The sequence below is a fragment of the Oncorhynchus nerka genome, linkage group LG3, assembly GCF_034236695.1.
Source record: "Oncorhynchus nerka isolate Pitt River linkage group LG3, Oner_Uvic_2.0, whole genome shotgun sequence".
In the NCBI taxonomy this organism is placed as follows: Eukaryota; Metazoa; Chordata; class Actinopteri; order Salmoniformes; family Salmonidae; genus Oncorhynchus; species Oncorhynchus nerka.
Genome location: NC_088398.1, coordinates 11,130,042 through 11,202,130, shown reverse-complemented (window position 1 = coordinate 11,202,130; position 72,089 = coordinate 11,130,042). Strand labels below are relative to the sequence as shown.

The 72,089-nt window shown below is 42.6% G+C and overlaps 3 protein-coding genes across 3 annotated transcripts in view; all 3 read right to left on the bottom strand.

The window, feature by feature from the left end:
- Window positions 1-23,215, bottom strand: part of LOC115102675 (dual specificity tyrosine-phosphorylation-regulated kinase 1B-like) — an 80,503-nt gene extending 57,288 nt beyond the window's left edge. Inside the window, exon 1 of the mRNA XM_065008467.1 lies at window positions 22,500-23,215. The gene's annotated coding sequence lies outside the window, so the exon portion shown is untranslated. The remainder of the gene's footprint in view (window positions 1-22,499) is intronic.
- A 1,293-nt stretch (window positions 23,216-24,508) lies between these two features.
- LOC115102686 (rRNA 2'-O-methyltransferase fibrillarin-like) lies at window positions 24,509-28,833 on the bottom strand. The gene is made up of 8 exons (XM_029622890.2): window positions 28,705-28,833; window positions 27,240-27,371; window positions 26,862-27,011; window positions 26,418-26,683; window positions 26,156-26,288; window positions 25,955-26,067; window positions 25,590-25,735; window positions 24,509-25,008 (listed from the first exon to the last, which is right to left on the bottom strand). Exons 1-8 carry the CDS (start codon window positions 28,712-28,714, stop codon window positions 24,984-24,986), a joined length of 975 nt encoding a protein of 324 aa, XP_029478750.2. The 5' UTR covers window positions 28,715-28,833; the 3' UTR covers window positions 24,509-24,983.
- A 14,226-nt stretch (window positions 28,834-43,059) lies between these two features.
- On the bottom strand, window positions 43,060-71,803 carry LOC115102688 (G protein-activated inward rectifier potassium channel 4-like). Its single transcript, XM_029622904.2, has 5 exons — window positions 71,675-71,803; window positions 71,406-71,538; window positions 52,248-52,395; window positions 51,210-52,089; window positions 43,060-45,723 (listed from the first exon to the last, which is right to left on the bottom strand). Exons 3-5 carry the CDS (start codon window positions 52,335-52,337, stop codon window positions 45,368-45,370), a joined length of 1,326 nt encoding a protein of 441 aa, XP_029478764.1. The 5' UTR covers window positions 52,338-52,395; window positions 71,406-71,538; window positions 71,675-71,803; the 3' UTR covers window positions 43,060-45,367.
- Between the last annotated feature and the right edge of the window lie 286 nt (window positions 71,804-72,089).

Below are 72,089 nucleotides of genomic sequence, written 5' to 3'. Positions count from 1 at the left end.
ATAAACTAAAAAAATCATCGACCATGTGTAGATAACTAGTGATTATGATTGATTGATTGTTTTTTATAAGATAAGTTTAATGCTAGCTAGCAACTTACCTTGGCTCCTTACTGCATTCACATAACAGGCAGGCTCCTCGTGGAGTGCAATGTAAAGCAAGGGGTTAGAGCGTTGGACTAGTTAACCGTAAGGTTAACTTGAAATCGGCCCTAATTAATCAGCCAGTCTGATTAATCGGTCGACCTCTAGTAGAGGATGCATCGATTCCTCTGACGAAGGCCCTAAAAATTTTCAAAGACCCCAGCCATAGACTGTTCTCTCTACTACCGCATGGAAAGCGGTACCAAAGTGCCAAGTCTAGGACAAAAAGGCTTCTCAACAGTTTTTACCCCTAAGCCATAAGACTCCTGAACAGGTAATCAAATGGCTACCCGGACTATTTGCACTGTGTGCATCCCCCAACCCCTCTTTTATTCTGCTGATGCTCTCTGTTTTTCATATATGCATAGTCACTTTAACTATACATTCATGTACATACTACCTCAATTGGCCCGACCAACCAGTGCTCCCGCACATTGGCTAACCGGGCTCTGAATTGTGTCCCGCCACCCACCAACCCCTCTTTTACGCTACTGCTACTCTCTGTTCATCATATATGCATAGTCACTTTAACCATATCTACATGTACATACTACCTCAATCAGCCCGACTAACTGGTGTCTGTATGTAGTCTCGCTACTTTTATAGCCTCGCTACTGTTATTTTTCACTGTCTTTTGACTGTTTTTTTATTTATTTCTTTACTGGAAAGCTGCCGCAGTCATCCCCCTCTTCAAAGGGGGAGACACCCTGGACCCAAACTGCTATAGACCTATATCCATCCTGCCCTGCCTATCTAAGGTCTTCGAAAGCCAAGTCAACAAACAGGTCACTGACCATCTCGAATCCCACCGTACCTTCTCCGCTGTGCAATCTGGTTTCCGAGCCGGTCACGGGTGCACCTCAGCCACGCTCAAGGTACTAAACGATATCATAACCGCCATCGATAAAAGACAGTACTGTGCAGCCGTCTTCATCGACCTTGCCAAGGCTTTCGACTCTGTCAATCACCATATTCTTATCGGCAGACTCAATAGCCTCGGTTTCTCGGATGACTGCCTTGCCTGGTTCACCAATTACTTTGCAGACAGAGTTCAGTGTGTCAAATCGGAGGGCATGCTGTCCGGTCCTCTGGCAGTCTCTATGGGGGTGCCACAGGGTTCAATTCTCAGGCCGACTCTTTTCTCTGTATATATCAATGATGTTGCTGCGGGCGATTCCCTGATCCACCTCTACGCAGACGACACCATTCTATATACTTTCGGCCCGTCATTGGACACTGTGCTATCTAACCTCCAAACGAGCTTCAATGCCATACAGCACTCCTTCCGTGGCCTCCAACTGCTCTTAAACGCGAGTAAAACCAAATGCATGCTTTTCAACCGATCGCTGCCTGCACCCGACCTTGAATATGTGGACATCTATAAGTACCTAGGTGTCTGGCTAGACTGCAAACTCTCATTCCAGACTCACATCAAACATCTCCAATCGAAAATCAAATCAAGAGTCGGCTTTCTATTCCGCAACAAAGCCTCCTTCACTCACGCCGCCAAGCTTACCCTAGTAAAACTGACTATCCTACCGATCCTCGATTTCGGCGATGTCATCTACAAAATGGCTTCCAACACTCTACTCAGCAAACTGGATGCAGTCTATCACAGTGCCATCCGTTTTGTCACCAAAGCACCTTACACCACCCACCACTGCGACTTGTATGCTCTAGTCGGCTGGCCCTCGCTACATATTCGTCGCCAGACCCACTGGCTACAGGTCATCTACAAGTCCATGCTAGGTAAAGCTCCGCCTTATCTCAGTTCACTGGTCACGATGGCAACACCCATCCGTAGCACACGCTCCAGCAGGTGTATCTCACTGATCATCCCTAAAGCCAACACCTCATTTGGCCGCCTTTCGTTCCAGTACTCTGCTGCCTGTGACTGGAACGAACTGCAAAAATCGCTGAAGTTGGAGACTTTTATCTCCCTCACCAACTTCAAACATCAGCTATCCGAGCAGCTAACCGATCGCTGCAGCTGTACATAGTCTATTGGTAAATAGCCCACCCATTTTCACCTACCTCATTCCCATACTGTTTTTATACTGTTTTTTTATTTTTTTATTTACTTTTCTGCTCTTTTGCACACCAATATCTCTACCTGTACATGACCATCTGATCATTTATCACCCCAGTGTTAATCTGCAAAATTGTATTATTCGCCTACCTCCTCATGCCTTTTGCACACATTGTATATAGACTGCCCATTTTTTTGTTCTACTGTGTTATTGACTTGTTAATTGTTTACTCCATGTGTGTGGTCTGTGTTGTCTGTTCACACTGCTATGCTTTATCTTGGCCAGGTCGCAGTTGCAAATGAGAACTTGTTCTCAACTAGCCTACCTGGTTAAATAAAGGTGAAATAAAAAAATAAAAAAATACTTACCTATTGTTCACCTAATAAATTTTTTGCACTATTGGTTAGAGCCTGTAAGTAAGCATTTCAGTTGTATTTGGCACGTGACAAATAAACTTTGATTTGCATCTCAGTGCAAGAGGCGTCACTACAGTCCCTGGTTCGAATCCAGGCTATATCACATCCGACCGTGATTGGAAGTCCCATAGGGAGGCGCACAATTGGCCCAGCGTCGTCCGGGTTTGGCCGGGGTAGGCCGTCATTGTAAATAAGCATTTGTTCTTAAATGACTTGCCTAGTTAAAAGGTTACACACACAGTTATTTTGTTGGCATTTACGCATGTGCCCATTACCAGTAAAACATATTCAAAACCTATTTATTTCACTTACTTGCTGTGCTGTTTAGTTGTTCATTTGTTCATTCTCAACCTGGATTTCATCATACATGTCAAGCAGTGAAGTGTCAAATCTGTCTGTCCGTGGCCTCTTCCACGGTGTCCGTTTCCATCTTGTCCAACTGTGTATGTAACATTTCACGTAAACCGTGTTTCTGGTCTGTATCAAAGTAGCGGTCCTTGTACCTAGCATCGAGCATGGTGGCGACAAAGTAAAGAGGCTCAGAGAGAATGTCACCTAATCGCTTGTTCACAGCCTTGAGTACTTTTGTACGTTTTAACCCCCCGGTCTGTGTCGGCAGTTTTATTGAGTAGGCGTTTCAATGCCATGACAGAGGGTATCACGTCTGATGCAGACGCAGTTGATTATCTTATTTCTTGAGTCAGTTGTTCAAATGGTGCTAGGAGTGTGTTCATGTTTCCAAGTTACAAACATGTTCTCAAATGCCATTGAAATGGCAGCAGTATGAGAACCAGCACATTCTTGAGCATGCAATACGGCTTTCCTCAGTACGAAATCCTCATCGGCCCACTGTGCTGTCAGACTCAGCATGCTCATGGGGCTGACGTCGCTGGTCCAAATGTCAGCCGTGAAGCTAATAGCAGTGACACCCATAGCAAGTAGCTCATAGATGTACGTTTCAACAATACTGTAACTCCGGTAGGGCAACATCTGAAAAGTAGTGTGTACAGGGACTCGACCAGTCGGCAAAAGCCAACATCATCCACGAGAGGACGGTTGATTGTCAAGGGCAATGAATTCCATTATATTGGCGTTAATGGATTTCGCATTTGAGTTGTCTCGCTGAAATTTTATAACTCTTTCATATGACTGCTCGACTTGAACTTGTTTAGTTGGTGTTAGTGCATTTAGTATTTTTCTGATTTTGTTCTGTGTAGCGCTGTATTTTTTGTGGTGTTATTACGTCATCTACTTGTTATATAGGTATCCACGTCAGCTTTGACATCGGTTTTGCACATCAGCGTTAAACTAGACAGAGATCGAGCCGATGCCGATGTTGGCATTTTTAGTTAATATCGGATGATTCCGATATTTTATTCCCTCATTTTATGTAGCTTAAGTAGATTTTGTTCTTCACTCGCATAGTAGCAACCTGTCCTACTCCCAAACAAAAGCCTGTGACTTGTATGACAATCAATCAATGTGATTTGGTTTAACTAATTTCTCTCTACATGGCTGGGCAAACAAGTGGAGGTGGTAGCTCATTTTTTCATTTGGTCATCTATCACTGATCAGAAATATTTAGTATTCAATTATGTAGCATAAATCAAGTGTATTAACCATTTTCTTTTGAAAATAAAAACGTGAGCTTTTAATAATTAAACAATAGATTTTCTGCCAAACATCGATGCATGTTTTATTCCAAAATAATTGCATGAAGCCTATGATGCCTGATTAGGAAAACATTTATCAGTATTGGGTCTACTTTTGATAGTTTACAAGGTCCAGCAAGGCACAGTAGCAGGGCAGTCATAGGGTGTAATTTCTTAGGATGTATCGGTGTTAACAGATGCCATTGGAATAGGGGTTTCTCCTAATTCTGTGATGCGCTGCCAGTCATGGTCTTGTGGATCATCATTCTCCCGAGTACACTCCAGTATATTCGTAATGAAACATTGAAATCCCCAGAAAAATTTGTTTCATCATGGCCACAAATTTCTCTAGGCCAGACAATATTGGAATCCTGGTGCCGCTAGTGGCTGCAGCTGCTGAGAGAGCGCAGTAGTAAAAGGTATGCAGACACACAGAATTATTATTTAAATGTTTTATTTTACACAGCACGGCAAGCCCGAAACCCAGTGGGCCGAATCAATTCTTAAAATTTGAGGCTGAATGAAAACTAAGAGAGAGGGGTGGAGAAACAGAGCTGAGGGTGGAATAAGAAAGGAAGAGGTAGAAAGGTGGAGGGAGGTGGGAGCGAGAGCAAGCTGAAGAAGGTAGGGGAGAAAGGAAAAGAGGGTGAGTGAGATGAGGTAGATATAGAGAGTGGGAGAGAAGGGCACAAGGAGAGACATTAAGAGAGAGTAAGAGGTAAGAGATACTCCATGGAATGAAGAAGGTTCACTTGTGGAGTTTGCCCTTAAACAGGACCTGACCTGCAACAGTGAAACACCCTGCTGTGGGAGATGTGAATGGACGATATTCACAACAAGCAAGTGACTGTGTGGATGGATACTGCCATAGCAACAGCTTTAAAGTGATAGTAACAAACAAGTAGGCCTACTAACTATAGTCAAACGGACCACCTGATACCCCTTCCTCTCTCGTAAACTTTCCCCATAGACACTGTGATAGCGGTACACAGACGATGCCTCGAGGGTAATCTCTGATGAAAGATGTGTTTGTTGCATGCTGAAAGGAGGACTGGACTGGATTTGGGAGCTTTAACTCTAGCTATAACTTATGGGTCTCATTATTCAGACGGCTGATCTGTAATATTCCAATTCTGGATAGCAAGGACCACTCAAGGACATTCAGAGACTTGTCCCAAAGCCACTCCTGCATTGGTTGTGTGCTTACGGTCATTGTCTTGTTGGAAGGTGAACCTTTGCCCCAGTCTGAGGTCCTGAGTGCTCTGGATCAGGTTTTCATCAAGGAGCCCCCTGTAATTTGCTATGTTAATCTTTCCCTTGATCCTGACTAGTCTCCCTGCCACTGAAAACCATCCTCACAGCATGGTGCTGCCACCACCATGCTTCACCGTAGGGATGGTATTGACCAGGTGATGAGCAATGCCTGATTTCCTCCAGACTTGACATTCAGGACAAAGAGTTCAATCTTTTCATCAGACCAGAGAATCTTGTTTCTGATGGTCTGAGAGTTCTTTAGGTGCCTTTTGGCTTTCGTCTGTCCACTCTACCATAAAGGCCTGATTGGTGGAGTGCTACTGAGATGGTTGTCCTTCTGGAAGGTTCTCCCATCTCCACAGAGGAACTCTGGGGCTCTGTCAGAGTGACCATCGGGTTCTTGGTCACCTCCCTGAACAAGGCCCTTCTCCCCCGATTGCTCAGTTTGGCCGGGTGGCCAGCTCTAGGAAGAGTCTTGGTGATTCCAAACTTCTTCCATTTAAGAATGATGGAGACCACTGTATTCTTGGGCACCTACAATGCTGCAGAAAGTTTGATACCCTTCCCCAGATCTGTGCCTCGACACAAGCCTCTACAGACAATTCCATCAACCTCATGGCTTGTTTTTTGCTCTGACGGTGCAGTCAACTGTGGGACCTTATATGGACAGGTGTGTGCCTTTCCAAATCATATTCAATCGAATTTACCACAGGTGGACTCCAATCAAGTTGTAGAAAGATCTCAAGGATGATCAATGGAAACAAGATGCAACTGTTCTTAATGTCATGTCTCATAGCAAAGGGTCTGAATACTTATGTAAATAAGGTACATTTTAGCAAAAAATTCTAAAAACCCTGTTTTCTTTTTGTCATTATGGGTAGTGTGTGTAGATTGATGAGGAACATTTTTATGTAATCCATTTTAGAACAAGGCTGTAACGTAACAAAATTCGGGAAAGGTAAAGGGGTCTGAATACTTTCCGAATGCACTAAGAGTACAAGAGCAATATGTGAACCTGCCGGGATAAGAGGTCACAATCCTGTCCTTCAAACACCAACCTATCATTAACTAATACAGTACAGTGCATTCCACAAGTGCCAAGTCATCCACAGCAGCAATACATTCCAGGTAAACCATTAAAGTAAAGAAGTTATGGATCAATTCAATAAAATCGGCAATGGTGTATTTAGCCTACACATTAGCTTTTTTGTAGATGGGAATTACCACAGTAAAGGAATTACACTGACTCAGATGTTTAATTCTAAAATATATGCAAAAAAAAAAAAACATTTCAAAGATTAACAAACCATACAACTATGCATAAGGACTACTTAGAACAATTTAAAATAAAATTTCACTAAAACACATTTACTGAAAGAACCGTGCAGATGCAATTTTCAATTTCTTTTTTTACCTTTCTGTTTTTGTGTGACTGTTTCCCAGAAACTCAGAATTAAGAACCAATGAGGTCTGCAGAAAGAATGGGTGTCAGTTATGACATGACCCCTTGTGTTTGAAAAAAACAAAAACATTTTGGTTATTGAAATACAGTGGGTAAAGTGGATTTACATCATGAGTCATTGACCTGTAATATTCAGAAATGCATAATTATGGATATGAATATCATTCTATTCGTGGCAGGGGTCACGTTATAGTTCAGAAATAAGCATTTTCAAAACGCAGACCATTTAATTTATTTATCCGTTATTTTACCAGGTAAGTTGACTGAGAACACGTTCTCATTTGCAGCAACGACCTGGGGAATAGTTACAGACTGGGAATTTAGCCAGGACACCGGGGTTACCACCCCTACTCTTACAATAAGTGCCATGGGATCTTTAATGACCTCAGAGAGTCAGGACACCCGTTTAACGTCCCATCCGAAAGACACCACCCTACACAGGGCAGTGTCCCCAATCACTTTATTTGGATATTTTTTTTTCGACCAAAGGAAAGAGTGCCTCCTACTGGCCCTCCAACACCACTTCCAGCCGCATCTGGTCTCCCATCCAGGAACTGACCAGGACCAACCCTGCTTAGCTTCAGAAGCAAGCCAGCAGTGGTATGCTGCTGGTAAAAACAATCTGTGTTTTAAACCATTTCACCTGTTTTATATTGAAAGTCAGTGTTTTTTTTTTGCTTCAACAGAGTGATCAGGGGTGTGTTTTCCTATAGTTTTTCTTCACAAAAATACATTCCGCTGAAAATTAAGCTATTTTCTTCAGATGACAACAGAAGTGCAATGTTATTACATTCTGACCACACCGCTCACGTCGCGTGCGCAGCAAAATAAATTTAAACATACGTTATTCAATTATTGCACCCACACTGCTTGGGTGCACCAACGAGCGTCTGCGTTGCCAAGCGCTAAAATATAAGTTCTATTTGTGACTCTGAACGCAGTGCAAGTCCTGCCTCTCCCATCTCCTCCTTGGTTTATAGAAGCAGATACCCACGTGCCATCTCCTCATTGGTTATACCCACGTGGGTGATTGAAAGATCTGAGTTCGGTCGTTCGTCATGGTAACTATGAAAGTTAGATACCAATCGCTATATAAAGTCCAAAGAAGAAAAGGCCTGGAAGGAGGAGAGATGACTAGAAACGATTCGGTTGGAACGTTTTATGTGTGGATCAATTGTCAGCGTAGAGGACCTTGTGCATTTCAGGTAAAGTAACAACTCAACGTTTATATCCCAGGACAAATTAGCTAGCAACAGTAAGCTAGCTAAATAGGTCAAATTAGCTAGTAACTGCAAGCTAGCTAGCTAAATTGCCATAAATGTTTAATGCTTTTAGACCTGTCCCCAAATTAATCCAATTGGTTCAGAGTTTGTTTTGATATTTTAGCCTGCGTGTCGTAATCGTGTTTGGTGTGGGCAAAATTTATTTGCACGCGGCCGGCTTGGGTATGGTGTTAGGATAGCAACCACACAAGTAAATGAGCATACAATGATAAAGCAAGGTTTCTTTTGCAAAACCTATGCATGGCCATAATATTTCTAATGTTAATCATAGAAATAATGTAGCCAGATACATTGTAAAAAAAAAAAATTTAGTTAATCTTGCATTTTGCTGGAGAAATGTAGACTACACCGAGAAAAGTACCAGAGAAAAGTTGCTACACACCAGCTAGAGCGCAGTCTGCTGACTGAAAGCCTGTTCGTGAATTCACATCCGAGTGGAGAAGTGCCACTGAAGCACAAAATTAATCTGATGCTGAGCAAAAATGACAAAAGGCATATTAGACCTGTGTTTATAAACGCAGCAAGATTTTAAAAAAATGTTTTTAATGTTCTGCGTGAAAAACCAGAATTCAGAGTTGATGCTGAACCCCTGCATGGGGATGTATCCTGAATAGGTACACAAAGGTAGAACTATGCAATATCCTTATTTTGCATATTATTGTAAAGAGTTCCGCCCCTAAACAAGGCCACATATGTTTTGTCCGGACCAGACCAAATCTGAAACAATCATAGATTTCTATGCTTCGCAGGTTTGGACATTACAGTACACCAAACTAGAGCACACTAGAGTACAGCACAGTAGAGTTTATAGTAGTGCGCTACTGTACAGTAGTGTACTTTTCTTTACTGTTTTCTACTGTGCTGTACAGTCCAAACTCAGATTTGGTCTGGCCAGGGCGGACTGACCAAATTTCAACTACTTTTCAACGTCCATGGACATCCGGTATTTGTCGGTGATGAGTGGGTGAGGATGCTTGTTACAGTAGATGGAAACACAGGGTCGTGTCAGTAAGGGCTGGGAGAGGTGACATCTGGAGAGACAAGAGAGTGCAAGGGAAGGGTTGTCCAGACTGTTTTCACAGTCTTGCTTTGATCACCAGACAACAGAAAGATAAAATAACTGTTCTGAGCTGAGCTGAATAACAGTATGCCAGTGGAAGGGAGAACAGTAGCAGGTGACCCAACTGTGGTTTGGTGACTATAATTTTGTAACAGAGTTAATAGTTTTAGTCACATGATAATTCATAAACAAACTTGATACCAGTAACAACACTAATTAAATTGGTATGTCTACCTTTACTTGTTACTTCTGTGAACTTTCATTATCCTCCCTCAAAAGGGAGAGAAATTTTAAAATATCTTACACCGATGTAATTCCGTTACCAAAAACGCACAAGGCAAGGTGCCTTGCAAGGCAAGGTGCCTTGCAAGGCAAGGTAAATCATTTCTCGAAAACAAAATATAAGTGCTGATGTTAATTAGTTAAATAATGGTTAAATAAAATATAAGTTGGCAGGGGTCTTTACTTTCACATTGTGTTTTGATGCATTTCCAATACCTTTTAAGACTTTCTGATAGATATTGTCGAAGACCCATTTTCCGTCTATTTGACCAGAAAACAAAGCCTTTACGTATCCCTAATTTTTAGGGTGGAATATGGTTGAAAATGTATATATGCCTTACTTTCTAAAAAATAGACTTGGCTTTCATTTGAAATGCTCCTATGAACTTCACATGTTGATGGTCATGGGTCCTTTTATTTGGAAATGACCATATGCTTTCAGTTTAGGTGAGTACAGGGATAGTAGTTTGTAAACAAACAATGTAAACATTGCTTTGGTGGGTTTGATTGAATTCCAAGCCTTGGGTCACGTGGAAATGTGCAAAAGCTACAGCAGAACAGTCATCAACCAATCCATCAGTCAAGTTGTGTCTCTGTACGCTCTCCCCTCCCAGTCATAAGACAAATCTATAAAGCTCATCATATATAAAATATGCATAATGAAGAGATGTTTTTATTCATAGGAGGATAATCTAGTACAATACAGGCACGGATCAAGGCTTGCTTAAGTGATGAAGTAGTAAGGTCCATTTTAACAGCTTGCTGTCCCTATTCCCTCACCTACACTGACATAGTGTAGCTACCTACACTTTCTTATCTTGACAAGCTATAATGTTGTCATCTTTCTCCCTATTTCTTTCTCCTTGAAAACACCTTTCCACTTAACTTGATTCGTATCCTTATTTATTTTCTTCCTCTGTTACCTTGCTTTTCAGTGTCTTTCTGTCTCCTTCTCCATTAGCTCCCTCTAAGCAGGTCAGCAGGCTGCCGAGGAAAAAGCAGCACCAAGGAGAGCAGCCGCTCACTGCAAACACACTCACACAGAAACATGCATTTCTCTCACACACACCCACCCACCTCTCTCACACCGTTCTGCATCTTACATTTAATTTATTTTTAGCAGACGCTCTTATCCAGAGCGACTTATCTTCCTGGTGCATCAATAACATGTTCACTAGGCTTGGGCGAAATCCAGATTGTCATACACTACATGACTAAAAGTATGTGGACGCCTGCTTGTCCAACACATTCCAAAATCATGGGCATTAATATGGAGTTGCTGCTATAACAGACTCCACTTTTCTGGGAAGGCTTTCCACTAGATGTTGGAACATTGCTGCGGGGACTTGATTCCATTCATCCACAAAAGTATTAGTGAGCTGGGGCACAGATGTTGGGCGATTAGGCCTGGCTCACAGTCGGCGTTCCAAATCATTCCAGGGTGGCAGTTAGCCTAGTGGTTAGAGCTTAGGGCCTGTATCTGAAAGGTTGCTGGTTCAAATCGCAGACCCACCAAACTTTACAGTTGGCACTATGCATTGTGTCAGGTAGCGTTCATCTGGCATCCCCCAAACCCAGATTTGCCCATTGGACTGCTGATGGTGAAGCGCGATTCATCCCTCCAGAGAACACATTTCCACTGCTCCAGAGTCCAATGGCGGCAAGCTTTACATCACTCCAGCCAACGCTTGGCATTGCACAGTGGTTTCAGGCTTCTCTGAGGCTGCACGGCCATAGAAAACAATTTCTTGAAGCTCCCGACGAACAGTTATTATGCTGACGTTGCTTCCAGAGGCAGTTTGGAACTCGGTAGTGAGAGTTGCAACCAAGGTCAGACGATTTTTACGAGCTATGTTCTTCAGCACTTGGCAGTCCCGTTCTGTGGGCTTTTGTGGCCTACCACTTCGCGGCTGAGCCGCTGTTGCTCCTAGACGTTTCCACTTCACAATAACAGCACTTACAGTTGACCGGGGCAGCTTTAGCAGGGCAGATATTTGACCAACTGACTGGTTGGAAATATGGCATCCTTTGACGGTACCACATTGAAAGTCACAGAGCTCTTCAGTACTGGCCATTCTACTACTGTTTGTCTACGGCGATTGCATGGCTGTGTGCTCTATTTTATAGACCTGTCAGCAATGGGTGTGGCTGAAATAGCCCAAATCCACTAATTTGAAGGGTTGTCCACATACTTTTGTATATATAGTGTACCTTCATACTGACCTTGTGCCATGTCGAGATATTCGGTAATCCCGGCACTGAACACAAAGGCCGCTGTTTTCAAACCCCACTGATAGCATTGCTAACCTTCGGATTACAGACTAACATGTAAAATCCCATAGAGAATGCTATCGAGCGCATTGCGAACATTTTGTACAGTTTCTTACCTAAACTATACAAGTAACTAAAAAATTATAGTCACCGTTTTCTGAAAGCACAAATCAAATTTTAGCCAGCAAGGCTCTTAAACCAGAAGGGGATTCTCTGCTGTTACCAAGCAAATGCATGATTTTGGAAGACACTAACTAGCTACTAAATAGCAAACCAAATGCACAACTGCAGAGCATTTAGCACATTTTAGACAGTCAGCTTAATAGTTAAAAGATATCTGGCTAGCAAACATTTAGTTGTGAATTCCATACTGTAATTAGATCACCTGGTGCATGCTGCGCAACAGTGAGTGACTCACAAGGATTCAGTCTCTAGTTGTTGTGTGCTTGTAAACAAACACCACGTGACTGGGGACTACCATAATCTTCATAATAACATGACAGGTGAAATGAAGAACTCAATGTTCTTTCTCTCCTAATGTATTGCACAAGTTGATTGCAGGTATTTACTTAAAAACGTATACATAAATAAATAAATAAATACATAAATAGTTAATGGTATTGAAAAAACCATCCTGTGGCTTTTTCCACAGGATGATTTTTCAGTAACATGGAAGTAGACCACAGAGCCACTGACAAAGTTGGTTATACCATAAGTAAACAAGCACCCGTTACAGACTGAAAGGTGTCATGATTAAGGCCCTAGCCAGGTGGTCACGTTAATTTTTCCTAGCCAGGCGGACACATGTACTGGCCCTAGTCATAGTGATGTCAAACATTTTCTAACCATAAAGCTGATCAACATTCAAAGTGAATACTAACCTATAAACTAACCAGCCATAATATACCTGTTCAGTTGGGAGGGAGCTGTGCTACAGAACAACTAGCATCTACATTTACATTTAAGTCATTTAGCAGACGCTCTTATCCAGAGCGACTCACAAAAATCTGTGGTTGTCCACAAGATCCAATGATTACAGAGTCCACCTTACACTTAGAGTGATCATGGACTGCTCTGGCAACAACATAAAAGTCTGGTCCTCTCAGAGTGACAGTGAGATGTTGACTGTGATGAGTAGAGTTGCTCCCTCAAGTCCAGAGTTCTTCCATCCTGGTTAGTAGGAACCAAAGGTGTGCAGGCTTTTGTTCCAGACGAGTGCTAACACATTAAAATAAAAAAAGGTTTTGGTGATATATTGATTAGTTGAGTCAGGTGTGTTAGTGCTGGGCTTTAGCAAAAGTCTGCCCTTCACATTCTGTGAGTCTTCAGACCCAGGATTGAACAACATTTAATTTCTCCAGTCCACTACCTCCAGTAAAGGTAAATGGACAGACTGGAGCCCCAGACCAGCCAGGCTTATCCCAGCAGTGACTCACCTCAGGGAGGGCACACACCCAGGGCCCTGTCCACCACACCGTCAGTTCTCCAACAGGCCCAGCACTGTTCAGAAAGGCCACTGTGCCTACCACTACACAAACGAGGGCAGGGGAACATGGCATCATGCCTAATAAACCACTCATAAATAAAACACAAACAAAATCAACCACCCCAATAACCCCATGTACACCCATATATAGTAGAGGTCGACCGATTGTGATTTTTCAACGCCGATACCGATTATTGAAGGACCAAAAAAGCCGATACCAATTAAATCGGCCAATTTAAATAAATAAAATATTTGTAATAATGACATTTACAACAATACTGAATGAACACTTATTTTAACTTACTATAATACATCAATAAAATCAATTTAGCCTCAAGTAAATAATGAAACATGTTCAATTTGGTTTAAATAATGCAAAAATAAAGTGTTGGAGAAGAAAGTAAAAGTGCAATATGTAAGAAAGCTAACATTTTAGTTCCTTGCTCAGAACATGAGAACATATGAAAGTGGTTGGTTCCTTTTAACATGAGTCTTCAATATTCCCAGGTAAGAAGTTTTAGGTTGTAGTTATAGGAATTCTAGGACTATTTCCCTCTATACCATTTGTATTTCATTAACCTTTGACTATTGGATGTTCTTATAGGCACTTTAGTATTGCCAGTGTAACAGTATAGCTTCCGTCCCTCTCCTCGCTCCTCCCTGGGCTCGAACCAGGAACACAACGACAACAGCCACCATCAAAGCAGCGTTACTCATGCAGAGCAAGGGGAACAACTACTAGAAGGCTCAGAGCGAGTGACGTTTGAAACGCTATTAGCTAGCCATTTCACATCGGTTACACCAGCCTCATCTCTGGAGTTGATAGGATTGAAGTCATAAACAGCGCAATGCTTGACGCACAACGAAGAGCTGCTGGCAAAACGCACGAAAGTGCTGTTTGAATTAATGTTTACGCTCCTGCTTCTGCCTACCACCACTCAGTCAGATACTTAGATACTTGTATGCTCAGTCAGATTATATGCAACGCGGGACACGCTAGATAATATCTAGTAATATCATCAACCACGTGTAGTTAACTAGTGATTATGATTGATTGTTTTTTATTAGATAAGTTTAATGCTAGCTAGCAACTTACCTTGGCTTACTGCATTCTCCTTGTGGAGTGCAACGAGAGAGGCAGGTCGTTATTGCGTTGGACTAGTTAACTGTAAGTTTCCAAGATTGGATCCCCCGACCTGACAAGGTGAAAATCTGTCGTTCTGCCCCTGAACAAGGCAGTTAACCCAAAGTTCCTAGGCCATCATTGAAAATAAGAATGTGTTCTTAACTGACTTGCCTAGTTAAATAAAAGGGGGGGGAATAAATAAATAAAGAATCGGCAAATCGGCGCCCAAAAATACAGATTTCCGATTGTTATGAAAACTAGAAATCGGCAATTCCGATTAATTGGTCGACCTCTAATATATAGTGTAAATACACCTACATACTGGAAATGACCCAGCGCCTCCTCAAGAGCCAACATTCTGAAATTGTGGAGGGAGGTAAGCTTTCTGGAATTTATTCAGGATTCATGAAGACAATCAACAGATCTGCAACAATCCACAGTAGTAGGCCTACATACAGTTCTCAAGGAGCTATAATATAAATCAAAACTGTTCATTACGGGACAAGTTTAAGATTACAACCACTAACCATTTCCCCTTATATCCCTGGCTGGCAGGTCACCTGAATGATGATGGTTAAAGGCTCCCCTCTCCATCCCCTAGTCAGGAGCCAGGGCTGAGCACTCCTCTACCTGCCAGCCAGTGGTGAAGGAAACAGTGTAGTGTGTTGCCTTTCATTAGTAATTTATGAGATATTCGAAAAGCAGAGAAAGGTGCATTAAAGGGGACGGGAAACTAACAGGGGCAGGGCAAGAGAAAGTGAGAATTAGCCTGGCGTGGTCATTTCTGGAAGTTCCTAATCAAAAACACTGATCTGGGGTCAGGTGTCTTATTCCTCGAACTGCACAAACACCTCTGGTACGATTCTACCAAACTGATCAGTAAACAGGTGGCTTTCCTTCGGTACAGATGAATGAAAGAGGATGGTGGACAGACATGTAGGGAGATCGGTCAATGAGTGAGTGAATGAATGAAGTACTAAAGCAGCTCTGCATTTTAAGGTTAGCTTGGGCAGGGTAAACTGATCCTAGATCTGCGCAGAAAGTAGGGCCCTATAAAATCGGTTATATATTTTGCCTGATTACATTTTGGTTCTCTCCCCAAAATCCCCTTTCTCCGTTTTGTTTTTCAAGGTTTCCGTTTCCCCCAATATTTTCAGGTTAACTATCAAAATCACCTTTTTTTAAATAGAAAAACTACTTAATATGATTTTCTATGTACACAAAAATGCTTAAATTACAGGAAAATCACAGGAAAAGTTTGAGAAATGTTTATTTAATTCCAGTGCACACCTAGAATGAGGCTGTTTAGTGTGTTTTGTAGCACACGTGATGGTGAAGTTTGCAAAAACAAATACCCACTCGATTGATGCAAATAATCATGATCTTATTCTGCCAAGCATAGGCTACTTTGTAGTTAACATTTAATTGAGAAGGTTTTTGGGAAACCTTTATCTACCAGAAGACTTTTCATTAGCATCATCACTAACGGCTACACAAAGTGGCGCACATACACAAACTGGGAATTCTTGTTGCCTCCTTAGAAAGTTGCAGGAAATACGAATCACTATTGCATTCGGTTTATGTCTTATGATAAACTTGGGCTGATTAATACATTTGTGTTGATTCCCTACTAAGTTCAATAAATGTTTTAATATTGTTGAATTCCGTTTTAAAAAGGGTAAGTAACAAACGCAACCACATGTAACATATGGATTTGCATTAGTTATTTATTCTATAAAACCGATCAGAATTCCAAAGAATGCCCAAGTCATGTCGGAAAAAGATTTCTCAGGGGTGGTGATGTAATATGGAGGACCCGGCAAGCCAGCCTATTCCCTATAATTTAAACTCGAACAGAAATACAGTAATTTCAAATTAAACCAATCACCAATGACTTCTGGTTTCAATTACATTTTCAGCCAATTTACAACCAAATACTTTAGGAATTTATTGTTACATATCAACTTGCAAGGTTGCTAGCCAACTAGCCTGCTAATGTTAGCTCTACTAGCCTGATAACGTTATCCCTACATGCCTGCTAACATTACGTTAGCACTACATGAGTGCCAGCTGATATTAACACCTAGCTTACAGCTACATTAAAGTAAACCAAAGTTTTGGAAATACATAACACCATGTAATTCTTATCAAAGAGGATTAGATATATTGAGTAATCTTAGCTAAAACATATAACATTAGCTGGCTGGCTAGCTAGCTATTAGCCTAGCCAACCACCACGGTTATGGTCAGCAAGCTAGAACAACACAGCTAAAACATAACCACAAAGCAAAGAGAGCAGAGACGTACAGATTGATGGCTGGAGACCATGGTAAACTATTTTACCAGAGTGTGCAAAGCTGTCATCAAGGCAAAGGGTGGCTACTTTGAAGAATCTCAAAAATAAAATACATTTTGATTTGTTTAACACTTTTTTGGTTACTAAACTCCGCAAAAAAAAAGACATGTACCTTTTTCAGGACCCTGTCTTTCAAAGATAATTCGTAAAAATCCAAATAACTTCACAGATCTTCATTGCAAAGGGTTTAAACACGGTTTCCCATGCTTGTTCAATGAACCATAAACAATTAATGAACCATGCACCTGTGGAACGGTCGTTAAGACACGAACAGCTTACAGACGGTAGGCAATTAAGGTCACAGTTATGGAAACTTAGGACACCAAAGTGACCTTTCTACAGGCTCTGAAAGACACCAAAAGAAAGATGCCCAGGGTCCCTACCCATCTGTGTGAATGTGCCTTAGGCATGCTGCAAGGAGGCATGAGGACTGCAGATGTGGCCAGGGCAATAAATTGCAATGTCTGTACTGTGAGACGCTTAAGACAGCGCTACAGGGAGACAGGATGGACAGCCGATCGTCCTTGCAGTGGCAGACCACGTGTAACAACACCTGCACAGGATCAGAACATCCGAACAGCACACTTGCGGGACAGATACAGGATGGCAACAACAACTGCCCAAGATACACCAGGAACGTACAATCCCTCCATCAGTGCTCAGACTGTCCACAATAGGCTGAGAGAGGCTGGACTGAGGGCTTGTAGGCCTGTTGTAAGGCAGGTCCTCACCAGACATCACCGGCAACAACGTCGCCTATGGGCACAAACCCACCGTCGCTGAACCAGACAGGACTGGCAAAAAGTGCTTTTCACTGACGAGTCGCGGTTTTGTCTCACCTGGGGTGATGGTCGGATTTGTGTTTATTGTCGAAGAAATGAGCGTTAAACCGAGGCCTGTACTCTGGAGCGGGATCGATTTGGCGGTGATCTGGGGCGTAGTCTGGGGCGGTGTGTCACAGCTTCATCGGACTGAGCTTGTTGTCATTGCAGGCAATCTCAACACAGTCGTTACAGGGAAGACATCCTCCTCCTTCATGTGCCCTTCCTGCAGGCTCATCCTGACATGACCCTCCAGCGTGACAATGCAACCAGCAATACTGCTCGTTCTGTGCGTGATTTCCTGCAAGACAGGAATGTCAGGGTTCTGCAATGGCCAGCGAATAGCCCACATCTCAATCCCATTGAGCACATCTGGGACCTGTTGGATCACAGGATAAGGGCTAGGGCCATTCCACCCAGAAATGTCTGGGAACTTGCAGGTGCCTTGGTGGAAGAGTGGGGTAACATCTCACAGCAAAAACTGGCAAATCTCGTGCAGTCCATGAGGAGATGCACTGCAGTACTAAATGCAGCTGGTGGCCACACCAGATACGGACTGTTACTTTTGATTTTGACCCCCCTTTGTTCAGGGACACATTATTCCATTTCTGTTAGTCACATGGGGAACTTGTTCAGTTTATGTCTCAGTTGTTGAATCTTATGTTCATACAACTATTTACACGTTAAGTTTGCTGAGAATAAACGCAGTTGACAGAGAGAGGACTTTTTTTGCTGAGTTTATATGATTCCATATGTGTTAATTCATAGTTTTGATGTCTTCACTATCATTCTACAATGCAGAAAATTTGTAAGTCGCTCTGGATAAGAGCGTCTGCTAAATGACTTAAATGTTAAATGTTAAAATAGTAAAAAATAAAGAAAAACCTTGGAATGGGCAGATGTGTCCAAACTTTTGACTGGTACTGTATAGTAACCACCAATCAACTACTTAGTGGTCTTGTCTGCAGCTGTCAATTAACCTAGAAGAGACACACTAGTTTTAGTTTTTCAAACAGACTGAGCATTTCCACTTCAGTTACTGGTCTGTACCACAAGGCTGTGCTTTAATTCTGACTTGGTGGGTATCATGATTGATTTATAGATGACAACCCTCACCTCAGTTCACGAAATATACTTTGATTCACATCTGTTCAAGAAAAAAAAAGGTATCCTGAAAAGGAGGATATGGGTTAAATGGAAGGAGAGAAGGGGGGGAGAGAGAGGAAAGGTTGTCGGTTTCTTGAAGCTTGCCTGGTTGCTTCTGGCTACAGCAAGGGGAGAAATTGGAACTGTGGGATTACCGTTGTGTCCTTCGGTTTTTTAGATGCTGTGCTTTCCCCAATAGTTATCATTCAAAACTAGATGAAAAAAATGTATTAGTATGCTAATCACTGTAGTTAATACATGAGTTGATTCCTCTTTGAATCGTTACATGTAATTATGATCGCTATGCTCGCTCACTTAAATGACTGATGACAAATGTACATGCGATGCCATTGATCGAATCCATTCCAAGCATTCCTCCATTCCTCCATCAGACATGATCAGATGTTGAATTGGCTGAAGAAGGAGAGGTTTAGTAGCCAACTATGTGGTTACATTGTGCAGGTAGCCCAGTCTGAAACTCAAACTTCGCTGAGACACGTGCCAGTCAAGGTGGGGTGGTAATAAACCAAAGGTTGCAAGCATATAGTCTGTAACCAAGAGAGCATCATTGAACGTACTGGTACACTCACCAGTGTGTCCCCCAGATTGTATCTTCAGATGGACACTGAAGGCCCCAAAATCAGTATCCAGTGGCACCTAAAAACAACATTTTTGATAGAAACTAATTGAAGATATGTTGCCCTGTATCTTATCTAGGCTGAGATGAGGGTGATTTTAGGGGGGAAAAAATGCATGTGGGCAACTTGAGTACTGATGAGGTAGTGAAGTTGCTGTGCATCAGGAAATGGGTTCATTCAGAGCCAGATCAAAATCAAATGTACTTTTAGAGGGCTGAGAAGTGGGGTGGGGTTGTCCTCTCAGAGAGAGATAGAGACACTGAGGACAAAGTCACATTGGGACTGCTGGACAGGAATAGAATAGGGAGGGGGAAAGGTGTGTTGGGCAGGTTTAATACGGGACTGACAGGCTGCAGTTCAATCAACCCTGGTCCGAGTAGCGTTCCAGGCCCTACTAAAGCCCACGAGCAAACTTTCACTCTAGAGTAAACTCACTGAACCGGTTTCCTTCCAGTCCCCCTCTAACACACTTTAAGGGCATGTGCTCAAAGGGGACTGCCTCGAAAACCGTGGGCTATGGACTCTGCCTTCTCTGTAACAGGCAAGACACTGCTTACGCTGTAAATCAAGTTTTCCACCGTGTAAACGCTAGGCGTGGGAGGTGGGGAACTATGAACTTGTGTGCGAGTGGGTATCCCCTGCTTCCCCTCCCTAAGCTATCAAACTCAGGTGTAAATCAATAGATGAATGGGGAAGGCCCCCTCAAGTGGTCTCTCCAAAGACAAACAAGCGATAGGTTACCTCACCAGTGCCAGGGTCACTAGAAAAAGAGCATGGGAAGGGAGTGGGGGGCCAAGCTACTACCTAGGTTAAAGTTACTAGATTCAAATAAGAGTCCAAATTACAGACAGCCACCCCCACCATCATAATGATCCCTACTAGGCTTCAAGACACGCACACTCACTGACTTGCACCTGCAAATGCCAGCACAAACTTTTCACACATGCTCACCGGTAAAACAGCGGCATGCCCTTTGACTGGACCAAGTGCTCATGAGCTCTAATACATATTTGCAACATGACCGGAAAGTCATCCTTGTAGGCGAACATCTCATAATCCCGGAATCACACTCCCACAAACACTCAGCTTGACTGACACATAAAACAGCACCTCTTCACACAGTCAGTATTTTGGTGACCAGTCAACACCAACTTGCTGCACTTCAGTTATGTCAAGGTTCGATACAATGAAGTTAGTCAGTCAGTCAGTCCATTCACAACAGCGTGTCACTCTGCTACCGGTACCAAAATAAATCTTGAACAGAGCTTTTCTCTCACCCCAAATTGAGAGGGAAAGAGAACTAGAGAGGGGGGTGTACAGGCCTACAACATGAAGCTATGGTATGGAGGGATGTAATGCACACTCAAATTGGTCTTTCAATATCTTGACAAGAGAATGTATCACAACTGTGTATTCAGCAAAGCTTTTGACCAAATAAATGTGTCATTGTCACATGCAGTCAAATGCTCATAATGTGGTTCAGAATGCTAAATGGAAATCATCCATGCAACTTGGAAATACAGCATTTACTGAGAATCATCCATTTTAAAGCTCCAAATGTATGAGGACAAGCAAAACTACAAGAAAGAATCATGACTCAGTAGCTTAGAGACAATGTCAAACTGCACCCAACCTTTCACCTAAAAACTAACGAGGGAATGATTTTTCTGGTTAGGGTTAACAAACATGATGGACGTGGATGAGGGATACATTCATTAAGATCAAAATACATTTTACATTTACATTTAAGTCATTTAGCAGACGCTCTTATCCAGAGCGACTTACAAATTGGTGCGTTCACCTTAAGACATCCAGTGGAATCAAATTCTGATGGCGTACAAATCTTAACGACATATGCATTAACGTGTAATAACTGTTTCACTTCGGTGCAGTGGTAACAGTAAGAGAATGAAGTCAACATGGTAAGGACAGGGGAAAGTGAATCCATTTTGAACCGGCATTTCTACTTCAGCACCACAGCAAGGGCTTGCTCATAATGCTACATGGAAATCAAGGGTGTAGGCACTGAGATTTATCCAGGGTATGACTTTGCGACAAAGGTTATTCAAAATGGAAAATATACTCCAACAAATGCACTATAACAGACTGCTTTTCATAGTCTTAGGTGGCAATTTCGTCAGAAACTGCATGTCACTCCCAATTCACACACGTGTGAACGTATGAAGATCCAAGGGTTGTATTGTCATCCTTCATACCGAAATCAAAACATATATAATTATGACATTCTTTAATGTATCGTTTTTTCTTGAATCACCATCCACAGCCTTCATCAGAGATTACAATAGCCTTCCTCACTGTCTTGCTGTGAATTCTAAAATGCAGCGATGCAGTGGCTTTTGGGCATTCTCTTCAAAATATTTGCATTGGCTAGTTAAAGAAAACACTGCAGATAAAATTAGGCAGGAGTGATTTAGAATATGGCATCCATCATTTCTCAATTTTACCACGAGTAGGAACAGTGGCTGTGTGATGCATTGAAAAGGGAGGATATCCCAGTCATACATCAAATCGTAATAAGTCCATGATGAGGCATGCTCATCGACAGCTTACATGGCCAACACTGCCCATACTAATATTGAGACTACTGGGCAGGGTGACTTCTGATAATCCTACGTCATTCCTACATTGCAACTGAGAATGTGATTTCTAAAAGATGTTAAAGGATAGTCTGAACTAGCCTCGGATACATTGTAGCTGTCTATCGCAGTTTTCCATCATGGCGAATCACAACCAACGTTGATGATCTTCATTGCAAGGCATCACTACGGGGAAAATGTAGCTACTAGCTAAATTGTCCACAACGTGTACGAATCGATAAATAATGTTACAAGCCAAGTGAATGTCCTGTACAATTAACTAGCACCATTGTGATTGAAAATGGCATATTGATGCTGAGGTTGGAGGACATGGGAGGGTACAGAAGGTGCTGTTTGTATGGATGTCAGTTTATCATCATGGTCTTCTTCAAACACATAACGACTGATGACAAAAACAGCATCTTCACAACAAATTAGTTAAAACCCAGTGAGTGAATAAACCAAGCTTATCTCTTACCTCAGGCGGCGGTTCGTTTCCAGCTTCCCGGAGCAGCCATTATCAGCATTCCCTCTCTCCCTCCGTCCTAGCCTCCACCACAGGTACCGGGCAAAATAACAACCGGCAAACCAATTCCCCCCCCACCCCCAAACTGTAACCCCTCTGATGGGTGAGATATCCTAATAACGAGAGGGTAGTGTCGTTTTTGCAATAAATCCCCGTCAAAACTCGGGTCTTCAGTGAGGTTAGTCTCCAAAGCGCAGTCCAGCAAGAGCGCAGGATGAACTCCGAGGTTCGGCACCGTCCGCCCGGCGCAGTGCAAGCTAGCTAATTGAACAGTTCACAGGTAACATATGTGGTACCATGGCAATGGCTAGGTTGTCATCCAAAATAGACCGTATCTCGCCGTTGATGGTTGATTCTTTCGTGGCCTCTATTTTCACTCAGGAAACCATGTAGCAAACTGGCAACGTTGGGTTTATCGTAGCTGCTGAGTCTGGGAGGCTAGCTAACGTTAGCTAACTAACTAGCTATTTCACTGTAACAGTTACTACTAATATCCAACTACGTGTTGCATGTTGTGATGAACGGAAAGGTGGAGGGGATGAGTGTTTAAATAAAAAATAAACGATTAAAATAAATTTGGGGTATTTCCGGTGCACCGCTATAACTAGCGATGTGCATTCGCAAGGGACCCCCCCTCTCTGGCCGTTAATCTCGATCACACCAGACTGCACTAGCTATCGCTTAGATGAGGGTCTGCACGAAAAGCGCGCCCTCGACACGAAGCTCGTTCCCGCCTGTTTGAGTTGCATTCCCCCTACAAAATGGCCGCCAAAACAAACCTGCGACAGTCAAACTATCTACTACCCTTGGTGTGAATTTAAACATCACATGGAAAGCCCGTTCATAATCTAACGCAGCGGTAATACATTTTTATACAAACTACATCGGCACTTAAACTGGTTTTACATGTGATTATTGGGTAAATTAGCTAAGGTAGTTACCAAGCCAACGTTGCTAGCTAGCCGTAACATAGCTAGCAAGCTCGTGCATGTTTCCTGAACAACAGCCAACCTTGACGTTATCACCAATACGGTTAGAACCTTAACGAACAAGCTAAATGAGTACATTTAGATTCACGGACATGCCGTTACATATGCTCTTAATATTGGTAAATTAGAAATAGCACATAATTCAAACATGTGCTTAACTCGCATGACTGTATAACGGTACCTAATTTTCTGAATAACTATCGGCACCTAAATAGTTATCAGTTAATCATTTCGCATCTGCTAGCCGTCAATCATGTTCAAATTACCCGCCTCTTTCGCGCGTTGACGAAAACCATTGACCAATCTGTATGGTCATTCACTCACACTCAAAATGGCGGCGGTCACCACTGGGATGAAAATTGTATTTTGTCGCACGAGCTGACAATCGGCGTGTCGGTTCTGTTTAAGTACTACTATAGCAGTTAGTCACCGTCATTTTGTAACGGTAAATACAATTTCGATATTATTCAGAAGCGCGTTCACCCATATCAAACTACACGGAACAAAAATAAACGCTACATTCAAATTAATTCATCCCTAATCTATGGATAACACAGGACTGAGCAGGGGCACAGCCATGGGTGGGTTTAGGCCCACTCATTAGGGAGCCAGGCCCAGCTAATCAGAACATGTTTCCCCAACAAAGGGGCTTTATTACAGACAGATATGCTCCTCAGCTGATCCGGCAGGTGAGGAAGCCAGGTGTAGAGGTCCTGGGTACACGTGGTCTGCAGTTGTGAGACCAGACATACTTCCTCAATTCTTTAAAACATTGAGGCAGCTCATGGTAGAGAATGACCATCCAATACCCTGGCAACAGCTGGTGGACATTCCTGCAGTCAGCATGCCAATTGCATGCTCCCTCAACTTGGCTTAGATTTCTGTTCAGTATAGTTCTGAGTGACCATTACTTATGTCATGACAACATATTGTTCCTCTGACCATGTCTTAAAAGCACAGAACTAAATAAAATATACTATCAATGTTTTAATAAAAAAGTAAAGGTACAAAATCACATTCAAGTCAAAGTGAAACATACATAAGCGTAAGCCAGTCTTGTTTTAACACCAAGGGAAAATAATTATTTGACTTCAATGATAAACTGAAACAGTTCTTTAAAAGCATTAGATTTCAAATGAACGTGAATACACAAAAAACACAGTTAAATCATTATCAGGCTTTCCCTCTGTACACTACTTTACATGGCACTACAGAGTTTATTAGCGACGTGAATTTCACCCCGACACCCTCTCCCCAGACCAAAAAAAACACATGTACTTCTAAACCGTCTAAGCTCTGGAGACTGAATACTGAAATGGTCAGTTTGGATATGGGTGTAAGAATGTGGGGGTCCAATCAGTGCCTTGATAAATCCCAGTGCTGAGCACCCCCCATGGCAGAGGCGGATCCATAAAAAGTCACTATGCCACAGCTGCTAAGGGCCAGTTCACTTCTTATTCTTGGGAGCAGGTCTGTAGGAAGGAATATTTGATGAATTCATACTATAAAGACAAAATACATTCTACATGGTGGTCATGTCAGAATTTTCAAAATGCAGACCATATACAAAAATCTGCATTTTAAATTTATTGAGTTTTGTTTCCATCACAGAAAATATACTAAAGCAACACATTCGGCACAAAATACCTTAATTCATCAGACAACAGAAGTGCAATGCTATTTGGCTAGCAGCCACACAAGTAAATGTGCTTACAATGAAAAAGCAAGGTATTTTTTGCTATGTTTTTCATAGAAATAAGTTACCCAGCTACATTTCCTAATGTTTTGCTTGACATTTATCTTGCATTTTACCAGAGAAAGGTAGGTTACGCCAAGAAAAGTACAGGAGAAAAGTAGCTACACATCAGCCAGAACGCTGTCTGAATATGTCATCCCGAGTGGAAAAGTGCAACTGAAACAAAATTAGTCTGAGCAGAAAATTGCAATAAGCAGTATTTAAGATCAACGTTTACAAAACGCAGCAAGATACTTGTTACGCGTTATTATTTCATTAACGTGACCCGTGTATATTTAGAAACAAGCATTTCCTCACCTGTAGATTCCTACTACGATGGCGTGATCTCTCTCATAAGGCTCCAATGTCAGCTGCTCCTGGGGCTTCATGTTTTCCGAGCCCATCTTCTTCACCTCTGCAGCAAACACAGCCTCCGGTGCTGCCGTTGAATCAATGCAGTTTGCCTGGAGGGAGACGAGACAAACGTACTTTAATCCCATTGCAACTGAGGCACTGGCCCCCAGTAACAGCAATCTAGGTTGCTCCTAAAATCAAAAGCTTTGCAGTTCAATGCAAAATGTTCAATGTCTAATATCTTAGTTTGCCTGCTCAAGAATAGTATTCCAGAAGATGGCACCACTAATTCTGAATAACGCCGTTTTTGAACAGTTTCCATGTTTCACCTTGATTGAGATGACAAAGTGCCCTCCGTTCTTAAGGAAATTGTGAGCGTTGAGTGCAACAATTCTGGTCTGATCAGGCTGGGCCACATCAGCGAAGATGACATCTACCATACCTGCATAAAGAGGGTACAGCCAGAGCTTGTAAAATATACATAAACTTCCACAGTATTTTTGCATCAGTGTATGATTTTGATGACTTACCAACAAGCATGCGGTATTTGTGTGGATGCCGGGCATCCTCAATGATGGGAATGATGTTGGTTCTCTTTTTGGCAACATTGAGGAGATCACGTCCTGACCTGTGAGAGAACTCCACAGCATACACAAGACCCTCCTGCAAAACAGAGGAAAAGCCTCATTATATGTACAGGGGTGAAGGACCACACTTCATTGTGAGAATTATCGAGTAGCTCAACTAAACCAATGACAGTTCTGATTATGTGGGGGAAAAAAATATACTCACAGGTCCAACGATGTCTGACACATGGGACACTGTCGTCCCTGATGCGGCACCCAGGTACATGACCTTCGAGCCAGGTTTGATGTGGATCTGATCAACTCCTCCCAAGATGGCTGCTGCCAGCTTTGACCGGAAAGGGTTCCACGCTCTGTACTCAATCTTCGTTTCTCCTTCCTCGACATTCATCCTTTTTTCTCCATACACAGACTCTCCAATCACCATGTTCTTTGTCACCAGGGCATCTTCCTTACCACGGCAGATGAACACTCCTGAGGGCAGGAAAATTGAGACGTATGAAATGACAACACTCCAATATATTGGGAAGTTTACAGTTTAGAAGAAACATTTTGCACAGAGTGGGTGCTGCTGAACAACACAAACAATAGTGCAACTACAGGCCTCTGCTGGAGACAGCTTGTATTGCACAGCTCCAACTTTTCCACTCACCTTCATGTCTATGAGGCTCCACAGTGACTTTCCTGCCAGCCCCGAAGCCGCCACGTCCACCCCTACCCCTGGGGGCGCCACGACCACCTCCACGACCACCTCCACGGCCTCTGAAGCCACCCTCGCCGCTTGGAGACCTAAATCCACCTCCTGTAACAGGGAAATAACAAGTAATGTCCAGTTTGTGCACAAATTAACCACGTGCAGTAAACAACTTTCATCCATGGCAATTGCGCGACACTTGATGTGTTAAGTCACATTAGGTTGTCTTGTGACCTCAAATATGTGATAATGCTCGTCAGTCAGGTAAACTTACACAAGACGGAACAGGCATGTACCTATAACATGTCAAATAAAATCTAGCTATGTTTGACTTACCACCTCTGCCTCGGAATCCTCCTCGTCCACCTCTATCTCCAAAACCCCCCCGTCCACCACCTCTGTCTCCAAAGCTTCCTCTTCCCCGGAAGCCTCCTCTGCCGCCTCGATCACCACCCCGGGGGCTGAATCCTTAAAGAATATGATTTTTTTTTAGATTAACCTTCAAATGTATGGCACATGACATGGTGCAAACAAATGAGATGCTTTTTATTTATTTTTATTTATTTCACCTTTATTTAACCAGGTAAGCAAGTTGAGAACAAGTTCTCATTTACAATTGCAACCTGGCCAAGATAAAGCAAAGCAGTTCGACACATACAACGACACAGAGTTACACATGGAGTAAAACAAACATACAGTCAATAATACAGTAAAAAAATAATAATAAAAAAAAACAAGTCTATATACAATGTGAGCAAATTAGGTGAGAAGGGAGGTAAAGGCAAAAAAGGCCATGGTGGCAAAGTAAATACAATATAGCAAATGCTTCAGATTTATGGTACATGTTATAGTATAGATTACTTCTAGAATCATAGATGCCAACAACTAATGCATGGTGGAATTGATACCCTAATAGCGGTTCAAAGGGCTACAACGAACTTGGAAATGGAATAGGATATTCAATATTTTTGAATGTCTATGTGTTAAGTTTGCCAGCAAACTAGAAGACTGCATTTGAGCTTGAGTGGTAAACCAAAGATAATGGGTAAACAGCATGACACGGCCGGCAGCGTAGCCTAGTGGTTAGAGCGTTGGACTAGTAACCGGAAGGTTGCGAGTTCAAACCCCCGAGCTGACAAGGTACAAATCTGTCGTTCTGCCCCTGAACAGGCAGTTAACCCACTGTTCCCAGGCCGTCATTGAAAATAAGAATGTGTTCTTAACTGACTTGCCTGGTTAAATAAAGGTAAAATAAAAAAAAATAAAAAAAAAGAATATAGATAATGCAATGGGCTAGTTAGTGACCTGGTTACCAATGCTAGCATGTTGCGAGCACATGTGCCAATAACGTTTGACCGATATTTGGCTAGGCACTCAAATCAAAATCACGTTCAGGCAAAATAACAAGAATAGGTGTGTTGTGTGCGAACAATAACTACATCGATTGCTTGAAAGCTAACGTTAGTGCGTATGAACACGTGTTTAGTTTGTGCCATGCGGGCTGTACCATTGCGAAAAATGTGCATTAAATCACAGAAGCGGCAAAGACAGTCCAAACACTTTAATATTAATGATCAATAATGAAATCGAACACAAACACGTCGTACGTGTAACCATATAGTCAGCTACATGCACTATTTACTTGTTCAAGTTGTGTGAGAGAAATCATGGCTAACGTTAATGCTCCCAACACCAGGCCGGAAGATGAAACTTCACAATAAAATGTGGCCTTCATAATAGTAAGACTTACGGGCATTTACATTATGTATCCCCGTCTACTCAATTGGTCAAATAAACTTACCTGGTGTCATATTTGGTAAATTGCTGTGCTCTCAATCGAAAACAGCTCGAAATAGTTTTCTCGGTCTTCTCTATCTTCCTCTCCTGAACACGCAGCACACACTACCTAGCAATGTGGCCATGCGTCATCAGACTCCTCCTTCCCATGATACACCACGGTCTGGACGATCATCTTTTTCAAGGGTGTCAATAATTTCGGACGTTCTAGTCTTGAGCCCAAGACTACAGAGTTTAAAAAAAAAAATACTGCCTGCAGTCCTGACGGATCATAAAGTCATATGGCTGACTAAGAATGTGCAGTAATGATGATACGAAATACTCTATTGGGAACTGCTTAAATCTGCTCAGCCTGTACTGCTTAAGGGAAACGGCTTGGTTTAAGAATATGTGAGGTAGCTGAGCTCTCTAAGAAGCTTGATCTTAATTAGAACGCTAAATTGAATGATTTACAGAATCAACTATATATACTTTATGAGGAAAAAGCTAGAGGAGCCTCTATAAGATCCAGAAAATAATGGCTTGAAAAGAACAGCAGATACTTTCATTTGGAAAAGAGGAGAGGGAACTCAACACACTCCGGAAATGTAAGATTAATGGGGATAGAGTTATCAGACTTTACCACTAAATTAAGAGAATCTTTACTCCTTCGATAACAGTTTGAGTGACTAAGGATCTCCTTGATTTTATAGAGAATGTTAACTCAGTGAAGAATCCAATCGGTCTTGATGTCAAGATTTATCCATTATGGACATCCAATATGGGGTTGCTCAATTAAAAAATCTCCGGGTTGAGATGGATTAACCTCTGAATTTGACAAAACTTTCTGTGACAAAATAGTCCCATTTTTACTTGAACAAAGAGGTTATAAACCTGCCTCTCTGAAGCAATGGGTTATTACTCTTATACCTAAACCACACAAGGATCTCTTAATTATTGGTGTCCAATCACACTCCTAGATAACGAATACAAAATTATAGCCTCAAGCTTTGCGAAAAGGTTATAATCGTGTTTGAATGATCTGATTGCTGAATGTCAATCAGGGTTTATGAAAGGGCACCATATATCTAATAATCTGAGGCTGGTGTTAGATTTGGTTGAGTACTGTGATCTAGTGGATGACTTCCCTGTTGGATTTTCAGAAAGCATCTGATACCGTAAGTCACAATTTTATCTTTGATTATCTTAAGCATTAAGTTTGGTCATTCTTTTGTTGATGCTATTATAATTTTATAATGGTGGCAATAGCTGTATCAAACTGTCATGGAACATCATCAAGGTAAACCTTCAGGATTGGTGGGTCCCCTGCCGGATGGTTGAGCTAACGTAGGCTAATGCGATTAGCATGAGGTGTAAGTAACAATTTCCCAGGACAGGCATATCTGATATTGGCAGAAAGCTTAAATTCTTGTTAATCTAACGGCACTGTCCAATTTACAGTAACTATTACAGTGAAAGAATACCATGCTATTGTTTGAGGAGAGTGCACAGTTTTGAACATGAAGTTATTAATAAACAAATTAGGCACATTTGGGCAGTCTTGATACAAAATTGTAAACAGAATGGCAATGGTTCATTGGATCAGTCTGAAACGTTGCACATACAGTGCTGCCATCTAGTGGCCAAAATCTAAATTTAACCTGGGCTGGATTAATACATTATGGCCTTTCTCTTGTATTTCAAAGATGTTACAAAAAAAAAGTTGGTTCTTTCTTTGTATTATCTTTTACCAGATCTAATGTGTTATATTCTCCTACATTCCTTTCACATTTCCACAAACTGCAAAGTGTTTCCTTTCAAATGGTATCAAGAATATGCATATCCTTGCTTCAGCTAGATTTGTGCATGTCATTTTAGGTGAAAATTGTGTGTGGGGGGGATCCCTAAGGTTTTAACATTTACAAAGTTGTCCAATCTCACCTTTTTTGTTAGTATCTCAAACATTATGCTCTTTAGTTTATCAAAGTCAATTTGAAGGCATGACATTCTAGGCCAAAGATCAAGATATTCCCAACTGGCACATGACGCCTCACTTTTTTGGGAAAAATGTGTCACAAACTAGATTAGCATTGGATATTGTGAAGCAGTTCTCTAAAATGTAAATAGTCCGGGTGGCCATTTGATTAGTTGTTCAGCAGTTTTGTGGCTTGGGGGAAGAAGCTGTTACGGAGCCTTTTGTCCTGGACTTGGCGCTCTGGTTCCACTTGCCGTGTGGTAGCAGAGAGAACAGTCTATGACTTGGGTGACTGGAGTCTGGCAATTTTATTTGTCACATACACATGGTTAGCAGATGTTAATCCGAGTGTAGCAAAATGATTGTGCTTCTAGTTCCGACAATTTTTTGTGCCTTTGTAACAGTATAACTTTAGACCGTCCACTCGCCCATACCCGGGTGCGAACCAGGGACCCTCTGCACACATCAACAACAGTCACCCTCGAAGCATCGTTACCCATCGCTCCACAAAAGCCGCGGCCCTTGCAGAGCAAGGGGAACTGCTACTTCAAGGTCTCAGAGCAATTGACGTCACTCTGCACACATCAACAACAGTCACCCTCGAAGCATCGTTACCCATCGCTCCACAAAAGCCGCGGCCCTTGCAGAGCAAGGGGAACCACTACTTCAAGGTCTCAGAGCAAGTGACGTCACCGATTGAAACGCTATTTAGCGCGCACCACCGCTGACTAGCTAGCTGTTTCACATCGGTTACACCTTCCTCTGACACCACCTCGTTTATAGGTGGATATCAGGAAGCTTGGCCCCAGTGATGTACTGGGCCGTACACACTACCCTCTGTAGCGCCTTATGGTCAGATGCCGAGCAGTTGCCATACCAGGCGGGGATGCAACCGGTCAGGATACTCTCGATGGTGCAGCTGTAAAACCTTTTGTGGATCTGGGGACCCATGCCAAATCTTTTCAGTCTCCTGAGGTGGAAAAAGTGTTGCCGTGCCCTCTTCACAACTGTCTTGGTGTGTTTGGAGCATGATAGTTTGTTGGTGATGTGGACGCCAAGGAACTTTCGACCCGCTCCACTTCAGTCCCGTCGATATTAAAGGCGGCCTGTTTGGCCCTCCTTTTCCTATCGTCAACAATTAGCTCCTTTGTCTTGCTCACAGAGAGAGAGGTTGTTTGGTATTATATCTTTGTGAGATGTTTGTGTGAGATGTTTGTTCTGAAAGGAGCTGTCAATCCAGCAGATTAACATCTCTGAAAAATAAACTATAACCTACCTCAGTGTAATAATCACCAAAAATCTAAAGGCTGTGAATGATCTTAATATCAGGCAAAATGACAGGTCAAGGGGAGGCAGAGGTCAGTAATCCAGATCAGAGTCCATGAGGTACAGAAAGGTAGGCAGTCTCGGGGTCAGGGCAGGCAGAGGTCAATAATCCAGAGTGGTGTGACAAGGTACAGAACAGCAGGCAAAAATAGGGGGAAAACGGGAACTAGAAAAAGACAGGCGCAAGGGGAAAAAACTGGTAGACATAAAGAACAAAACAAACTAGCAGAGAACACAGGTATATATACACTGGGGGAAATGGAGAAGATGGGTGACACCTGGAGGGGGGTGGAGAGGTGAAACAGATCAGAAACACTTCATTTGAATCCTGTAACTGAATCTATCAGAAATACATTTTCCTCATGGTTAGGGAGGGATTTAAATCTTCGGGGGAGAGGGCTTCTACCTAAAGCTGAGTGGCTATCTTTTTTCCCAAATACACCTTAGATAGGCTATTGTACAACTTCATATGGAAAAGTGGGATAAAATCTTTACTTCAGAATAATGCATATTTTGGAACATCTATTGTAAGTGATATCCAGGTGAATGGCATAGGTTTACTAGATAAGAAATTCAGCAATCGTTTATTAAGGGATATTTTCTACAGGAATTCTATTCCTTCTGCTATATGTTGTTGGGCTTCATTGTTTGATGTAAACTGGCGCCGTGCTTGGCTCACTCCACACAAATTGGTTTCAAATTAAATGGGTCTTCCGCATTTAACCCAACCCCTCCGAATCGACATCCACGACGCCCGGGGAACAGTGGGTTAACTGCCTTGCTCAGGGCAGAACAACAAATTTTTACCTTGTCAGCTCGGGGATTCCATCCAGCAACCTTCCGATTACTGGCCAAGCGCTCTAACCACTAGGCTACCTGCGCCCCTCAAAAGGAAATCTTCTTTAAGATTGTCCATAGATTCTGCCTGTGTAATAACTTGATTTCTAAATACACTGCTCCAAAAAATAAAGGGAACACTAAAATAACACATCCTAGATCTGAATGAATGAAATATTCTTATTAAATACTTTTTTCTTTACATAGTTGAATGTGCTGACAACAAAATCACACAAAATTATCAATGGAAATCAAATTTATCAACCCATGGAGGTCTGGATTTGGAGTGACACTCACAATTAAAGTGGAAAACCACACTACAGGCTGATCCAACTTTGATGTAATGTCCTTAAAACAAGTCAAAATGAGGCTCAGTAGTGTGTGTGGCCTCCACGTGCCTGTATGACCTCCCTACAACGCCTGGGCATGCTCCTATTGAGATGGTCTCCTGAGGGATCTCCTCCCAGACCTGGACTAAAGCATCCGCCAACTCCTGGACAGTCTGTGGTGCAACGTGGCGTTGGTGGATGGAGCAAGACATGATGTCCCAGATGTGCTCAATTGGATTCAGGTCTGGGGAATGGGCGGGCCAGTCCATAGCATCAATGCCTTCCTCTTGCAGGAACTGCTGCAGGAACTGCTGACACACTCCACATGAGGTCTAGCATTGTCTTGCATTAGGAGGAACCCAGGGCCAACCGCACCAGCATATGTTCTCACAAGGGGTCTGAGGATCTCATCTCGGTACCTAATGGCAGTCAGGCTACCTCTGGCGAGAAACATGGAGGGCTGTGCGGCCTCCCAAAGAAATGCCACCCCACACCATGACTGTCCCACCGCCAAACCGGTCATGCTGGAGGATGTTGCAGGCAGCAGAACGTTCTCCACGGCGTCTCCAGACTCTGTCACGTCTGTCACGTGCTCAGTGTGAACCTGCTTTCCTCTGTGAAGAGCACAGGGCGCCAGTGACGAATTTGCCAATCTTGGTGTTCTCTGGCAAATGCCAAACATCCTGCACGGTGTTGGGCTGTAAGCACAACCCCCACCTGTGGACGTCAGGCCCTCATACCACCCTCATGGAGTCAGTTTCTGACCGTTTGAGCAGACACATGCACATTTGTGGCCTGCTGGAGGTCATTTTGCAGGGCTCTGGCAGTGCTCCTCCTGCTCCTCCTTGCACAAATGCGGAGATAGCGGCCCTGCTGCTGGGTTGTTGCCCTCCTACGGCCTCCTCCACGTCTCCTGATGTACTGGCCTGTCTCCTGGTAGCGCCTCCATGCTCTGGACACTACGCTGAAAGACACAGCAAACCTTCTTGCCACAGCTCGCATTGATGTGCCATCCTGGATGAGCTGCACTACCTGAGCCACTTGTGTGGGTTGTAGACTCCGTCTCATGCTACCACTAGAGTGAAAGCACCGCCAGCATTCAAAAGTGACCAAAACATCAGCCAGGAAGCATAGGAACTGAGAAGTGGTCTGTGGTTACCACCTGCAGAACCACTCCTTTATTGAGGGTGTCTTGCTAATTGCCTATAATTTCCACCTGTTGTCTATTCCATTTGCACAACAGCATGTGAAATTTATTGTCAATCAGTGTTGCTTCCTAAGTGGACAGTTTGATTTCACAGAAGTGTGATTGACTTGGAGTTACATTGTGTTGTTTAAGTGTTCCCTTTATTTTTTTGAGCAGTGTATATACATGATGTTACCAGTGAATGCAGTTTTTGTGAACTAGAAACTGAATCTATTGAACACTTATTTTGTAATTGTTTACATAGTGAGGTGTTCTGGACTGATGTGAAACTATATCTTGGCAACAAAATGCATACAATCATTGAAATATCTAAGTTTGACATTATTTTACAACACAGACCCCAGAATTGAACGTCAGTATGTCATAAATCTCTTTATTTTACTAGGAATATTTTTCATACACAAATCAAAATGTTTTAAGAAAAATGGCCTTTTTCATTTAAAAAAATCTGATTTGCAAAACTATCCAGAATCATTAAAACGAATGCAAAACAAAATGTCTATTTAATTTGGTATAATGTGGATTTGTATTATTATTATTTATATTTTTTCCTTTTCCTTATTTCTTTGTGTAATCCCTCTGGCTATTCTGTTTTTTTGTGTTTTGCATGTTACTGTTTAATAATAATAAAAAATGAATATATACAAATTTGAACCCCACTCTATAAGTGACATGTATTCATGGGTACCAAGAGAAGCCAGTCTTCCCCAAAAATTTGACCAAGAAAAAAAACAAGAACACATAAAGTAATATATCTTTCGTCTCTCTGTGTTTCATAATTTTCCATCAATTCGCAAGAGGCTGGCTGAATGTATCTCATCGGAGAAAGCATCTGAGTGAGCGAAACAGTGCCCCTCTGTCTCTCTACGTGTAGCCCACCTATCTGATGCTGTCTGGTCCAAACGAGTATGACATTGTTGCTGAATTAAATGCAAGGGAAGCCAGCAAGCATTTGACCTCCCTTGATAAATAAAGTTGAACAAATTAGCTAATCAGTGTTGAGCTCAACTGTGAATGGTCCTGGTGCACCTAAAAACAAGTGTCAAGGGAAGCCAGCTTGGATTTTGCTGTCACCTATCAAATCACATTTATTCATTTTTTATTTAACCAGGTAGGCTAGTTGAAAACAAGTTCTCATTTACAACTGCAACCTGGCCAAGATAAAGCAAAGCAGTGCGACAAAAACAACACAGAGTTACACATGGGATCAACAAACGTACAGTCAATAACACAATAGAAAAATCTATTTATAGTGTGTGCAAATGTAGAAGATTAGGGAGGTAAGGCAATAAATAGGCCATAGAGGTGAAATAATTACAATTTAGCATTAACACTGGAGTGATAGATGTGCAGATGATGATGTGCAAGTAGAGATACTGGGGTGCAATAGAGCAAAAAAGATAAATAACAATATGGGGATGAGGTAGTAGGGTGGGCTATTTACACATTGGCTGTGTACAGGTGCAATTCTCAGTTTGCTGCTCTGACAGCTAATGCTTAAAGTTGGAGAGGGAGATATAAGACTCCAGCTTCAGTGATTTTTGCAATTCGTTCCAGTCATTGACAGCAGAGAACTGGAAGGAAAAGCCTCCAAAGGAGGTGTTGGCTTTGGGGATGACCAGTGAGATATACCTGCTGGAGCGCATGCTACGGGTGGGTGTTGCTATGGTGACCAGTGATCTGAGATAAGGCAGAGTTTTACCTAGCAAAGACTTATAGATGACCTGGATCCAGTGGGTTTGGCATTGAATATGTAGCGAGGGCCAGCCAATGAGAGACTACAGGTCGCAGTGGTGGGTAGTATATGGGGCTTTGGTGACAAAACGGATGGCACTGTGAAAGACTACATCCAGTTTGCTGAGTAGAGTGTTGGAGGATATTTTGTAAATGACATCGCCAAAATCAAGGATCGGTAGGATAGTCAGTTTTACGAGGGTATGTTTGGCAACATGAGTGAAGGAGGCTTTGTTGCGAAATAGGAAGTCAATTCTAGATTTAATTTTGGATTGGAGATGCTTACTGTGAGTCTGGAAGGAGAGTTTACAGTCTAACCAGACACCTACGTATTTGTAGTTGTCCACATATTCCAAGTCAGAACCATCCAGAGTAGTGACGCTAGTCGGGCGTGTGCGGGTAGCAATCGGTTGAAGAGCATACATTTAGTTTTACTTGCATTTAATAGCAAGAGGAGGCCACAGAAGGAGTGTTGTATGGCATTGAAGCTCGTTTGGAGGTTTGTTAACAGTGTCCAAAGAAGGGACAGATGTATACAGAAATACATACAGTGCATTCGGAAAGTATTCAGACCTTTTGACTTTTTCCACATTTGGTTACGTTACAGCCTTATTCTAAATTGACAAAATATGTTTTTCCCTCATCAATCTACACACAATACCCCATAATGACAAAGCAAAAACATGTTTTTAGAAATACAGTAGAGTACAGTAGAGCACAAACTCTACTGTGCTGTACTGTAGTGTGCTCCACTTTGCTGTACTGTAATTCCCAAACTTGCGAAGCATAGAAATCTATGATTGTTTCAGATTTGGTCTGGTCCGGACAAAACATATGTGGCCTTGTTTAGGGGCGGAACTCATTACAATAATATGATAAATAAGGATATTGCATAGTTCTACCTTTGTGTACCTATTCAGGATACATCCCCATGCAGGGGTCACGTTAACGCTGAAAAAAATACAAAACACATAAGACATATTTTTCTGCATTTTATAAACACAAATCTAATATGCTTTTATTGTAATTTTTGCTCAGCATCAGACTAATTTGTTGCTTCAGTTGCACTTCTCCACTTGGATGAGAATTCATGAGGGCATTCTATCAGCTCTAACTGGTGTGTAGCAACTTTTTTCCAGTACTTTTCTCGGGGTAGCCTACTTTTCTACAGTAAAATGCTAGATTAACTTCAAACAAACATTCTAAGCTCATGTTAGCCAAATAGAGTTGCGCTTCTGTTGTCATCTGATGAAAATTAAGCTATTTTCTGCAGAATGTGTTGCACTGATGTATTTTCTGAAAGTAAAATGATAGCTGCACGCCCCTGATCTCTTTATTGAAGCAAAAAAAACACTGACTTTCAATATAAAATGTAGGTGAAATATTTTAAAACAAGATTTTTTTTATGGTCTGCATTTTGAAAATGCAGATTTCTGAACTCTAACTTGACCCCTGCCATGAATAAAATGATATTCATATTTATAATTTTCTGAATATTACATGATGCAAATCCACTCAAAAACCAATATATATATATTTTTTAAACACTGGTATGATTTCATAGCTGACACCCCATTCTTAACGCAGACATCTTTGAATCTTAATTCTGCTTTTTTGGAAAACATGGTCGCATAAAAAACAAACATTTTTTTATTCTGTTACCAAACTTTGCATCTGCACAGTTCTTCCATTAAATATGTTTTTGTGAAATTTTATTTTATTTCTTCAAAGTAGTTATTGTGCATAGTTGTATGGTTTTTGTTTGGCATACATTTAAAGTGAAAAATCTGAGTCAAAGCGTAATTCCATTACCGTGGAAATTCCCATCTACAAAAAAAGCTAATGTGTCTACAAAAAGCTAATGTGTAGGCTAAATACACTATTGCAGATTTGATTGAATTGAGCCACAACCTATTTACTTTGAAGGTTAACTTGGAATGCATTGCTGCTGTGGATGACTTGCCACTTGTGGAATACACTGTATTGTATTAGTTCATGATAGGTTGGTGTATGAAGGACAGAATTGAGGCCTCTTAACCCCGCAGGTTCACATATTGCATTCGGAGACCCCTTCACCTTTCCCAAATTCTGTTAACCTTGTTTTAAAATGGATTACATAAAAATGTTCCTCATCAGTCTACATACCCCATAATGACAAAACAAAACAGGTTTTATAAATGTTTTTTTTTTTTTTATGATAAAAAAAGATATTTAAAAAAAGATACCTTATTTACATAAGTACTCAGACCCTTTGCTATGAGACTCGAAATTGAGCTCAGGTGCATCCTTTTTCCATTGATCATCCTTGAGATGTTTCCACAACTTCATTGGAGACCACCTGTGGTAAATTTAATTGATTTGGAAAGGCACACACCTGTCTATATAAGGTGCATGTCAGAGCAAAAACCAAGCCATGAGGTTGATGGAATTATCTGTAGAGGATTGTGTCGAGGTACAGATCTGGGGAAGGGTATCAAAAACTTTCTGCAGCATTGAAGGTCCCCAAGAACACAGTGGCCTCCATCATTCTTAAATGGAAGAAGTATGGAACCACAAAGACTCTTCCTAGAGCTGGCCGCCCGGCCAAACTGAGCAATTGGGGGAGAAGGGCCTTGGTCAGGGAGGTGACCAAGAACCCGATGGTCACTCTGACAGAGCCCCAGAGTTCCTCTGTGGAGATGGGAGAACCTTCCAGAAGGACAACCATCTCTGCAGCACTCCACCAATCAGACCTTTATGGTAGAGTGGCCAGACGGAAGCCACTCCTAAGAAAAAGGCACATGACAGCCCGCTTGGAGTTTGCCAAAAGGCACCTAAAGGACTCTCAGACCATGAAAAACAAGATTATCTGATCTGATGAAACAAATATTGAACTCTTTGTCCTGAATGCCAAGCGTCACTTCTGGAGGAAACCTGGCACCATTGCTACAGTGAAGAATGGTGGTGGCAGCATCATGCTGTAGGAAAGTTCTTCAGGGACTGGGAGACTAGTCAGGATTGAGGGAAAGATGAACGGAGCAAAGTACAGATAGATCCTTGATGAAAACCTGCTCCAGAGCGCTCAGGACCTCAGACTGGGGAGAAGGTTCACCTTTCAACAGGACAACGAGCCTAAGGACACAGCCAAGACAATGCAGGTATGGCTTCGGGACAAGTTTCTGAATGTCGAGTGCCCAGCCAGAGCCCGGACTTGAACCCGATTTAACATCTGTGGAGAGACCTGAAAATAGCTGTGCAGCGACGCTCCCCATCCAACCTGACAGAGCTTGAGAGGAACTGCAGAGAATGGGATTAACTCCGCAAATACAGGTGTACTAAGCTTGTAGTGTCATACCCAAGAAGACTTGAGGTGTAGTCGCTGCAAAAAGGTACTTCACAAAGTACTGAGTAAAGGGTCTGAATACTTATGTAAATGTGATTTTCTGTTATTTTGATACATTTGCAAAAATGTCTAAAAAGCTGTTTTTGCTTTGTCATTATAGGGTAGTGTGTAGATTGATGAGGGGGAAAAAAACCGATTTAATCCATTTCAGAATAAGGCTGCAACATAATGTGGAAAAAGTCAAAGTGTCCGAATGCACTGTACAGAAAGAACTTGAATTGTTGCAGCTGTTTGTATTGTTGTCCTTCGGTGGCTAGCTAGCTACCTAAAATGGTCCCTTTCCTAAATTAGCCATGGATAGAGATAGGGATTTGTATTTGTGGTTTTACTTAATTCTCCCTACTGGCCAATGATTATAACAGTGTTTCTGATTCAACCATTAATACATACATTGTTGTGCCCCTGGCCTGAGAGGATGGAAGTTCAATATGTAGCTAGATGTAAAAGGCTAACGTTAACTAGCTAACGTTGCCCATGAATGAAAGTTAGGCTAGCGAGCAAACATTTTAGCTCGGTAGTTTAGGACAACAAAAAATGAAAGCTTGTACTGTATGACAGAGAGATAGACCGTTTGGTCAACATGAAAGAGAAGAGGATGGCATTGGTGTTTCTCTACAAGTAGGGTCAACATGATTTTTATACTTGCACACATACCTACACACGCACACAGAAATCAGAACCATTGACAGCCAATTCATATGTAGCTTGTGTTGATTTGGATTAAATTGTTTTTGGTATCTTTTAGTTGTCACTTTATTAGACTAAGCAGAGGTGATTTGATGATTTTGAAATGTTTAAGTTTAAATGGTGCTGGTATAGTGGAGGCAGCTCCTGTTTTCTTTGTGACTTGCAGTAACCCTCTTTGGTTCTGAATCAATAGTTGTTTAGTGGTCCAAAAATGTTGTAAACATTAACTTGCATGACCATGCTGTCTGTTACGTGCTTTGTGGACATCACCGGGCAGAGGTTGCTCTCCGGTTTTGTAATAAAACAAGTGTGGTTTAATTTATTCTGCTATTCTGTGATTATTTTCTGTATTTCTTCTATCCAGAGGGAGCATCACGTGACTAGGGACAAGATCTGTGACTTGCTTTGCTCTCCGGAGCAGTGCGCCTTTGAAAAGAGTGATTACTGGGGTGATGTTAAGTGTTGTGGAGCAACTGAAATTGAAAATTCCCTGTGCCAGTGACGCCTGCCGTTTTGTGTGACGCAGACCCGGTGGCAAGCGTGGTGAAACTGAGAAGACACTGTCTGTCCTTTTGGGTTTTGAAGCAGAGTCTTCACCTGACAAAGTCATGTTAGGATATATCAGTTAACATTGAGGGCTTTTGTGCCAAATCCACTAAGGTGTTTCAGATGCCGAGCTTATGGTCATATTGTAGCAGTGTGTAGGTGGGAGATTCAGAGATGTGAGAAGTGTGAAGAGGGCATGGGACAAAGTAATGTGTAGTATCGGTGGAAAAAACTGTGTCAATTATGGGGGTGCCCATGTTGCTGGGGATCAGAAGTGACCGGTGTGAGAGAGACAGGTTGAGATGGCCAGGGTCAGAGTAGAACAGAAGGTGTCATATACTGAGGCAGTGAAGAGAGTAGGGGATGATTCGTCAAGGGTGAGTAGTAGACTTAGGCCAGTACAGAGTGATACAAATTTGTGCTTCAGTAAAGTTAACTTCTTAGCATTCATTGCCATGGTTATCAATTGTACCTCAGAAATGGAACGTAAATCACAGAAACATTATTTTGTGGTGGCAGTTGCGGAGAAGTACTTGGGTGTACAGAAGAGTTTACAAGGTGTTTTGAATGAAAGAGTCCCGTCCGCCCAAGCCATCGGCCTGGTGTAGGATCAGTTAGGGTCAAAGTAGTGGAATGGGGTGGTGATTTGTATACATTTATGAAATAGTGGTATATGTAGGTGGAGGGTTAGTTGGTTGCAATTCTTTCCTTTTTCCCCTCCTTTTACATTTTTCTATCACAAAATGTAACGGGATTGAACACACACTACTGTACAGTAGGCGGCAGCATGCAAACAAAATGTGCAAACTCCATGATACCAAAGAATAAGTAATCAAGATTTTAAATTATGTTTTTGTCAAATACTATAATTATTTGAACTTCTTGGGGTCAATTTGCAGCGTACAAAGGATTTATAATAATGTTCCAGCCCCCCCGACCATCCACTCAAATCATCCCGCGGCTGAATGTAGTTGATGACCCCTGCCATAGGGACTATGGTGACGACATACAAGATATCGAAAAGTTGTTCTCCATGGATATTCAATTGCATTTAGTGTCAATTCTAACGATCCAACTGAATTTTTTCTTTAAGATTATATGCATTTTTAAACACTACACGTATGCCACTGGCTTCTGATTTAGCTCTGTGTGAAGAAGCCTATCCTCGGCTTTACCCTTCTGACTACAATGCATTAGTTATTGAATCGTTCTTTTGATTTAGCTGAGGGGAACTGATCAAAGTGTGAAACGCTCTACCTTAAACAACTGATCCTTGATTCTGATACGGTTTTGGAAACCTTGAACACTCAACTTATTTATCACCCCCAAAAAACTTTACAAATGGACTGGAAAAGATACACTGGCTACTGTTCGATGTTTTACCACAGATTTCCACCAAGGTTTTTTGTGTAGCACAGCTTCAAGCCAAGGTTTTTTGTTCCCTCCCAAGTTACCATTTGTAGTTCAGGTCAATGTGCAACGCGAAATACCTCTGTGGGATTCTGTGTTAAAACAGCAGACAGTAAGTGTATCTGTCACGCCTACTCCTGCTCCTTCTGGCTCCCATCGTTAGCACACCTGGACTTCATCACCACCCTGATTACGCTCATATAACCCTTACCAACCTCAGTCATCAGGCAGCATTTGTTCTGGTTTCATGTTTAGACCCTTCTCTTGATTTGTCACACACCATGACCACCATCATTATTAAACTCACCATCTGCTTCCTGACTCCCAGCAGTCACATTAGAGTTCAGAAATCTGCATTTTCAAAACGCAGACCATCAATAAATCTGAATTCCTAGGCTAGGCTAGGCTACCCTGCCGCCCCAAGTTAATCATGCATTTCACCAGAGGATAGTTGGCAACAACGACGAAATATACCAGAGGTACACGTTGGTGAATTCTCATCCGACTGGAGAAATGGGGCGGCAGGGTAGCCTAGTGGTTAGAGCGTTGGACTAGTAACCGGAAGGTTGCAAGTTCAAACCCCCGAGCTGACAAGGTACAAATCTGTTGTTCTGCCCCTGAACAGGCAGTTAACCCACTGTTCCTAGGCCGTCATAGAAAATAAGAATTTGTTCTTAACTGACTTGCCTGGTTTTTGTTTGGTAAAACACCACAAACCCCAGAGGTGCCTTACTGCTATTATAAACTGGTTACCAATGTAATTAGAGCAGTAAAAATAAATATTTGGTCATGCCCGTGGTATACCACAGCTGTCTGTAATGGGTGCATGTCAGTGGAAGGGAAGTCAGGCGCAGGAAAACGAACTTGGTATAAACGGAGTCGTTTAATAAGTGCAAAACCAAAATATACAACAAAAAGATATATATAAGTGGGTACAAAACCCGTCGCACCCGACACATGACTTGCATATAACATACAATTTAAACAATCTCCGACAAGGACATGAGGGGAAACAGGGGGTTAAATACACAACATGTAATTGATGGGATTGGAACCAGGTGTGAAGGAAGACAAGACAAAACCAATGGAAACTGAAAAATGGATCAGTGATGACTAGAAGGTCTGGGGACATCGAGCACCGCCCGAACAAGGAGAGGGACCGACTTCGGCGGAAGTCGTGACACTGTCAGACCGTGGTATAGCACAGGGATCGAATCACTTAGTTTATAATAAAGGTTATACAACACATGGGTCTAATACTGAATGCTGATTGGTTAAAACCTCATTTCAGCCGGTGTCTATTCCACTAATACCACCAGCTAAATCTATGACTTTAAAATGGCTATTTACGCCGTTCCTCTCTCTAACTGCGCAATCCACTGTCTCATCAACCCAGCCAGGCAATTTATAAACTCTCCACTGTAAAAAGCATCTAGTCATTATCTCACATTTCTTTTAGACTAACATTTAGTTTTCAACAGCAGAGATTTGTATTAACATTGCTGTCTGATATTTGCAACATTGTTTCAATATTCCCATTCGATGTAGCATGCACAGTAATGAACGTGTTGGGATGAGACAGACAGGCAGGCAGCTTTTCTCAGCCAGTCGAAATCATGAATCAGCATAATGTTTTATGGATGTATACAAATAAATATCAATAGAAAACAGGTAAAACGAACTGAAGTGCAGCTCGGTTGCAGTCTGTCCAGCTTCAGTTTGAAGAGATTGTGTTAGCTGTGTTGTTGGCTAGCTCCTCTGAACAACAGTGTCCTGATGAGAGAGCACATTTTCTATGTCAGGTGAAATCGCACACCATTAGCTCATTGTTATGGATGTATCCAAATAAATGGCATTATCATGGCTGTGGTGGTCTACGCCACTCGGCTTCGCCTCGTACACATTGACCGCAATGTGGTCAATGGTTCAAATGAGAACCCAAGAGGGCTGGGTATGGTCCCTTGGGTTTTCTAGAGCTACCTCTGCCCTGGACTACATGACAACAATTTGTATAACATGTAGTATGCCTGTCACCTTAGCGATCACATGTAGGACTTTGATTGTGTATGATTTGATTTATGTATAATTGGATTTTTATGTGATTTGACGGTATTATGTCATTTTGCTTTCAGTGGCAGTGCAGTATTCCTTGTTTACAATTAGAATGGGTGCAATTTTAAGGGACCCCTGCTGCTTCATTATGATAAACACACCTTTCACCATACTTGACAATATCACAATTTGCTTGTGTTTGGGTTTTTTACACCTTGTCTGATGATTAATGACTGAAATATATGATTACATAACAATTTAGAATGATTATTCCTTCCCTTCATATTTTTCTTATCAGGCTTGGAAGAAGTTGGAGTGAGACCCGAGAGGACCAGGTTGTGCTTGTCATGACGTTCTACAGCCAGTAGAGGGAAATCTTCACCAAGGTAAGACTCAATATGGCAGAACGTCCTCTAAACACCTATCAACCTATCTGTGTCGATGTAAAATGAAAAAATAAACAAAAAAGGCTTCAATCATTTCAATTTCCATGATAAGCGCTCAATTATTTATTAGGTTGTAGGCAACGCCCACTAATAGCAAACATTTCCAAAATGCCTTGAACAGAACCATTTGTGAAGCCAACAAAATGGTGCAAGAAATCCAAAACATAACTTTAAACAATTAATTCAAAGGCAAAGGCCTTTCATACTTAGTGATTTAAGATTTGAATACAAGGTAAATATTAATTCACGAAAATGAACACATGTAAGAAAAATGTGAGTATCAAAATACTTGAAATGGATGGGCATTTGGCCAGGCCTCCTTTAATTCATCCTCTTTTAGTCATTCTTACACACATCTAGTCTAGTACAAAGTATTCAATCATTTACATCCCATTACTTGAAACTTTTAAAATCATATTCACCCAGTTATCCAAGTTGTTTTAGATCAGAATATTGGCACTAAATGCTGTATTAAAGAAATGATGAGTCAGAGTGAAGACTTACTTTTGGTCCCTCTAATAGCAGTCAAAAACTATAGGATATCATAGTTTATGTTCGACACTTCATCAATTGATGAAGTTTGATATCAAAGCCATTTGAGACATTGAGTGACTTGCACAAGTACTTCTTGCCTATCTTCATGATGTTGAGGTTTTGAAATCTTGCCTCTTGTAGCCTCTGTTCCATGTATGAGCTTGTTTTAAACCAGTGAGCAGCATCATCCGATGACACGGTCTGTGTTTTCACCAATGCACACTCATTCATGCCCATCATCCATCCTGTTAGCATCCCCATTGCTAACGTTATCCCCCTCTCCATGCCCTATCGCCTCCACCTCTTCCTCCCCACTGTCTTTCTCCTTCTCTGGATGTGGTGGGGGCGGCTCCAGGACTGGAGGTGGGGACCGGGGAGGTAGGGGGATAGCCTCTCCCTTCTTGGCCAGCTCGACTAGCTCTCGGGCAGAGGAGGTGGGGGTCGGGGTAGGGTAGGTGTGGTGGAAGGATTCATAGTCCACCTCGTAGAAGCCCTCCTCTAGGGAGAGCACAGGGGTGAAGCGCTCCCCCCACATGACCTCTGAGTCTAGGTAGGAGCTGCGCGCCTGGCATGTCATTCCTGGAGAGAGAAGGGGGAGGGAGACAGACATTACTGACATGAAATAGAGGATAGGAACTTTAAATGACTGTGTGATTGGGTATGATCTAAATGTTTATTTTAAAGCCCTTGTCATGGAACTATACTAAGACCTAGACTCAAGCTGCGTCGTTGTGATTTGTGGATCTAATTAAGATTCACTATGCTTTGTCTCCTCTACTTTAAATGAGCTGTACTCCTTTCATTGAACAAACATTTTTGGAAATAGGCTGAAGAGTGGTTCTAATACAGAGATGTGCATCTTCTCTTTCAATCACACACATGTACACACATCAAACACACAGATGCAGAAACACATACAGATAAATAGATAAACACACACAAACACACACACACCTTTCTGAATATATATCTGTGGATTGCCTATAAAAAGCTTGTGAGCATTTTCATCCGATGCTCAAGTGAACCTTGAAGAGCCACATCAATTACAGTACATATTATCCACAGGAATGCTGAAACAAACCAACTGACTATGCACAGCCAGCACCAGGGGTATATCAAAGCAGACAGACCAATGTACAAACACACACACACACACACACACTAAGAGAAGTAAGAGGTTCCGGGTTGGATGATTCACAACCTTATGATGTATCAACAGTTATTTTTTTCAGCAGCCATAATGTAAATATATACTGTATATCTTAATTTTCATTTCACCTGCAGCAAATGTATTAAATTATAATGATATAGCTGTAATTCTTTGAATGTAAACAGCACGCTAAATGAATAAGAAAAATACTGGCAATTCAATGGTATCATGTATACAGTGGGATACCTACATACTGTGCCTGATGATGATATTTAATATACAATTAACATACCAATTAGCCTACGTATTTTCATGAAGCATTTAGAAAAATGAAACAAAGCCTTTGAGCATTGTGTGAATAAGAGATAAACAGCTGTCACCCCTTCTGCCGCCCCGGCGTTCGACGTCGCCGGTCTACTAACCACCGGTCCTGGCAACCCATATTATGCACACCTGACAACCATTATTACGCACACCTGGACTTCAGTACTTTGATTACTTCCCTTTTATTTAGCCCTCATTCTTCAGGCAGTCTTGGTTTTCATGCCCAGTACGCTACTCTTGTTTTGTATATCGTCATGTTCTTTCTTATTAAACTCACCAACTGTACTTGTTTCCTGACTCCCTGCTCCCATTCTTTAAGCACCTGAGAGATTAAAACCTCTTGAATCTAGGGGGCACTATTTTCATTTTTGGAAAAATAACGTTCCCAAAGTAAACAGACTATTTTGTCAGGACAAGATGCTAGAATATGCATATAATTGACAGCTTAGGATAGAAAACACTTTAAAGTTTCCAAAACTGTAAAAATATTGTCTGTGAGTATAACAGAACTGATATTGCAGGCGAAAGCCTGAGAAAAATCCAATCAGGAAGTGACTCTTATTTAGAAACCTCTGCGTTCCTAAGCGTCCCTATTGAGCAGTGAATGAGATATCAACCAGATTCCTTTTTCTATGGCTTCCCTAATGTGTCTAGTGTCACAATACATAGTTTCAGGCTTTTATTTTGAAAAATGAGCCTGAACGTCATCATTGCGTCAATGGTCAGCTGGAGTCTCTCAGAGTGTTTTGTGCGTAAGGGACAAATGCGGCCATTGTTTCTCTCTTTCCTACTAAGAAGCCATCTGTCCCGGTTGATATATTATCGAATAGATATTTGAAAAACACCTTGAGGATTGATTATAAACAACGTTTGCCATGTTTCTGTCGATATTATGGAGCTAATTTTGAATATTTTTTGGCGTTGTCGTGACCGCAATAGTTATTTCGGCTACAAAAATAATATTTTTGGAAAAAAGGAACATTTGCTATCTAACTGGGAGTCTTGTGAGTGAAAACATCCGAAGCTCATCAAAGGTAAACAATTGAATTTGATTGCTTTTCTGATTTTCGTGACCAGGTTGCCTGCTGCTAGCTAGGCATAATGCTATGCTATCGATAAACTTACACAAATGCTTGTCTTGCTTTGGCTGTAAAGCATATTTTCAAAATCTGAGATGACAGGGTGATTAACAAAAGGCTAAGCCGTGTTTCAATATATTTCACTTGTGATTTCATGAATATTAATATTTTCTAGTAATATTTATGTCCGTTGCGTTATGCTAATTAGTGTCAGTTGATGATTACGCTCCCGGATCCGGGATGGGTAGTTACAAGATTAACAGCAAACCAGTAAACTCTTTCCTACTTCAGGCAAATCCCACTTCAAGGCCAGATTGGGTTTGATCCCCGAGGGAAAAGAGCAAAACAACAAACTGTTGTCGATAGATTTAAAAAATTCAATAAAGCATCAGCTTTTAGTTTGTCCTTTGACTAAACCGTCAATATTGACATGGGATACTGAGGAAAAAAACAGCCCTTGCTGTGCGATGGATCAAACATTCTCCTTCTGTTAAATCAAAGTCTATATATTAAGTAGAATATCAAAACCAAATCTGAAGCAATAACACCCACACGGTCTGCATCCTCATAAACAAAATCGAAACTAAATTGCCTGCAGTATTATTTTATTTATTTAACCTTTATTTAACCAGGAAGGGCTCATTGAGATTAAAATCTCCTTTTCAAGAGCGCCCTGGCCAAAATAGGCAGCACTAAATCATTACAAAAAAATTACAGACAGACAACATGAAAAACTACAAGTAATCTAATAAAAACCATTGAATTCACAAAAGTATAAAACAGCAAATTAAAAACATTGACAGGTCAGGGAATCAGCCTCAAAATCCTTCATCAGTGATTTAAAAACACCAATCGGGACAAGTTCTTCCAGTCTAAAAGTATTTTGTAAGGTGTTCCAAGACGATGCCGCAGAGTACATAAACGCCCTTTTACCAAATTCAGTTCAGACATTTGGAACAGTTAGCAGGATAAAGTCCAGCGAACGAAGAGAGTACCCACCACATTTCTGAACAATAAAAATCCACAAATAAAAAGGTAGTAAACCCAAAATGGCTTTGTAAATAAAAGTATACCAGTGATTGAGCCTACGAGTGACTAGAGAAGGCCAGCCAACCCTGGTATACAAAGTGCAGTGGTGCGTAAGGGTTTTGCAGTTTAAAATAAATCTCAAAGTGCCATGGTAAAAGGTGTCAATTGATCTCAAACACTGAGCGGAAGTATTCATATATAAAATATCCCCATAGTCTAGTAAAGGCATAAATGTAGCTGATACTAGCCTCCTTCTGGCTTCAAAAGAAAAACAGGCCTTATTCCTAAAATAAAATCCCAATTTCAGCTTCAATTTTTTTGTAAGTTGTTGAATATGCAATTTAAAAGAGAGGCCGTCATCAATTAAAATTCCAAGATATTTATATGAGGTTACAACCTCAATCTCCTTGACCTGACAGGTAGTAATAGGTGAAAGGTTCAGAGGTCTATTTCTTGCTTTAGAAAACACCATTAGTTTAGTTTGTCAGTATTGAGGATAAGCTTCAATTGACACAAGGTATGTTGAACAGTATAAAAAGCAGTATGTCTTTGAGCAGTAGTTCAGTTCACTCCCCCCGCCCACTCCTGGACCGAGAATCATTGACAGTGGGTGGGAGGGGAAAAGGGAATTGGGTCATTCCATGAAGAGTGCCTTTTGCGTCCCTTTGATATTTTAAGTAGAAATTGTGCATCAATATTGAATTTTAAAAGCATGTTATATTAAATGAAGTGCCCTTTAATATAGACCATATGGATAATTCAATTATTCCACATTTTAAAATGAGTAAAGGCTTGCTAATGTGCCAAAATCCAAAATCTGTCAACCCTGTCACTTCTAGGAAGATTTTAACCCACTTATCCCTAAAATGTCTCCAAGTTTCATCATCATTATAAAGCCCTAGTCATTTCTGAAGATTATAATTTATTTCATATGACTAGTGATTCATTTACGTCTGTCCTGCATTTTAAGGTCAACCCTGTTACGTGAACTAAACTCTCATTTTAATATGGTGAAACTATTCCCTTTTAAACAGAAACATTGAACATCTAATAGTCAAATCCTAGAGTAAAAGCAGGTGAGCTGGTTCTAATCTTCTTAGCCATTTTCTGGTGTTTTGTGGTGGAAAAGTGAAAGGGTCGATCATAACACGTCAACCCTGTTACCCATAGATAGGCAGGCTAGAAATGTCTTCACAAAACCATTTTTTTGTACAGCTTGCATTCAATTGCCACTCCCTGTTGCACACAACAAGCCTCATTCCCCCTGTCACAGGGGGATTTATGGCTGATTTAAGAAGAAATGGTCAACCTGTCACGTTGGTATAAAGAGATTCAGGAGACAGACGCAGGAATGTGTAATAGGGTTTTGTATTTTACTCAAAGTACGGCGTGCCGTGTAAAGGCACGGGGACGAAGACCAAACAAACACGTAACAAAACACAGGGTAGAAACCCAAACAGAAGAGCGAGGAGAACCTCGAATAAATAGCACACTCAAACAATGATTTAACACACGGGACGAGACCTGGAATCATCTGTGCAATCCACAAGGGCACGAAAGCCCAAAACACACAGCACAGATACTCACACGCACCAACGGACATGGTAACAATAATAAACCCCACCATGGTGAACAAAGGGCACATATATACAAATACAATCAGTGGGAATAGGGACCAGGTGTGCGCAATGAAAGTTCCAGAGGGATCCGTGACACAACCCTGTTACGTTCAACTCTGTTACTTTATTTTGCACTCAATAGGCACTTACTATAGTGTATATATATATTTCTTTATCCTCTTGAGATGGGAAAACAAGTTTTTATTCAATTGAAAATGTGCTCTTTATGACAGAATTAGGTTAAATCAAACATTTCTTTTGACCAAGTTACACTTCACAAAGGGCACCAAATTGGTAGAACGACCCAATTCAATCACCATTCCAACCTGAATTCCCTCAACGTCTTCTACTCGTTTAATTTCCCAGAGGCTGTACTATTGACAGGTCTAGGATTCTCTCACAAACACACAGACGGGCTTCCCTGGAGTCCCTCCTGCTTCTCACAGCAGCCAGAAGACCCTAATAGAGGATATTAGCATACAGGACAATGCTGTGGCCATTTAGGACAGTGTAATTGCAGTCCTTGTCAAGTGCATTCACAGCCAACGTTAATTGGTGATACCCTGCAAGTCTCAAGTGATTCCTGTCAACTGCATCCTCTTTATCCCACCAAGTGAATGAATGCTTATAAACAGGGTCACACAAACCTGCATTAGATTCTCATATTATATGTTAAAGTACCTGTAATTATAGTGTTATTAATGTTATTTTAATAATCATTTTCTACATCATTATGATTACAATAAAAATCTCTCCAGGTAGAAGTTTGTCGGCACAGATCTAGGATCAGCTTACCCTCCACCAGAATGAATCTTCATCATTAGGCAGGAAATGCAAATCTGACCTTAAATTAGAAGAACCCACCTGTGGCTTCCACCATGCCCTCCAGGATGACCACTACCTCAAACTCCTCTCTCTCCAGCTGTTCCTGTGAGATGTCCCAGAAGGGACTGCCCTCGTTGAACTCGTGACAGATGATGAGTGGCGACACCAGGAAGAGCCTGTCGTCCCCCGTATCGAAGCCCACATTGATATCCGTCTGATTGAGAGGGATAAACTCCCCTTCCTTGGTCTGCTTGGAGTGGATCAGCTTGGCCCGGATGGAGGCCTCCACAATGTGTGAGTTCCTCAGGTCTCCTACCCTGAACATCAGACACAGCTTGCTGTCCCTCACAGAGATCACCGCCTTGTGGGAGAACATGAGAGTCTCGGCTCGCTGCTTGGGCTGGGAGATCTTGACGAACATGCATCCCACCATGAAGGCATTGACGATGGAGCCCAGGATGGCCTGGACTAAAAGCAGGAGAATCCCCTCTGGGCATTTATCAGTGATGACCCGGTAGCCGTAGCCGATGGTGGTCTCCGTCTCGATGGAGAAGAGAAAGGCGGAGACGAAGCCGTTGAGGTTGTTCACGCAGGGGATCCAGTCTCCATCGTCGGTGTGGTCCAGGTCTCCGCGGATGTAGGCGATGAGCCACCAGATGAGACCGAAGAACACCCAGGTGGTTGTGTAGACCAGGGTGAACACCAGCAGGTTAAAGCGCCACTTCAGGTCCACCAGGGTAGTGAAGATGTCTGTCATGTAGCGGTATTTCTCGCGCACGTTGCCGTGATGCACGTTGCACTTGCCATCCTTCTCCACGTAGCGCTGGCGCCGTTTCCTCAGGGTACGTCCTGAACGGTTGGAACCTTTACCGCCCCCACCTTGCCTGCCACCCACCACCATGGTCCGGTCTGTGGGCACCTGTGTGTTGTTCGTGTGAGAGAAAGAAAGAAAGAAAGAAAGAAAGAAAGAAAGAAAGAAAGAAAGAAAGAAAGAAAGAAAGAAAGAAAGAAGAGGGTTAATGAATTAACAAAGTAAGTTATTGCTAAATTGATCACTTCCATCAAAACTTCCGTGACCTTGTTTTTGGTAGTATCCCATCTTGGTTTTGACAGCTTTTGGTCCTGTTTCTCCACATCCTGTCCAAAACGCCCTTTGAAGCAATTCATGGCCTCGAAGCGTTGGGCCACAGTCGCTGTTTCTGGCCCCAAACAGTACGCTTTCTAGCTGGAAAACATAAAAGCATATTTACATGAAAGATTATTCAAAGTCCACTGTGTAGTGGACTAGCGACAAACCTGTGACATTTCACGTCAAACTGAAATGAGGTGTGGTGGTTTTTTAGTAACACCAGAAATCCATCATAAAATATAAAAGAGCCAACACAAGCTTTTATGAACAGCTCTCCATATCAACTCATTATTGCTGTTCACCTCTGTCAGCCTGGACAGGCAAGGGTCAGAGACATGGTTCATTTCTGCCATTGATCGGCAACAGCAGACACCCTCAAGCCAAACAGAGAACCCGCCAGTAATTCATTATGCTCAGAACCACTTCACAGTTTTAAATCCCATCTTCCCACATACACACTGGGGCACAAACACTGGCACGCACGCACGCACACATGCACACACCACATGACCCTCTCTTTTTCACAGCTAACTATGTGACTCCTAGCTCACTGTAGAAAGGATCAAGTGAAACCCTTTTAAGTGAATCTGCCTCACTATGCCTTTTGTCATCCTCCCAAATCGCTCCAGTCAATCCAGATCTATCCACCACCGCGGTGTGTGACTTGCAAGATTCTAAAGATGAGAACGACTGAACTTCAGATGGGTTGCAGACTACTGGAGATGTAGATTGCATGATCAGCAACCTAAGACTTATCTCAGTTAGTTGCACTGCGACTTGCAATGTCTGCCACCAGCAAAACAAAACAACTCAGCTTCCTCATTTGTCGTTAAGTAGATTTGAGGGAGTATAACAGATGTAATGTGAGAGGGAGTGAGCTTCAGGGTTACTCAGATAGTCCAAGGATACTGCTCCATGGCCATGTGCTCCTTTGTATTGACAGGAGTTCAAAGCTCCTAGTTCCAGTCTCTTGTGGTCAGTGTGGGGGGCAGGGGAGGGGACAGGGAAGAAAGCCACACTCTCTCTCCCTCAGCAACACTCTCACAATCTTACTGACCTCATGTCAGCTTGTTACACTGCTGTTTTTATAAAGGTCTACAAGCAGCGTTTAAGATAAACTAATGACAAGAGTGAGTATGCGTGTCCGTGTGTGTACGTATGTGTGTACCAGTGTAGGCTCCTCAGAGGAGGAAGGGGAGGACCATCTTACTCAGTGAATTTCAGAAAAATGTACTATACTAAATATATTCACGTCACCAAATACCTGATTAAAACACACTGTTTTGCAATGAAGGGCTACAGTTGTCTCAACAACACACTTTAGGCTATTACTATGGTGTAGCCAGAGGACAGCTATTCCCCGTCCTCCTCTGGCAACATTAACTTCAATACAAAACCTAGGAGGCTCGAAGGCCTCACCCCCCCTTCCATAGACCTACATGGTAATTATGACCACTTCCGGAGGACATCCTCCAACCAATCAACACTTTTGCAATATGAACAGACATGTTGTCCATCAAATCATAGGATTAGGATCAGAGAACGAACCTAGTGTGTTGTATCGAGGTTGTGCCACAGAGCATTATGGGGGTTCTATGTGTTGAGAATCTTGGTGAGTTGGTGACATATTGGATAGAGATTGACAGTGAAGAGTAATAGTTGAGCATTTTTAGGATATTATTCCATTCAAATTCGTTTTTTCAAACTACAGGAGATAGAAGAGGTAGATTATATGTTGTTTTCTTGGTTTTAGAGCTTTATTTTTGTGTGGAGTTAGTGCAATTTATTTCAATTTGCCTTGCTAACTTTAGTAGCAAGTACTAACATCGCTCCCGAGTGGTGCAGTGGTCTAAGGCATCTCAGTGCTAGAGGCGTCACTACAGACCCTGGTTCGATACTGGGCTGTATCACAACCGGCCGTGATTCAGGGGGCCCATATGTCTGGGTTAGATTTGGCCGGGGTAGACCGTCATTGTGTTGGGCCAGGGATTGAAAGGTTGCTGGATCAAATCCCCGAGCTGACAAGAAGAAAATCTGCTCCTGAACAAGGCAGTTAAACCACTGTTCCCCGGTATGCCGTCATTGTGAATATGAATTGTTCTTAATTAACTTGCCTAGTTAAAAAAAGGTGAAATATATATTTTTTAATGAAAATACTCTGATCCGGTATTTAGGCTATTTATCAAAAAATACACATAAACAAATACACATAATCACTCCGGACAGGCACAAGCAAAAACTCATTACATAAATGTTTCAGCAGCCTAGGCTACACCTAAACATTAGAGATTTGACATGCTGTATGGGATGAAAATTAGATTTTTTTTCAGTCTGATCAACTGTAGGCTACTAATAATAGCAGGTGCATACAGCCTATGCGCCCTGTCCATCTGGTCAGGGTAAACAAATTGGTAATGTTATGTATATATAGCCCATTTGTTTGTCAGAAGAAAATGCGAATGTGATCAAATTTGATTTATATTCAAACTTGGGCTGGCTATACCTTTTCAATCCAAAATTATTAACTGGAATTAATCAATCAACATAATAGTGATGACATAGACCGTGAGTTAATTTTTAATGAAGCCTACAGTTGCAAACATGCATAAAGAAAAGCTCAGCTGTCACGTCCTGACCTTAGTTCCTTTTTTTATGTCTCTATTTTAGGTTGGTCAGGGCGTGAGTTGGGGTGGACATTCTATGTTTTGTTCTATGTTTGTATTTCTATGTGTTTGGCCTGGTATGGTTCCCAAACAGAGGCAGCTGTCAATCATTGTCTCTGATTGAGAACCATACTTAGGCAGCCTTTTTTCACCCTTGAGTTGTGGGTAGTTGTTTTCTGTCTCTGTACCAGACAGGACTGTTTCGTTTGTTCCTTTTTGTTCTAGTGTAATTAAAAGATCATGAACACATACCACGCTGCACCCTGGTCCTCTCCTTCTTCCACCGACGACAACCGTTACATCAGCCCTGTGAGTTCTATTGTCTATCAGTTGTTGTCTCTGTGTCTGGGTAGAGGAAACTCCCCTGTTAGTCTAGTGTAAGTATAATTAATATGAACAAGTGTAAGGTTGCTGCAGTTTGACAGGGTTTTCTTCATGAGTTAAAAAAAACATGTGACCTGATTAGAAAAACTGGTCCCATCATAGTCCTGTAGCTCAGCCTGGTCTCATAGACCAGATGTAATCACTGTCATACCCTATAGGGTCCAGGCCCCAGGGAGAACCATTTTTCCAAGGGCTTTATTCAGGAATGTTTCAGTCTGTGTTTGACTTTGTGAATTCATGGAGAAACTTCTTGTCCAAACCTACGATGGCGCAGCTGTAATGGAATGTATCTGCTATTTACAGCTAAGTCCCCTCCTGTACCCTGATTAAGAGGTATTGACCACTCCACTAACATTGCCAACTCTTTCCTGACATGAACTGAAGCCATGTCTCATGTGCCGCTCATCCACTGGCACATTGAATGTTTCCTCTCCAGGCATTGAGTAGCCCTGTCAATTTTCTCTCATTAGTGTATGTAGAGTCAATCACATACACAAAAACAATCGCATTTATTAAACATCAATGATTTTACTCATTGCATGGACTAACACATTCTTAGCTATTTTGTCTAACTGTGTAGTGTATTGTGTTGTTGTTTTGACTTCCCAGTCAAATCCTGTCCTGCCCTCAGTGGAAGAGTTGAGCTCTTCTCCAACACCATCCATCCATGATGAGCTTGTCCTGCACTGAAGGCTATGAACACCTCAACCCCTGTCCTGCACTGAAGGCTATGAACACCTCAACCCCTGTCCTGCACTGAAGGCTATGAACACCTCAACCCCTGTCCTGCACTGAAGGCTATGAACAACTCAACCCCTGTCCTGCACTGAAGGCTATGAACACCTCAACCCCTGTCCTGCACTGAAGGCTATGAACACCTCAACCCCTGTCCTGCACTGAAGGCTATGAACACCTCAACCCCTGTCCTGCACTGAAGGCTATGAACACTCAACCCCTGTCCTGCACTGAACCCACCTGTCCTGCACTGAAGGCTATGAACACCTCAACCCCTGTCCTGCACTGAAGGCTATGAACACCTCAACCACTGTCCTGCACTGAAGGCTATGAACACCTCAACCCCTGTCCTGCACTGAAGGCTATGAACACCTCAACCCCTGTCCTGCACTGAAGGCTATGAACACCTCAACCCCTGTCCTGCACTGAAGGCTATGAACACCTCAACCCCTGTCCGGCACTGAAGTCAAGCCTCTGATCAACTCATGCCTCATACCCTCATTCAATCACTGCTGTGATCCCTTTCCAACAGAGTGGAAGTAGCCCTTTCATTCCCACCTTTCTCAATTGTTCTCTCTCAGTTCAGCAGTGTCATAGCTTAAAACATCTTTACAGGGCACAGAGCTTCTGGAACAAAACACCCAACACTTGAAATAAATATATCTTAATTATAGAGTAGAGTGGCAAAGTAATGGTCGCGGGGCACATTGAAGGTAAATGCTCAAGTCATCTTTCTTTTGAGCCAGACTGCCCCCGTTCTATAAACTACCAGCCAGCATTTATAATTGACAAATAATGAATCATTACCAACACCACCTACTCTCAGCATATTTCCCCTATGACCCCCATTTGACAGGCGAGATTCATTAAGTCCCTGAGTTTAGATGTTGAGATGAAAACATTCTCTGCCACACACACACTCCCGATTAAACCTCTTTGAAGTTATACGCTTAAAACGATCAGCCTCCATTCCCCATGCTCTGTCCAGTGGTAGAACACTGGCAGTAGGTGTGGGTGTGATGAGGAGTTGCCTGTTAGTCAGCAGCAAATGTGTGAAAGCTGAAAGCCATATTAATGATGCAGATCTCTGTGGGGTACGTGGGGGGAGGACAGGCAGAGACAGACGGAACACGCTGGGAGGCCACAAATCAGCAACTGATCCATCTAGAGGTGGGCCCGCCTGACGAGAGAAGATTAAAGAGACAAGGGGACAACATGCTGCATACATGTATGACTGGGAGAGACATTAGCCAAGGACTGGCAGGGGACGGAGAGCAAGGGAATGAGGGAGGGGGACAAGAAAACAAACAGAGAGAACGAAGTAGATAAAGAGATATAGGAAAGGGAAATGAGAGAGGTAGAAAAACAAATGAGGAATGAAAATGAGAAGGAAAGAGAGTAAGGAGTAGTGTTGGACAGGGCAAAAGGCAAGGATGACAGTGTTGATTGGCGAGCAGATCAGTCGAGTAGAGGGTTTCAGGAAGGGAGATAATGAGAGAGACAGTAAAGAATAGTTTAATAGGGCCAGAAAGAGAGATTGAGAGAAGGGGTTAATGGTTTGAAAGGAAATGACAGGTGTGGTTGGAAAGGTCAGAGAAGAGAGGCTAGAGGGAAGATGATGACTGGTTGTAGAGGCTGGAGCAGCCAGGTGTGAAGTGAATCGGTGAGTGCTAGGCCTAGTGTTGACACCAGTACCACTACTGCTAGTAGCAGTGTGTGTGTTTTTACAGGCTTCTCTCCAAGTTTGCATTCTGATCACAGTAGCTTCCCCAGAGGCTCAGTCAACCAACATGGCTTAATCCTAAAGACAGGACTGACCTCAGTTCAGAGTAGCCAGGCAGCATCTGCTTCCTCAGCACAGCTCCACTGGCACAGCATGTTACAGCACTAATGCCACCCAGAATAAAGAATAGTTCTGTCAGGGATAAGGGATGGAGGCCAGCCTTCTGGGTTGAAATGTCATGTCACCAGTATGAGGAAAAGATGAAGTCTCATTCTCTGTGTCGCCTATGTGAGAATCTTGTCATGAGCACCAGTGATTCTCTACTTTTTCCTTATTATTTTCGCACTCCATTTATCACTCTCCCCTGCTCCTCAGTCTCTTTCCATAGTCACTTTTCTCATTTCATCTGGGTTCCCATTTTGGCTCAGGATGATGAGGGTATAATGGCCTCATTGAAGACTAATGCTTTATAATGATGAAATGACCTGTCCAGCACAAACTGAGAGCCACAGACAGACAGATACCGACAGACTTGCCAGGACAGAGAGAGGATGCTTGAGCTCACTCCCCTCAGCCATTAAATTACATAGCCAAAGAGAACAGTAGTTGGGAGAGAGAATGAGTAGACGGGAATTAAAGAATACTACCAGAAATAAGAGGTGAAAAGAAAGAGAATGGAGTGGAGATAATTAGGAAGTGGTGAGGCTGAAACGAGAGCCAGGCAGACTCACTGCATTCCCACTTCACACTGTAGTCTACACACCATCTTTAAAGGCTTTGTACCACACTTAAACACTCTGCCCTTGAGAGAAATTCCTCTTAGGAGGGCAGAGAATTAGTTGTAATGTCTATTTTTATTTTAAAACAGCTTGTGTAGGTAGCATCATTAGATATGAGCATAATCATTTACATGGCTAGACATGATCTTAAATGTCCCTATTTTGTTCTCTATTGCTCCTCTATTATTCCTCAAGCAAGAGGGGAGGACGATGACATCACAGATTCCCATTAGACCAACTCCTTGAATGCCCTACTCCTTGAAGTTTGCAGTTTGGTCTAAAAAACACTATATTGCTCAAAACAGATTTTTTTTTACCCCTTAGTGTGTGTACTTTACAGTATTTATACTTGAGACTTTTCAACAGTTAAAGTTAGCTGGAGGACGTCTTTAACTAATTTGAAATCAAATCCAATCCAATTAGATTTGTCACATGCGCCGACTACAACATGTGTAGACCCTACCGTGAAATGCTTACTTACTAAGCTATTAACCAACAATACAGTTTTAAGAGTTAAGAAAATATTTACTAAATAAACGAAAGTTTAAAAAAATATATAACAATAACGAGGCTATATACAGGTGGTACCGGTGCCGAGTCAATGTACAGGTTAGTCATTTGTACATGTAGGTACAGTAGGGGTAAAGTGACAATGAATAGATAATAAACCGCAAGTAGCAGTAGCGTAAAAACAAATGGGGTCACAAGAAAAAACAGTCTGCTTTGACCCCCCTTTGCGGTAAAAGAGAGAACAGACTTTTTTTATAGGTATATATTTAAAAATATTTACCAGGCAAGACAGTTAAGAACAAATTCTTGTTTACAATGACGGCCTACCCCGGCAAAACCTGGACGACGCTGGGCCAATTGTGCTGCCCTATGGGACTCCCAATCATAGCCGGATGTGATGCAGCCTGGATTCGAACCAGGGACTGCAGTGACACCTCTTGCACTGAGATGCAGCGCCTTAGACCGCTGCGCCCCTCTATGACTTGGGTGACTGGAGTCTTTGACAATTTTTTGGGCCTTCCTCTGACACCGCCTAGTACATAGGTCCTGGATGGCAGGAAGTTTGGCCCCAGTGATGTACTGAGCTGTACGCACTACCCTCTGTAGCTCCTTACGGACAGATGCCGAGCAGTTGCCATACAAGGCGGTGATGCTCTTGATGGTGCAGCTGTCAAACTTTTTGTGGATCTGGGGACCCATGCCAAAGTTTTTAAGTCTCATGAGGGTGAAAAGTTGTTGTCGTGCCCTCTTCACAACTTTTTTGGTATGTTTGGACCATGATAGTTTGTTGGTGATGTGGACACCAAGGAATTTGAAACTCTCGACCCACTCCACTACAGCCCTGTCGATGTGAATGGGGGCATGCTAGGCCCTCCTTTTCTTGTAGTCCACAATCATCTCCTTTGTCTTGCTCACGTTGAGGGAGAGGTTGTTGTCCTGGCACCACACTGCCAGGTCTCTGACCTCCTCCCTATAGGCTGTCTCATCGTTGTCGGTAATCGGGCCTATAATGACAGTGTTGGAGTCATGCTTGGCCACGCAGTCGTGGGTGAACAGGGAGTACAGGAGGGGACTAAGCACGCACCCCTGAGGGGCCCCCGTGTTGAGGATCAGCGTGGCAGATGTGTTGTTGCCTACTCTTACCACCTGGAGGGTGGGTCGTCAGGAAGTCCAGGATCCAGTTGCAGAGGGAGGTGTTTAGTACCAGGGTCCTTAGCTTAGTGATGGGCTTTGTGGGCACTATGGTGTTGAACACTGAGCTGTAGTCAATGAATAGTATTCTCACATAGGTGAACATTTTGTCCACGTGGGAAAGGGCAGTGTGGAGTGTGATTGAGATTGATTGAGATCTGTGGATCTATTGGGGCGGTATGCGATTTGGAGTCGGTCTACGGTTTTCATGATGATGGTGTTGATGTGAGCCATGACCAGCCTTTCAAAGCACTTTATGGCTATAGACGTGTGTGCTACGGGGTGGTAGTCATTTAGGCAGATTACCTTCGCTTTCTTGGGCACAGCAACTATGGTGGTCGACTTGAAACATGTAGATATTACTGACTCGGTCAGAGAGAGGTTGAAAATGTCAGTGAAGACACTTGCCAGTTGGTCCGTGCATGCTCTGAGTACACATCCTGGTAATCCGTCTGGCACGGTGGCCTTGTGAATGTTGACCTGTTTAAAGGTCTTGGTCACATCAGCTACGGAGATCTTGATCACAAAGTCACCCGGAACAGCGGGTGCTCTCATGGGTGCTTCAGTGTTGCTTTCCTCGAAGCGAGCATAAAAGGCATTTAGCCCGTCTGGTAGGCTCCCCTCACTGGGCAGTTCGCGGCTGGGTTTCCCTTGTAGTCCTGCCACATCCTATGAGCGTCAGAGCCGGTGTCATAAGAGTCAATCTTAGTCCTGTATTGATGCTTTGCCTGTTTGATGGTTCGCCTGAGGGCATAGCGGGATTTCTTTAAGCGTTCGGATTAGTGTCCCGCTCCTTGAAAGTGTCAGCTTTAGCCTTTAGCTTGGTGCGGATGTTGCCTGTAAACCATAGCTGCTGATTGGGATATGTACATACGGTCACTGTAGGGACGACGTTGTCGATGCACTTATTGATGAAGCCGGTGACTGAGGTGGTATACTCCTCAATGCCGTTGGATGAATCCCAGAACATATTCCAATCTGTGCTAGCAAAACAGTCCTGTACAATAGCATCTGCGTCATCTGATCACTTCCGTATTGAGCGAGTCACTGGTACTTCTTGCTTTAGATTTTGCTTGTAAGCAGGAATCAGGGGGATAGAATTATGGTCAGATTTTTCAAATGGGGGGGCGAGTGAGAGCTTTGTACTCTGTGTGTGGAGTAAAGCTGATCTACAGTTTTTTTCCCCGATTTTTGCACATGTGACATGTTGGTAGAAATTAGATTAAATGGATTTAAGCTTGCCTGTATTTAAATCATCAGCCACTAGGAGCGCCGCTTCTGGATGAGCATTTTCTTGTTTGCTATTGGCCTTATTGAGTGCCAACGCCGGTTTGTGGTGATAAATAGACAGCTACGAAAAATATAGATGAAAACTCTCTTGGTAGATAGTGTGATCTACAGCTTATCATGAGGTGGGGCGGCAGGGTAGCCTAGTGGTTAGAGCGTTGGACTAGTAACTGAAAGGTTGCAAGTTCAAATCCCCGAGCTGACAAGGTACAAATCTGTCGTTCTGCCCCTGTTCCTAGGACGTCATTGAAAATAAGAATTTGTTCTTAACTGACTTGCCTAGTAAAATAAAGGTAAAACAAAAAAAATAGGTACTATAACTCAGGCGAGCAACACCTCGAGACTACCTTAATATTAGACATCGCGCATGCCAAGTCATCTGTTATTGACTGCCTGGTGATGCCACCAGGCACACCAAAACAGGCTGACATTTCAGGCTGTCTATTCAAACAGCTGAATGTGCATGATCATTATTTTCACAATTTCAGTATTATTCCAACCTCTTAGTGTGGAAATATATATAAAACACAGGAAAGTACAGTTTTGACTGCACTGGGCCTTTAATGAGACTTCCTGGCTATGATTTAAGCATGTAAGCCTTTGTCTCATATACAGTACCAGTCAAAAGTTTGGACACCCTTTGCCTTAATGACAGCTTTTCACACTCTTGGCATTCTCTCAACCAGCTTTATGAGGAATGTTTTTCCAACAGTCTTGAAGGAGTTCCCACATATGCTGAGCACTTGTTAGCTGCTTTTCCTTCACTCTGTGGTCCAACTCATTCCAAACCATCTCAATTGGGTTGAGGCCAGGTGATTGTTGAGGCCAGGTCATCTGATGCAGCACTCCATTACTTTGCTTGATCAAATAGTCCTTACACAGTCTGGAGGTGTGTTTTCAGTCATTGTCCTGTTGAAAAACAAATGATAGTCCCGCTAAGCGCAAACTAGATGGGATGGCGTATCGCTGCAGAATGCTGTAGTAGCAATGCTGGTTAAGTGTGACTTGAATTCTAAATAAATCACAGATTGTGTCACCAGCAAAGCACCCTCACACCTCCTCCTCCATGCTTCACGGTGGGAACCACACATGCAGAGCTCATCCGTTCACCTACTCTGTGTCTCACAAAGAGACAGCAGTTGGAACCAAAAATCACAAATTTGGACTCATCAGAACAAAGGACAGATTTCCACAGGTCTAATGTCCATTGCACGTGTTTCTTGGACAAGCAAGATTCTTCTTACTATTGCTGTCCTTTAGTATTAGTGGTTTATTTGCAGCAATTCGACCATGAAGGCCTGATTCAAGCAGTCTCCTCGGCACAGTTGATGTTGAGATGTGTCTGTTACTTGAACTCTGTGAAGCATTTATTTGGACTGCAATCTGAGATGCAGTTAACTCTAATGAACTTATCCTCTGCAGCAGAGGTAACTTTGGGTCTTCCTTTTCTGTGGCGTTCCTCATGAGAGCCAGTTTCATCATAGCGCTTGATGGTTTTTGCAACTGCAATTCAAGAAACTTTCAAAGTTCTTTAAATTTTCCGGACTTTTTTGGTTACTACATGATTCCATATGTGTTATTTCATAGTTTTGATGTCTTCGCTATTATTCTACAATGTAGAAAATAAAAATAAAGAAAAACCCTGGAATAAGTACGTGTGTCCAAACTTTTAACTGGTGCTGTAATGGTTTTCTTCCATTGAAGGAGAGGACCAAAGCGCAGCGTGGTAAGTGTCCATAGTATTTATTTAAACACATAAACTGAAAACTCCATACAAATACAATAAACGTAACGTGAATAACCAAAACCGAAAACAGTACCGTGTGGTGTAAAACACAGACACGGAAACAATCACCCACAAAAACACAGTGACACCCAGGCTACCTAAGTATGATTCTCAATCAGAGACAACTAATGACACCTGCCTCTGATTGAGAACCAATACTAGGCCGAACACAGAAAAACAACCTAGACACACAAAACATAGAATGCCCACCCAGCTCACGTCCTGACCAACACTAGAACAAGGAAAACACAAAAGAACTATGGTCAGAACGTGACAGGTTCTGTACATCATTACTGATGAATACTGACAGTAAAGCCCCCCTGGATGTTACATATTTCAAATATACATACTGCAACATACATTTGCTTCTCCATAAAAGGCCAACAGACCTTGATTCAACCCGCTCCATACATCTGCCATTGACAGTAGTGCGTGACACACTGACTAATTTAGGGTTACAAAAGTCCTGGAACTTTCAATAAATTCCCTGATTTTCCCGAAATCCTGGTCAGAGGATTCCCGGAATCAGGAAAGAATAAGCAGGAAATCCAAAATCCTCCAACATGGATTTCTGGAAAACTAGGGAATTTATTGAAAGTTTCCAGAATTTTGCAACCCTAGTCACAGTCACATCATGGTAGATTGGCTTTAGTTTGGACTGAGGAGCAAGAGGGAGTCAGGTTCCGTGCAGCGGGTCTCCAGGGTCTTTGCTCAACATCTTTGGCCTCCTCAAATATACTGCACGCCCCCTTGATATTGTCCCAGGGCATGGGATGTAATGGTCAGCTACAAATGCACTGCAGAGAATACTAATGAGGGTTCAGAAGGGATGTTTTTTTTTGTTCAGGAAGATGGTTGATACCTGAGAGTGATTTACTGCTCTAGAATTGGCACTTGTTTCAAACCCACTATGGGAGCTTCTTTTACAATAAACAATCCTGGTGTTCCCTTGGGTAAATAAGCACGGTACCGTGGGAGGTCCTGCCGCTTCCCGCGTTTAGTATCTTTAATTAAAGCCTCAGGTTAGGTTCCGTCCTGTTTTAGTCTACACTTCCTCCGCACACAGAATACAAATTGACAGAATTAAATGGTATAAACGTATTTGCTCTTCACAGCGATTGTGTCGTAAACCACTTCTGGTGGTTTGAGGGCAATTTGAAAGCGAAAAGGACAACTCAATACGTGACCCTATGCTCCGCCAACGCACGGTACTCTGCTGAGTGCGGCTGATAATGGGCTGTGGTGGCTGAGCATGAGCAGTAAGCCAGAACAGCACCTCTGTATTCTTAATCAAATCACTGTCATTGCCAACACCTATAGCCCCTAATATTCTCCCAATCTTTCTCCCTCGCTGCCTCGTTTCCACCTCAATGAACTCAAATTGACAAGTTCAGGCAGATGAGGGATACAAGCAAACCCTTTAATTTATGTTAGGGAAATAGAAAGCCACTCAGTGATAGGTTGAATGATGATGGGATAAGGAGGTGGGAGAGAGAGAATGTTTAAACCTTGAATGGAACAAATGTTCTCTCTGTGAACCATATAGGTTAAGTTTAGAATCACAAAAAATGTATGCAGAGATTTGTAGTTAACAGCATTAATGGAAAGTAAATATGAAAAATGTATTATGAGGTTATGGCTGTTGGTGAACTGAACAATGTCCAAAGCCAAACCTGGCAGGCTGACATGGTTAGAGTCAGATGCTTCATGCCCCTGACATGGTAATAGTCAGAGGAGTCATGCCCATAGGGGACACAGTGGCACGTGGCCCTCGGATCACATTCCTTTCAATCTTTTACCCAGATTTTAGCAGAGATGCAGAGAAGCATATTTTGTTTCTTTTAAAAAATAACCCCCATTCAGGAAGATACAGTTTAAGAGGTATGCTTAGAATATGCAGGGAAATGTATTTAAAATAGAATTAAGCATAATGATTATGACTCTAGATTGCAGGAAAAAGCTGGTTTAGGTGTTTGAAAAATGAAAAATTCTCCAACTGGTGTTAACATAATATATAATATAATATAATATAATAATATTATTATTGAAGTACATCGAAAAAAATCAAGAGAAAACTGCAAGACTCAATAGAAGACAAAACAAGGAACAAACCAAAAAGACAGGCTTTTGAAGAAGTAACTATTTTTCATAAAATTGTACAGTTATCTTAGCTAGCTGAATTGCTAGCTGAATTGTTTACTTGTTGCTAAGCAGTTGCTAGGGACTCTCCTGGAAGAAGCTAGCTAGCTTACAAAGAATAACAACAAAAAATATCTAGTTAACAGAAGAAAGGAAGACAAAATAAGGACAGAAGAAAAAGGAAAAGAAAAAGGACAACAAAGTGAAACATCTAAAGAAACAAGAGACCATAATACAAGAAACAGCACTATAGAGAGATAGAACAACAACAACGCAGCCACTGCCAGCTAGCCTACTTCAGCAGTACTGTATCATTTGAATTATTTTAGTCAATAAGATTCCTGCTACGTAAGCTTAACTTTCTGAACATTCGAGACGTGTAGTCCATTTGTCATTCCAATCTCCTTTGCATTAGCGTAGCCTCTTCTGTAGCCTGTCAACTATGTGTCTGTCTATCCCTGTTCTCTCCTCTCTGCACAGACCATACAAACGCTCCACACCGCGTGGCCGCGGCCACTCTAATCTGGTGGTCCCAGCGCGTACGACCCACGTGGAGTTCCAGGTCTCCGGTAGCCTCTGGAACTGCCGATCTGCGGCCAACAAGGCAGAGTTCATCTCAGCCTATGCCTCCCTCCAGTCCCTCGACTTCTTGGCACTGACGGAAACATGGATCACCACAGATAACACTGCTACTCCTACTGCTCTCTCTTCGTCCGCCCACGTGTTCTCGCACACCCAGAGAGCTTCTGGTCAGCGGGGTGGTGGCACCGGGATCCTCATCTCTCCCAAGTGGTCATTCTCTCTTTCTCCCCTTACCCATCTGTCTATCGCCTCCTTTGAATTCCATGCTGTCACAGTTACCAGCCCTTTCAAGCTTAACATCCTTATCATTTATCGCCCTCCAGGTTCCTCGGAGAGTTCATCAATGAGCTTGATGCCTTGATAAGCTCCTTTCCTGAGGATGGCTCACCTCTCACAGTTCTGGGCGACTTTAACCTCCCCACGTCTACCTTTGACTCATTCCTCTCTGCCTCCTTCTTTCCACTCCTCTCCTCTTTTGACCTCACCCTCTCACCTTCCCCCTCTACTCACAAGGCAGGCAATACGCTCGACCTCATCTTTACTAGATGCTGTTCTTCCACTAACCTCACTGCAACTCCCCTCCAAGTCTCCGACCACTACCTTGTATCCTTTTCCCTCTTGCTCTCATCCAACACTTCCCACACTGCCCCTACTCGGATGGTATCGCGCCGTCCCAATCTTCGCTCTCTCTCCCCCGCTACTCTCTCCTCTTCCATCCTATCATCTCTTCCCTCTGCTCAAACCTTCTCCAACCTATCTCCTGATTCAGCCTCCTCAACCCTCCTCTCCTCCCTTTCTGCATCCCTTGATTCTCTATGTCCCCTATCCTCCAGGCCGGCTCGGTCCTCCCCTCCTGCTCCGTGGCTCGACGACTCATTGCGAGCTCACAGAACAGGGCTCCGGGCAGCCGAGCGGAAATGGAGGAAAACTCGCCTCCCTGCGGACCTGGCATCCTTTCTCTCCCTCCTCTCTACATTTTCCTCTTCTGTCTCTGCTGCTAAAGCCACTTTCTACCACTCTAAAGTCCAAGCATCTGCCTCTAACCCTAGGAAGCTCTTTGCCACCTTCTCCTCCCTCCTGAATCCTCCTCCCCCCTCCTCCCTCTCTGCAGATGACTTCGTCAACCATTTTGAAAAGAAGGTCGACGACATCCGATCCTCGTTTGCTAAGTCAAACGACACCGCTGGTTCTGCTCACACTGCCCTACCCTGTGCTCTGACCTCTTTCTCCCCTCTCTCTCCAGATGAAATCTCGCGTCTTGTGACGGCCGGCCGCCCAACAACCTGCCCGCTTGACCCTATCCCTCCTCTCTTCTCCAGACCATTTCCGGAGACCTTCTCCCTTACCTCACCTCGCTCATCAACTCATCCCTGACCGCTGGCTACGTCCCTTCTGTCTTCAAGAGAGCGAGAGTTGCACCCCTTCTGAAAAAACCTACACTCGATCCCTCCGATGTCAACAACTACAGACCAGTATCCCTTCTTTCTTTTCTCTCCAAAACTCTTGAACGTGCTGTCCTTGGCCAGCTCTCCCGCTATCTCTCTCAGAATGACCTTCTTGATCCAAATCAGTCAGGTTTCAAGACTAGTCATTCAACTGAGACTGCTCTTCTCTGTATCACGGAGGCCCTCCGCACTGCTAAAGCTAACTCTCTCTCCTCTGCTCTCATCCTTCTAGACCTATCGGCTGCCTTCGATACTGTGAACCATCAGATCCTCCTCTCCACCCTCTCCGAGTTGGGCATCTCCGGCGCGGCCCACGCTTGGATTGCGTCCTACCTGACAGGTCGCTCCTACCAGGTGGCGTGGCGAGAATCTGTCTCCTCACCACGCTCTCACCACTGGCGTCCCCAGGGCTCTGTTCTAGGCCCTCTCCTATTCTCGCTATACACCAAGTCACTTGGCTCTGTCATAACCTCACATGGTCTCTCCTATCATTGCTATGCAGACGACACACAATTCATCTTCTCCTTTCCCCCTTCTGATGACCAGGTGGCGAATCGCATCTCTGCATGTCTGGCAGACATATCAGTGTGGATGACGGATCACCACCTCAAGCTGAACCTCGGCAAGACGGAGCTGCTCTTCCTCCCGGGAAGGACTGCCCGTTCCATGATCTCGCCATCACGGTTGACAACTCCATTGTGTCCTCCTCCCAGAGCGCTAAGAACCTTGGCGTGATCCTGGACAACACCCTGTCGTTCTCAACTAACATCAAGGCGGTGGCCCGTTCTTGTAGGTTCATGCTCTACAACATCCGCAGAGTACGACCCTGCCTCACACAGGAAGCAGCGCAGGTCCTAATCCAGGCACTTGTCATCTCCCGTCTGGATTACTGCAACTCGCTGTTGGCTGGGCTCCCTGCCTGTGCCATTAAACCCCTACAACTCATCCAGAACGCCGCAGCCCGTCTGGTGTTCAACCTTCCCAAGTTCTCTCACGTCACCCCGCTCCTCCGCTCTCTCCACTGGCTTCCAGTTGAAGCTCGCATCCGCTACAAGACCATGGTGCTTGCCTACGGAGCTGTGAGGGGAACGGCACCTCAGTACCTCCAGGCTCTGATCAGGCCCTACACCCAAACAAGGGCACTGCGTTCATCCACCTCTGGCCTGCTCGCCTCCCTACCACTGAGGAAGTACAGTTCCCGCGCAGCCCAGTCAAAACTGTTCGCTGCTCTGGCCCCCCAATGGTGGAACAAACTCCCTCACGACGCCAGGACAGCGGAGTCAATCACCACCTTCCGGAGACACCTGAAACCCTACCTCTTTCAGGAATACCTAGGATAGGATAAAGTAATCCTTCTCACCCCCCCTTAAAAGATTTAGATGCACTATTGTAAAGTGGCTGTTCCACTGGATGTCTTAAGGTGAACGCACCAATTTGTAAGTCGCTCTGGATAAGAGCGTCTGCTAAATGACTTAAATGTAAATGTAAATTATAAACCAGATAGTTTGGCTCCTGGATGCTGATTGGCTGAAAGTGGTATGACAAAAAATGTATTTTTACTGTTCTAATAACGTTGGTAACCAGTTTCTAATAGTAATAAGGCACCTCAGGGGTTTGTGGTATATTGTAACTCCGCATTGCGTCATGCGTAAGAACAGCCCTTAGTCATGGTATATTGGCCATATACCACACACCCTCATGCCTTATTGCTTAATTATACCATGGCATTGTTGAATACTTGTTTCTGATTGGCTTGAAGGGCATTCTAGAGCGTGCATTATTTCCCTATAATGCACAGTACATTTGCACGGTAGAATTCAATGGCTATAGTTAATTCTTACATATTCTATGTTTGAGCTGCTTTGAACGCAAAGGTTGAAACGAAAACTTTATTGACATTGTTGAATTGGATTTTCATAATGGCAAGCTAGGGTTAGCTAAACTAGCAAGTCTGTTTGTTTGGTCACCATGGCAACTACTGTAGCTATCTAGTAAACTTGCTAGCTACTTCAGTGGATGGTGAAGGGATAATAAACTCGGGGCACTATATGTTCTCTGGAAAAGAATCCAAATCCACAGAAGGTCAGTTCCACTTTCCACATCCTTCATTATTTTCCATAGAACGCATAGCCCTCAATTGATTACCCCTTAGATGTAGGCATGCATGCCAAGTCATTGAATTAAATTAGCAATAGAATACAAATCACAATGCTGTAAAACAAAGACACAAAACAAATTGATTGGAAAGGTATACATCCCTAGAATAAAACAGAGGCTATTTCTGCACTGGCCAGAAAATATTATGTCTGAAATGGCCTTGAAGAAACAACAGAAACTTAACATTTTCAGAGCTCACATATACTTCTTGGGAGTTTCCTAATGCATTTTAGCAGAAAGTTCTTGATATAATTATTAAACACACATTCACTTTTGGAATATCATATCTTATGAACTAAAACAGATATTAAACGTAGGTAAAACATACTGAAAATAAGTTCTCGCAATATGTTCAAGGTTCATTTCATTAAGGCTTTAAATTCAACCCATTACAAAGCCTTGGTAGATGAACACCCCACTGACCTTAGGGTCATCTTCAGAGCCATGAATAGTGGTTAAGCTGGGTAAGTAGTGTAACCATCTAGCAATTCCCAGTCATATTTAATATTCAAGAACAAATCTAAACCATTCCATCTGATGCCCATATCCTATTCCAATGGTTCCATGATATCAAATTTGCTGTCATCAAATCTGAAGCATGTCAATTGCTCTTGAGCAGCCATGCCCTCCTTTTAGAATTTCTAGAATACTTTATGTAAAAAATATAACCAATTTGACAACGTGTGAATAGTTATAGAAAATCTATTCTAAACATCTTTGACATGGATAACAGGATGTGTTGAACACACAGCGCCCAGGGCACAGTCGCAGTTGACTGTTAGTTCTGGAATGATTATTTATTCAGAACGTGAATCGTTGATGACGAACAGCTGCATGGCGTGTTAATAATGGGTTAACAAATAATGCACGAATACTTCACGCTGTGCAGTTGGGAAGAGTGGGTCTGTTTAAAATTGTAGCTTACAAGTGGGTACTGGGTAGGCTAAGTAATTGGACTAGCTGTCAAAATTCTAGTCGTGTGTGAAACGCGTTGGAGCATAAGAGGAACGAACATATGGGCACGTTTTCACTCACTTGCTGAAAAACAACGTGAAAACAGGGCGAAAACGCAACACACCAAAAGCCGCCGAGAGAATAAAAACGGGAGGGGAGACCGGAGACGAAAGAGAGAAAGCGGGGAAGAGAGTGAAAGAAAGAGCGTAGACAAATTGGGGATGGATGAATGAGGATAAGAAAATAAATACACTATAAATGAACAATGTATTGCAATGTTTTAAATTGTTAATTGACGTCAACATTGTATCTGTAATTAGTCAAATTTTTACCCAAATTTAAGTGGATTTCTTTCGCAATCATTTGTTAAAATGTTTTATGCTCGGCTTCTAGTTGCCTACTAGTTACTGTTCAAATGTATTCCTTTTAAGAGCCTAACTGATTGACATGGTTAGGTTAGCTCACATTACCCGCTGATTTGAAATAAAACCACAAAAAATGGAAACCTCAATAAACGAAGTTGTCCGCAGGTTGACTTTATCTAGTTTAATAGACACATGGCCTAACAACCCGGTGTCATAAAGGCTACGCAAAACTGAAGCAAATAAAGTTTGCAACCCCTAACAGACCCGAGCATACATGAACCCAGTTTGGTTGCCTAATAGCCTTGTATATTCAGTCATATAGGCTACTACGGACATATATACAGCGTTGGCAGGGTTACTACTGTATTAAGCATTTCATAATTATGTAGTTAATAAAATACCTCACCTCGGTTCTACAACGGTGCTTGGTTCGACACGTCTGCACGAGCTCTGACCAGTACCTGTTAAAGGTAGGTTACTTCAAACACGACCACCGAGCGCGCCGCCAGTGCGGGTCCACATATCAACACATCTTATTCCTGTAAATTGACATAAAACGGAATTGCTAAAAATAATAAGTTGCATTTACTATCGCTATAGTAGTTTGGAATTAACACGTCTGGTTATATTGGCTTGGTGGTTATCCAAGGCATCCTCTGTTTGCGCTGTGCTTACCTTCTTTCCGAACTGGATTTGAGAGTCCCATGATCGCTGCCATAGCAGATCAGGTGGCGATATTAAAACAGTAGGTAAGACCACTACACTAAACTGCCACTTTTTTTGTTCGTCCTGTAGCTCCGCCTGGTCTCATAGACTAGACGTAACAGCCAGCTGTAGCCTACAGTTCATTGTGCGCGAAGGAACGGACTAGACTTGCCACTCCTACGCGTAATGCAAAACTCCCCTCCCTCTCATCCGCCCCCTGTACTTTACAGACTACTAAGCTTTTCTCATTATGTACGATCTAATATATGTGCTTCCGTGCTGTGTTCAGTGCTCAGTATGATAACATTACTATTCGGCTTTGACTGCTCTCTGCAGTGGCATCAGTAGTCCCATTTGATTCCATGCAAATCATTCCCTCTGATTT

What these genes read in the sequence shown, in the direction of transcription:
- LOC115102686 (XM_029622890.2), bottom strand. An exon ending in AGGATTCCGAGGCAGAGGTG is followed by an intron (nt 27,012 to 27,239) that starts GTAAGTCAAACA and finishes TCCCTGTTACAG; the next exon opens with GAGGTGGATTTAGGTCTCCA. An exon ending in GGAGCCTCATAGACATGAAG is followed by an intron (nt 26,684 to 26,861) that starts GTGAGTGGAAAA and finishes TCCTGCCCTCAG; the next exon opens with GAGTGTTCATCTGCCGTGGT.
- LOC115102688 (XM_029622904.2), bottom strand. Translation starts at nt 52,337, where the DNA reads ATGAATTGCTTCAAAGGGCGTTTTGGACAGGATGTGGAGAAACAGGAC. An exon ending in GGGATACTACCAAAAACAAG is followed by an intron (nt 52,090 to 52,247) that starts GTCACGGAAGTT and finishes AACAACACACAG; the next exon opens with GTGCCCACAGACCGGACCAT. An exon ending in GGGCATGGTGGAAGCCACAG is followed by an intron (nt 45,724 to 51,209) that starts GTGGGTTCTTCT and finishes TTCTCTCTCCAG; the next exon opens with GAATGACATGCCAGGCGCGC.